This window comes from Miniopterus natalensis, chromosome 3, assembly GCF_054644295.1.
Source record: "Miniopterus natalensis isolate mMinNat1 chromosome 3, mMinNat1.hap1, whole genome shotgun sequence".
Classification (NCBI taxonomy): Eukaryota; Metazoa; Chordata; class Mammalia; order Chiroptera; family Miniopteridae; genus Miniopterus; species Miniopterus natalensis.
Window position 1 is genome coordinate 1,185,864 of NC_142083.1, and position 59,825 is coordinate 1,245,688.

The 59,825-nt window shown below is 44.0% G+C and overlaps 1 protein-coding gene across 3 annotated transcripts; it reads right to left on the reverse strand.

Moving 5' to 3' along the window:
• Positions 1–15,921: 15,921 nt before the first annotated feature.
• DDX4 (DEAD-box helicase 4) lies at positions 15,922–59,529 on the reverse strand. 3 transcript variants are annotated; one of them, XM_016199821.2, is made up of 21 exons: positions 59,370–59,529; positions 53,012–53,072; positions 49,222–49,299; positions 46,136–46,213; positions 42,926–42,976; positions 39,499–39,558; positions 36,429–36,530; positions 35,271–35,351; positions 34,208–34,249; positions 32,280–32,327; positions 32,131–32,178; positions 31,764–31,906; positions 30,986–31,138; positions 29,664–29,818; positions 26,610–26,739; positions 25,256–25,422; positions 23,281–23,426; positions 18,130–18,229; positions 17,087–17,357; positions 16,831–16,941; positions 15,922–16,226 (listed from the first exon to the last, which is right to left on the reverse strand). In XM_016199821.2, exons 1-21 carry the CDS (start codon positions 59,439–59,441, stop codon positions 16,140–16,142), a joined length of 2,184 nt encoding a protein of 727 aa, XP_016055307.2. In that variant the 5' UTR covers positions 59,442–59,529; the 3' UTR covers positions 15,922–16,139. The 3 variants fall into 3 exon arrangements, with proteins under 3 accessions (XP_016055307.2, XP_016055308.2, XP_016055309.2); XM_016199822.2 differs by lacking the exon at positions 39,499–39,558; XM_016199823.2 differs by lacking the exon at positions 36,429–36,530.
• Positions 59,530–59,825: the final 296 nt, after the last annotated feature.

Consider the following 59,825-nt stretch of genomic DNA (forward strand, 5'->3'; position numbering starts at 1 on the left):
TTAATTTTGTCCACAGCTCATCCCACCACGTGATAAGAAGGTACACCGGTCACCAGGAATACATTCCAGGAGGAAAATACTGTGGGTTCTGCGGGTCTGAGCCCATCCCCTGGCCTCGGCCTCCATTCCCAGCCTAATACACAACTCATCAGTCCCCAACCCACCACATATTTCACATCCCTATGCCTGTCCATGTGGTTCCTCCTGCCCAGCATGTCCTTTCCCCTGTTCCTGGTGAACTAGTCCCTCCTCCCCGAGGCACCTCAAGGCTCATCTCCTCTAAACGCCCTCCCTGACCTCCGGAGGCGGCCAGCGGTCGCCCGCGCCCCACCCCGCCTGCCACCTGTACTGTGGCGCCCGCCACACAGAACGGCCGTGAGCAGTGTCCTGCCGTCTCCTCTCGGCAGCTTCTGAGGCGTGGAGCTTCTCCTGCTCCTCTTGGAAGCCTCCGTGTATAAGGCGGCGCCTGGCACGCGGGAGGCATCCCATATAGTCTGTGGAATTAATTAGAATGAAAAGGCTGCCACTCCTCCTCTCCTCCCAGGCGGGCCGGCCGGAGAATCTAAGGATGAGGCAGATGTAAAAGCAGCGCCTCAGAAGTGTCAGAAAGAAAGGAATGATACTGTGTTTCCTCTGCCAGGTCATTATAGGAAACAAAGTGTTCTTAACAAAACCAATCACTGGGGAAACATTCTGTGTTTCTGGAGAAAACCACAGGGTCCGATCGTCTCAGATACAAAGTAACTGAAAGTGCCCACGGCAGCAAAGCAGGGAAGCCGGCTCCGCAGCGATGGAAATGCGGCCGCGGAGCAAGGAGAGCCCGCTCCTCCCAGTCGCGGGACTGCCCACCGCCGCTCCGCCGGAGAGGCTCTTCACTCAGCAACGAGCCGTTTTGACTTAAATGAGTTCAAAGCCTAAAGGGAAATTTTTAAATTTTTCAGTGAAGAATAAATGTGTGTTTTTTTTTTAAATTCATTGTAACACAAATAGCATTTTTACTGTCTCATTATCGAGTGTTGTCTCAATTTTCTCTGTCTGAGCCAGAAGACGCACCCTGACAAGTCCCAAAAGCGGGTCACAGCGGCTGGGATGCAAATGAACAATTCTAGGTGCTGGAGCTAAATGGTGACTCTGAGATGGGGTTTTGCAGTTTTAAAATTTTATCAATGCTAAATGTTGAATAGAATGTCACTATATAAAATATTTTTAATTGGTGGACACTATTGCTTGACTCCTTTATAGTAAGAATACCCACCTAATATTTGCGCAATTTAAAAAACTCAGTCCTGAATTTCATGGAGAGAGGAAGTGGAAACATTGGGGTCATTGAACACTGGCACCCCAGCCCGGGCACTGCCTGGGGCTGGCCCCGCGCTCTCTTCCACACTCAGTGCTGTCTGGCCGCACGTTAGGTGCTTGGGATAAAGAGGAGCTGGTCCCTGACTTCATTCTAGTCCAGTGGCTTTTAACAGAGAGGAGAGTCGGAGGGCGGAGGGGATGGAAACCCCGGGTGAGCTGCTGCTGCTGACGGCTGTGTCCTCTCCCTCGAGAGGGGCTGAGGGGCAGGAAGGGGTGAGAAGCATGGATCTACCCGCAGAGACGAGCGGGGATGGGAACCACAAATGCCGCCTGGTGGGAGCTGCGACTGCAGCCGTGGGAGGGGAGCACAGAGCACCTGAGGGGAAAGGACTGGAAAGCCAGCAGCACCCCCACAGTGATGACCCTTCGCTGGAGGCTCTCAGGGCCTCCGTTGCCCTCTCCCCCTCACACACAGCAATGCCTGGTGGTGTGAATGGGGGCCAGTGGGGGTTCCTCCCAGGAACGCAGACATAAGCTGAGAGTTTATCCAGCAAAGGCTGTGCACAGGGGTGATCGAGTATCTGTGGGGCTAAGTCGAGAGCATGTGCGTCACTTGCCATTCACTCCAAACTCCAGCCACAGAAACCCTGGAGACCATCGTGGCCACGTAGCTGCAGGAGCCTGTCTCACTGTGTCCCACGTGGAGGGAGAGTGGGAACAGGAAGAATGGTCACCTGGGGATGTAAAACTCTGAGAGTGAAAAGACAGGTGGGCCCGGCCGGGCGTGGCTCAGTGCTTGAGCGTCGGCCTAGGATCCAGGCAATCACTGTTTGATTCCCAGTCAGGGCACATGCCCGGTTGTGGGCTTGATGAATGACTCTCTCATCATTGATGCTTCTATCTCTCTCTCTCCCTCTCCTTTCCTCTCTGAAATCAATAAAGATTTTAAAAAAAAGAAAAAAAGAAAAGACAGGTGGGCAGCCTTTCTCTGTGCTCTCTGCAGGGAGACGATGACATTCCCGCTGCCAGAGTGACATGCTCAACCACAGGGAGACCCCAGACCTCACCACAGCCTTGAGAAGGCCCCCCCCAAACTAAATTCTCATGATCACTGATTTTGCAAGGCCTTCTCTGATCAATACTTCAGCAGCAGGGCCCTGAGCTGGGCAGGGAGCCTTCTAGTCATCAGATTGACAGCCTGCCCTTTGTTTAAACACAGCGTCTCCAAGCCCCACGGGAGGTGACTCAGCCTCCCAGCCTGCGTAACTCTGGAGGGGCAGGCCCCGGGCCATGAGGGACTCACGAAGCTATGCTGTGCTCCAAGGAAAGCCCCAAGCCATCACCTGCACCCCCTGAGTCATCGCCCCCGCTTTCAACACCCACAGCTGTGAGTAACTGGTCTCAGTAAGAGGCCGATTCCTAAACACCCGGTTTGTCAGCGGGTCCTCCAGCCCACTGGGGAGTCCACGCAGCACCGGAGGCCTCTCCCCACACCAGGGCGGCGCCTGAGGCATGGGTGGCTGTCCCTCAAGGTGGGAACCTAGCAGTGGCTACATTAGCAGAGTGATGGCCCCAAAGGCCAGGTGGGACAGGGAAGTGGAGGAGGGACCTGCCTCTGCCGGGCACCGCTACGCAGTGCGGCCGGTTAATTATCTCACCGCCCCATCCTGTCTCACGCGACCAAGCAGAAGAGCAGTGCGGCTGTGGCTGCCTCCTGCCCCCCACAGCCCCCCTCCATGCCGTCCTTTGGCAACTCAAACGTTCCCACTCGAGGCTGCGTCCTGGACGCTGGGGTTCGTCTGAGGTCGCCTGTACAGAAATGCCCCTGGGGGTTTCCCGGGGCTGGCCCTGCTTTCACTCACTTGTCCCTGCACCCACTTCACGGGTGTACAGGGGTGCCCACGGTGCCGGGAACTGTGTGTAGTGTGGGCCAGGGTTTAAAGGATGGGCCTAGAAGAGCGAGAAGCAGTGGGCCCCGGGGGCAGCGCTCTGGACACTCTAAGGCCGGAGGGAGCGGCCAGCTGCCGGCCTGGTCAGCCCCCCAGCCCGTTCCTTTCCGACCACCGAGACCTGGTTTAGTTTTACTGCTGTTGGTCCGCTGAAGGCGTGCCTGTCTCTAGCAAGTGTGGAGCCAATAATAAACAATCGTAATAGAAATAAGAGCAGTGGTAGCAATGGCCTTATGTATTTGCAAAGCCCTCGTGCATTCTCTCATTGGATCTTTGTCACCTTTCACATAAATGAGGCAGACTTTTCGTTTGACTCATGAAATGACTATTTATATCAAGAACAGTCAGCGATTGGCAACTTCAGCCCAGTGAACTAACAGCGTCTGTTTTTGTTCGAGGAGCTTGATCATGTTCCCTGCCCAGGATGAGAGGAAGAGCTCTCGGCACGGCGACTACCGTTGATAACACTGTGCTGTGTATTGGAAGGTTACTGACAGGACAGATCCTGAAAATCCTCATCACGAGAAAAAATAAATAAATGTGGTGGATGTTAACTAGATTTATTGTAGTGACATTCTGAGACATATACAGATGCTGAATTATTATGTTGTGCACCTGAAATGTAATGTTATATTATAGGTCAATTATACCTCAATTAACAACAAAAAAAAAGAGCTGTCAGGTAGCTATGCTCAGTTTCAAAGTCTCCCCGTCACTTGGGGTGCAGGCCGCCTTCAAACAAAGAACACTTTGAGATGGATGCAGCAAGTTTGCCTCAAACACAATCCTGAGGCTACAAAATGCTAATTACACAACACAAATTATACCTAAAAATCCCTGTAGAGTTGGTGTTTTTTATCTCCACGTTACAGATGTGGAAGTTGAGCCTCAGCGATACTTTGCGGAACCAGCCCAAAAGCCAGTTTTCAAGTGGCATAGCTGGGACTCGACCCCACGACTGCCTTATTCCAAAGCTAGGCTCTTCTCTCCAAAACCAAGCAGTAGCCTGTAGTGATTCTCTCCGCCCCCCCCCCCCACGTTCATAGATTTCCCCAGCCCTTGATCTCAGACCCGAGATTCCCCAACCCCAGCCCAGCATTTAAAAGTATCAATGACTCAGGCCGGCCGGCGTGGCTCAGCGGTTGAGCATCGACCTACGATCTAGGAGGTCACGGTTCGATTCCCGGTCAGGGCACATGCCCGGGTTGTGGGCTCGATCCCCGGTGGGGGTTGTGCGAGAGGCAGCTGATCCATGACTCTCTCATCATTGATGTTTCCATCTCTCTTCCTCTCCCTTCCTCTCTCTGAAATCAATAAGGACATCTTTTAAAAATACATATTAACGACCCAAAGGTTAGGTGCCCTGTGACTATCAACAGCCAGCCTCGCCTGCGAATAATGCATGTGGCTGGCTCTGACCCTGCGTTTCACCGAATGAAGCAGAAAAGGTCCCCTACACGTAGAAAAAGAGGCCTGATGTGCACGGGTTTGAGTTCTCAGACTCCTGTAAATGAGCGGCACTCACCTGCCTGTGCAGGGTGACCCCAGGTGTCCTGCCGGTCAAAGGATCTGCAGCACCAGCCAGGGCCTGGAGGGCGGCTGGGAACCACCCACGCAGACCTGTGGCTCTCTCCTCGCTGGCTGCCCCTGCGCTCCCCTTGGCTTTTAAGCCCAGCCCGAGCCAGGCCGCCACTCACCCCACTTATGCTGGGAAGTGCAGCGCATTATTCTAAGTACAAAACCAATCTGTTTCTGTGGGACTATCAATTGCCCCGAGGAAGTGCCGCCTGAAAGTACCATAAACCATGCAGAGGAATGATTGATTTCGCATTTTCCACTCAGGAAGTGCCCGCAAGTGTGGGAAGGGGAGAAACGCTGAGAGCACCTATCTTCGGCTTGAAAGAATAAATATGCAATCATGTAATTATCCTTCAACAAAGGAGCTGAGGAAGGGAAATAATGGGAGCTAACTCAGGAGAGAGGCTTGTAACTCTTATCTATGTCCGAACTGAGAGGCAGGAGGCCCAGCTGAGCCGCCAATGGAGCGGCTCATGGTGGTAATTTATGATAATTCATAGTATGTGGAGCCGTTGCCACGTTGGGCAGAGCACTAAGAACTTTAAATGATCTCGTTTGATTTTCACAGCAACCCTACGACAAGGGGAAACTGAGGCCAAACCCGTAGAGGAACTTGTCCAAAGTAAGGAGAGGTGGAGCCAGGAATAGAACCAAGGAGCCTGACCCTCAGTTTCGGTTCCCTATAAATCAAAGGGTTTATAAATTTGTTTAATTCTCACCTGAGGATATTTTTTCCATTGCTTTTCAGAGAGAGTGGGAGGGAGGGAGAGAGAGAAACATCGATGTGAGACACATTGATGGGTTGCCTCCCGCACGTGCCCCAACCAGGGCCTGGGAGCGAGCCTGCAACCCAGGTACGTGCCCTTGATCAGAATCAAATCCGGGACCCTTCAGCCCGCTGGCCAATGCTTTAACCACTGAGCCCAACTGTCCAGGGCTCAAAAGGTTAAATTAGGTGATTTCTGGGATTCCTTTGAGCACTATAATTTTACATGCTTTTGTTATCGACAAAATCATAAAAAAACTAACAGACTAAGGAAGAGATTATGATACAAAAGGAAAGAAACCCAACCTAAAACGAGATGCTTCCCAGCCTCCTACATTTTCATAAGCAAAGCGATGGAGGCTGTTGAAGGATCTGCTCTGTCGAAGGCGAGGAGACTAACAAAGATCAGAGAAGGGCCCGGGCCCGACCTGGAGAACCTTCTAGGGACCTGGGTTGAAGACCAGGCAGGCAGAGGAGCGTGTCCCTCTCAGCACCAGGATGATCACGGCCAAAGCAGTAATTTGTTTGTGACACTGAAAGGAAAGGCTGGATCTAATTATGGTGTTGAATTTACTGATGACTCAAGAATCATCACTCCCTCCAGAGCGTGACAGCGAGGGGTGAGCCCGCGACGTGGGGGCTGAGGATGTCCCGAGGCCCTAGAGAAGGGTCGTTCTACTAAGCTGACTGGGGGGAAGGTCAGCTGGCAGAGCAAAACGCCACGTGGGCGAAACCTCCCTGTCCGCAAACATTTCTGAAAGGACGTCCGTCCGTAAGGAGGCCACGTCAACGCCACGTTTCAAGGCTTCAAGGGCAGGAGAGTCGTCTTCCTCGGGACAGTGTCACAGGCCACATGGATCCCTCTGTGGTCTGGCCCCCGGAGGGCGGTGAGCACGCACTGACAGTGAACTCAGCAGCAGCGAGAAGTCACGACGACCCGGTTCCTCTTCCCAGGCGCCCCGAGTTGCTGTGGCAGCGAAACGAGCACTGTTCGAGGACAGCGCAGCTTCCAAGATCCTGCATAATGCTGATCCTGCTCCCAGCGTCCTCCCGGGATTAGTGATCTTCACCCCCAAAGTGGCGTTTCTCCCTTCAGGCACCCCTTCTTCGATCCAACCGATGGGTCCAGGGGTTGTATTGGCTTCAAGGGCCTGCCTACCCGAGAGGCCTTCGCCCAGCCGCCGCCATGGAGGGAGCAGAGAAGACCCTGACGCAGAGGGACTGTGACACCTGTGACCGCATCAGGAACCGAGTGTCGCGCGGTGATGTCACCGTATTTTTCCCGGGCCTTTTCTGTGCTCGTGCGGGCTGATGCGCAAATACTCAGCACTGTGGTGCAGCTGCCTGCAGTACTCGGCACAGGGCCGTGCCGCACAGGCCAGCAGTCCAGGGGCAGCGGGCTGCACCGTCGAGGGGCGTGTCTGCGATGTTCACGCAGGGAAGTCACCTAACGATGACGCGTTTTTCAGATCCTTAGGCGACATGCGACTGCACTTGAATAAAGCTACACTGAGGCTGAGGAAAGGGAATCGACCCACGAGCATGGTTGTGTCAGGTTCTGTGCTGGGCACGGTGCAGACAGAGGGAGGAAGGCGGGGCCCCACCCAGGACAAGCTCACAGCTTCAGAGGGAAACATGTCAACAAGGTGCTATGGACCCAGGTGGCAAGTGCTGACGGGTGTGTGCAGCCCCAGCCGGGTGGCTCGGCTGGTTGGAGCGCCACCCCCTACACCAAAAGGTGGTGGGTCCGATTCCTGGCCAGGCACATACCTAGGTTGTCTGTTCTATGCCCGTCGGGGCCTGTAAAGGAGGCGGCCGGTCGATGTCTCTCTCCCTCTGCATTCCCTTCCTCTCTAAAATCAGTATTTTAAAGAACATGAATCCTCGGGTAAGGATTAAAAGAAAGAGGTGTGTGCAGAGAGCTTCAGGAAATGAAGGGAGCCAGTCACTCCACCCCAGGGAAGAGAGGGCCCCAGAGAGCCCCTGAGAGAAAGGGACATCTTGGAAACAAATGTACAAAATTACAGTGTAAAGTAATAATATTCCCAGTAGAGGTGTGTGAGGGCCAGCCATTTACTGGCACTCGGAGGGGCCTGGCCGCACCCTGACCACACCTCCTCCTGGAGGGGGTCTAGTGGCGGATCCCTGGAAATCACGCCGACCCAGAACCGTATTTGGAAAAGCAGTCTTTCCAGATGTGCCGGGGAAGCTAGGAGCACAGTCTGTTAGGAACAATGTGGGCACGTGACTCTTTTACTGGGTGTGTGAATCATAAATTACATTTATGTATATTTTACAAAATCTAAATACTGATCAAGTGTTTCCAATGAAAACAGCATCCAAACTGAGATGTGAGGTAATTGTACAATATGCACCAGGTTCCAAAGACATGATACGAAAACACCTCAATAACGTTTATCCTGGCTCCCAGCTGCAATGTATTTGGGACACTGATCACTGGGGGCCCACGTTTCAGTTCTGCTGACAGCACTGCTCGGGGGCCCGCCCGGGGAGAGCTCACACGCCGGCCCCTCGGGAAGCCCCACTCGGCCCAGGCTCATTCTCCGCCCCCTATCGTCCCGGCTTTGCCTCCTCCCTGTCCCCCATCGGTGACACGCACTGCACTCTTCAGAGCCCGAAACGGATAGCCCTGGGTTTAAACCGTGCCAGGCAATCCCTCCCACTGCTCCAGGATGTTACCAACCAGACAGCAGCGCAATGATTGGGCAGCTCCCGTGTATCAGGAGCATCTCGGCAGCGCGAGGCAAAGAACACAACTGCATTTCCCCACGGACGGGCTTAGCAGCAGTTTTCAAGTAAATCACTAAAAACTACTTAGATGCCTATTAAAATTTTAAAATCACAAAGTACGGAAATGTTACAAGACAAAGTGATTTTATTACCGTATTCTAGATCACATTTATTTGATAAATATCAGATAGGAGACAAAATTCTAGTGGAGAAAAGCTCTCATGGAAGCATTTTAAGCCACCACAGAACACACGGTTATTTTTTTAATTTCCATGGCCACCCTCCAAATCCTACAGCTTATTTGGGCCAAAGAAAGTGGCAAACGGGAAGCTGTCTTGAGATCCTCCTGGCACTTTACCCCTTGCTACGTGACGCAGATCAAGATGTCAGTCTTTGCCTGGCTGGGGTGGCTCAGTGGTGAGACTGTCAGCTGGGCACCCAAGGACCTTGGGTTCGATTCCAGGTCAAGGACACGGGCGGCAGCCAATCGATGTCTCTCTCACATCCATGTTTCTCCCTCTCCCCCTCCCTCCCACTCTCTAAAAATCAATGGGAAAAATATCCTCGGGTGAGGGTTAACAAGAAGTTAGTCTTTGTCATGACTCAGTTTACAAGGTCCCTGAGAACAGCCCCCGCCATCACATCGGCAGAGGCTCTTGCAGACTCTGGGGCAGAGGCTCCACCTTCCAGCCTCCCGGAAATTAGATGCAACAAAGGCCTCAACGGTGGAGCAGAGAGGAGATGGACATGCCGTTAACTCGTCCGACCCATAAAACTCTTTCCTATGCCTACCTCCTCCCTCCCCCACCGGCTTGTCCCCTTTCTCTGGCTGAAGAGCAGCAGAGGCCTTGCAGGCCACAGGTCAGAGCCTGCGGGGGCCCCTGGAGGAGGCCTGGAGTGCTACCTGCCTACCGGGGACACCCCCTTGGGCAGTAGGTGAGCACACACTTCTGACCTGCTGAGCCACTGAAGCTTGGGGCTTGTAACAGCAGCTAGTGCCACCCTGATAAATATAATCAGTGACCCTAAGGACTGTGATTTAGCCTGAGAACACCATCCAGCGATGCCATCTCCCCCCCGCCCCTGCTACCACTCCCAAGTGCACTATCTGCAAGTCTGAGACGGGGTGGACTTGTGAAGAGGCTAAGAAACGGCCAACAGGCACGTGGAAAGGTGCTCAACATCCCGTCACCCGGCAACATGAATCAGACCCACAGTGAACGGTGAGAATAAAGTACCCGCCACACCAAGTGAGGGTGAGGCTGCAGAGCACGGAGCCCCGCCCCGGCTGTTTCTGGAAGGCTCTTTGGCTGTAATGACATTAAACATTCCTACACTGTGGTCAGCATCCCACTCCCAGGTGCACACCTGAGAGAGCTGCGTGCTTACTATGTTCACCAGAAGGACAGTGGGAGACCACGAACAGGAGCTTTGTCCATAGCAGTAAAAACTGGAAGCTCAAATGCCCACCGAGCAGCAGCTGGAGAAGCAAACTGTGCAGAACACTGCTCAGAGGGAAGGCATGAGCGGCGACAGGCGGCGTGGATGAATCTCACAGGCACAGCGAGGGCACGACCTGTGCTCCCAAACGTGAAGTTCAAGAACAGTCGAATCTAACTTGTGGTGATGAAAACCAGAACAGCGGCCACCTCAGGGCAGGCGAGTTGACAGAAAAGGGCAAGAGAGCAATGAAACGGTCGCGTATCTTGATGGTTAAAAGGAGCATCCATAGGTAAAAGTTTAAGTATACACTTGAGATCTGTGTATTTTATTTTGGGTAAATTTTACTTCAAGGAAAAAAATTAAAAAGTTAATTTCTCCCAGAGCACACAATTAGTAAGAGGTTGAGCTGGGGTATAAACTCAGGTGAGTCTGTGTCTTCCCGCTGCAGCAGAGCTCACCTTCCTACTGAACTGGCCCCGGGAGAGAAGCCTCTGTTCTTCCTTAGCTTCAATGCATGAGGACATGGCTCCCTGCGTTCAGTCGCAAGAGCCGCCCTGCGGCACAGAGTAGTTTGGCACCGGGGCAGCCTGTGTTCTACTCCAAATGCTGGTATTAATGCTAAGACACTGCAGCAGCCCTGACTGTTGATAGACTGAATTATTGGAGCCCAGCCTCCTACCATCCCAGACACCTGTGACCCCCGTCAGCTAACTCAGCGGCAGGAGCGAGCCGAGATGGGCTGTCAGGTCTGCACTGCGTTTACCTGAAGAGCAGCTGATTAGCACATGTGGGTGTCATGAGTACGTCTTCGGGGGGGTGGGCCGGGGGGAATCCTCAAACTGAGGAAGGACTGACAGATGCGAAATGCTGTAAGATGTCTCAATGGCCCATCGACAAGCATCCCTGTGCCTGCGTGGTAGTTACAACAGATACAACCCGTGGCTGAAAATGTGACCTCTACTGGCTTCTCAATCATTTGAGGTCGATGGGGCAGCTAATGCAGCAGCAGAGTAGGGCTCATATGTTAAGACACAAGTGTGCCAGCTTTCAGCTGTGAGACCCTCGTTCTGACACAGGCCACTGCTCAAACAATACCCTATTGTAACCGCATGCACTGTGTGACCTCTGCATTGGGTGCAGATGGACACGGGGAAAACCCAGTCATACAGAGGCCTAAAGCAGGTCGCTGACTGCCGGGCACCACAAAGTCAACAAGGAAAGCCAATGCCCAGGGTTTCACTGTTGCCTATTAGGACAGGAAATGCCCTTTGTTACTCAGGAGCACCTCCTCGGGCCGCCTCCTGCACATGAAGGTTTTCGAATATTTTTAAGTGTGATTTCTGTTAGCAGTTGTAACTCCCACACACTAATCACCCTTGCAACTCTAAGACAAAAAAACAAATTAAAACAGGCACATACAAGACTTTGAGGTAGTTAGTAAGTTCTTATGTTCACAACAGGAAGAAAAGTTTTTTTCCTGAAAGGTGAGAAAGAATCCCACAAACAGGAGACTCTGAGTCCAGAAAACACTAGCCGATGGAGACAAACCTTTCAAGGAATTCTTATAAGAAATCCCCCAGGTGACGAAAACCCTAAAACTTGACTTTGAAGACTGGCCAGTCATGCTCTAAATCACAGCAGAACAGGTGACAAATCACTTAGGTAAAGGGTTAAGGAATTTACCTGAATCCCCAGCCCCGAACTCAATTTCCAGTGGGCCAGGGTATGTATACTGGCCCCGTTGCTCCCAACCCCTTGGGACACAATTCCCCAAGACACCCTCTATATGCAGAGCTGGACTCTGCTCTGTGGTTCTGGGCGACTGGGTAGGCTTGTGGTCTGAGTTAAGACTCTGATAAGCCTCTGAGGTTCTACATAAAGTTGAGTCTGAAACAATAGGATCCAGGATGGCCGGGCACTGATTCTAATGGGGAATCCAAGGAAGCTTGCCCGCAGTGCCACTCACCTGGATGCCACCTGCGGAGCTCTGGTGGGCAGCATCCCAGTTCCAGTCGGCCAACCTCCAGTGCCACACACCCAGGTCCTGCTGCCGTCACTGGGCTGGAGGGCAGGGTGTGAGGTGGGTCTGTTGCTCCGGGAGCTGCCTCTGGGAGCTGTTTCCCAGCAGTGGCAGCTTCCCGCAGCCACGGCTCAGTTCTCTCCTGGCTGGATACAGAAACAGGCGTCCAAGCTCACCCCCATGGTGACCACCAGGGCCTTGGGAAAGAGGTCGGTCGTCCTGGATGACTGTGAAGAGGTAGCGCTAGGTGGCCCCCGGGGCGCAGTAGCCTCTGCCCACCGCAGCATCATGCCCCCTGGCAGGACTGGTCCTTCCATGGGGCCTTAGGAGATATACTGGACACTGGACAGGTACCCATTGCCCACACATGTAATACCTGTGAGGAGCACACACCCTACCAGTGAAGGCTGTCTTCTCTCAAGTTAGGGGACCGATAGGGAACTGCGGACAGTGCAAGTGTGCGGCTGTGGGAAAGCAAGCTTCTGGCCTGGGCCGCTGCCCTGTACAGAAACGGTAGCAAATGCTGAAAAATAAACCAGAAAGGCCTCACCACTCTGCCCCCAGACCCGGGCCAGATGGAGGAAGGTTGTCACCTGGTGTGAAGTCAGGGCCACCCTGTCACCCGCCAGCTGCTACATCTCTGTTGTCCCCGAGCCTGGGGCACAACTGACAAGGGATACTTCACACTGAGCTTCCAACTCCAGCTCAGGCGAAAATGCGAAGGATTCACGGGAAGTAAAGCTGAGCTTATCATCACTCTTCAACCTATGACCTCTGGAGATCAGGCCTTGAACTCACCGAGGGAGGGAAGGGGGGGCGGAGAGGTGCAAAAATGGGGCAGATTGCTGGATTTGACTAAAGCTAGAACTCAATATACATAAACTCATAAACTGAGGGCTTAAGATTTCTGTGGCTGAACAGCCGGAAAACAAATGCTCAATGTAAACAAATGACTTTGTAGGTTAAATTCCAGGGATTAGAAAGTACAGTGAGGCAGGCAGCAAATGCACTATCAAGCAGCATTTGGGAAAGAAAAGAAGGCAGCTCTTGGAAATAAAAAATAACTAAAAATAAAAGGGTTAAGACAGTAAAAACTCTAACAGAACATAAGGAAAAAGATGAAACAAATGGAGAACGTGAGACACAGAAGGTGGGTTGTACGTACAGTTCTACCGCAAGAAAGAACAGGGAACACTTAGGGGACATTAGTAAAGAAACACCATACACCCCCCAGAAAAGGGCGGCGGTGGAGCACAGCAAGCACTGGCTGGAAGGATGAAACCCAGAAGCCCACACCCTGGGATGGAGCCCCCAGAGGACCGGCTGTGAGCCAGAAGGCAGTGTGGTAAACGGGGCACGTTACCTCGCCAAGCGAGGAAAAGACGGGCAAACCACAGGGCAGACAGAGGGCTCAGAGGGGATGATCCACGTTTACAGCAAATTGGTGTGTGGAATGGTTCTGATCAATTTTCATTGATCTTAACATAGTAATTCTCCCTGGAACCGTAAAGAGAGGTCATAAAATGGGGAAACAGTAAAGGAAAGGTCACCAGACTGTGTTAACTGGCCCTGCGGGGAACACTAATTATATAATGTAAGCCCTGCCTGTGGATCCCCAAAGTCAGGAGCAGCTGTCAGTAGAGCACACGGGCCTCATGGTTAGAGGGCAGGACGCAAGTGTTAACTCGGAAATGGAAATGGACAGTTTACAGACGTCCGGATGAGAAAATAGAGGGAAGGGTGGGCTTTATTGTCATCTCACTAAATATGCCTCTAGCTACATTACTTACAGTTACTAAGGTGTTTTTTCTTTTCTTTTCTTTTCTAATCCTCACTGAAGCTATGTTTTTCATTGATTTTTATAGAGGGGAAGGGAGAGAGAGAAACATCAATCAGTTGCCTTCCCACATGTGCCCCTACTGGGGATCGAACCCACAACCTAGGTATGTGCCCTGGCTGGGAATCGCACCTGCTGCCTGTTGGTGTAAGGCCAACGCTCAACCAACCTAAGCCACCTGGCCAGGGCTGTGTTATCTTTTTACTGTATCCATATGAGACGATGGATGCCAACTAAATTTATTGCGATAACCATTTCACACACACGCTACATACCTTAAACTCACACTGTGATGCATGTCAATTTTATCTCAATACAACGGAAAAAATATAGAACTTCCAAGATGTAAGAGTGAGGTGAGTTAGATACTTATCGAACACAGAATCAAAAGATGTCCAAACCTGGTGAGGCTGAAAGCAGGTGAGCGTGGACAAGCAACTTGAAAAGGGAGAAGCAGGAGCACGCTGCTCCCTGCTTTAAACCCTTCCACAGTCTTTTATTTTCTACCTGTATGTGTACCTGTTACTTTGGTATTTTTTGAAGAAATCATTCAAACCTACACTTAGAAATGAGGAGAGCAATGAAACACAGGGCCGTCTGAAACTGGCCTGCAATGACAGTAGGATTGGGGGTGATTTTCTTTCTGTGTGTACCTTTGATTTGCTAATGCAGTTGGGTATGGTAATCTTACACATCAAGGTATTCAAAAAGCCTTTTAAAGCAGCCAGGCTGTGGTCCAGAAGCTCTCTGAGGGAGTGATGAAAAAGACAGAAATGGCCTGTAAATGAGCTCTACAAACACAGTGGCAGAGAAAATTAAGAGATATTACAGTAATATCATGTAATAAGATATTACAGTGCAACCATCTTCACGCATTCAACCTTTTCCAGAAGTGAGGCCATAAAGTGTAAGTTAATATTTCCCATGTTTTCACAGTTGAGCTTCCTTTGAGCAGTCTGTTAGTTGGCTGTACCTCTAACTTCCGGCATCCCTACACATCCACGTGGGTAAAGGGAACTGCACGCCGACAGCCCATGGAGGTCACAGTATTACCGGGTGAGCCAAAAGTAGGTTTACAGTTGTTCGTGTGGAAAGTAACACAGTAAGTAGTTAATAATAACGCAAGAATAAACTGTTTCACATACAACTGTGAACCACTTTTGCCCCACCCTGTATTTTTCCATGCTGGCTGTTTGCACTTTTTATATAAGTAAATAATCCTCATGATCAAGTCTGTTCATTGTTTCTCCTTCATGGTTCCTGTCCTTTGAGCTTATAATCAATTCTCACCCCCAATTCAAAGGTTTAATATTTCACTGTAGATTTTGTAGTTTTAATTTTTTGGTAATTCACATGAAATTGATTTTGAGTATGGTATGCGGAAGGCATTGAACTAGCTATCCTAACATCTACTGAATGCCCCTTTTCATATGTGATCGCGTCATTTATTAACCAAGTTCCTGTAACAAGGTATATGCTGAGGACATGCAGCTTTGGGATTAAGTGAACAGTAACATACGCTCAAAACTGATCCTTTCTGTCTCCCTAATATTTACGCCTCACTGTTTTATGTCTTAGTGTTTTGGTTGATTCAGGCAATGGTCTAAGGACTTCTTACATGTTGGACATAGTGAGTTTAAGATATAAAATGGTAAATGAAAAGGGGCTGTTTTCCTCATTCATCTTAAAATATCAAAAAGATTAAATGTGGCAGAAACGAGCAACATTGTTTTTTGTTGATAAAGTTTGAGTTCAAAGAATGATTTTCATCATTACACCTGTGTATTAATATGTATCATACACTATTTACATAAGATGACTGTTCACTGGTTTTATAAAACAAAATTTCAAAATATACGAGTTGAAAACGATGATACGTAACAAAGAGAATTAAAAGTGCTGTGGCAAAGCTGAGAGGGAAAGCGTTTCATCCTTATTCTCAAGGAAAGTCTGTATGTTATAAAGCCAGCGTCTGTTAGGCCACTGAGACTCACATGGCAACACTGAACCGTTTCCACCACCCGTCTGACAATCTAAACCAAAGTCATGGGGAGAGGCTTCCGTCTGTCACTGTCTGCTTCCCATTCCAGGGACATGCTGTCCAGCTAAAGCCTCCTCGTATGGGAAAATGAGACCTGAACATTTTTAACCAAAAGTATGTCATATGTGCCACTGCTTGTTACAGGATCAATAAACACTATACTGAGACTTAGCATTTAGACATGAAACACATCTACAACCTGAAGAATGCACTAGAATAAGTCAGACGTTTAGAATGCTTTAATCTTTCCAGTCAACACCTTTTGTATCGGCAGCTGCAACATTATATAGCTTCAGCATCTCATGTAACTAGTCAGTGAGGATTTTAAGGGTGGGAGTAAGAACAGAACCACAGGAGATACGAGTGTTGGGTTTAAAATTTCCGCTAAAAACTCAAAATCAAAACTGCTTCCTCTCCATTGAAACTGTACCACAAATTTGAAGGCTGTTGTAGCTTTAATCCCATGACTCGTCATCTGCTGGATTAGGAACTTGTGAGGAAGAAAACCCTGTTGTGTTCAAAGTGCTCTTGCCATGGAAATTCTTTAAAGGAAAGAGAAAAAAAATTTAGTTACACTGCCTAGACTGAGAGCACACACCACAATCCTCCAGAACCTCAGCTATCTGAAAAAAGGCCACCTCCCCTGGGAAGTCTAAACTGCACAAATACGTCAAGGAAAAAACTTTAAGCCGATAGTTTTGGCAGATGGAGAAACTGAAAGCTCTGCCTGCCAATGAGTGAGCATACGTTTTAGTGACGTGCATGCTCAGTGCTTCTGTTGCCTGTGACCTGACACATCGGGAAAGAGCACAACTCCTATCTCCAGCATTTATCTCAGTAATAATGTGGCCAGAATTCCCAAAATCAAGAGTTCCTACAGGAAGTTCAAAAGATACCAAATTAGAATTTAAAATGCGAGCAAATTTGGGAAAAGTGAACTTTTGAGCATAAATCTGGATGTTAATTCCTCACCTTTAACACCAAAAATATCTATGCACATAAAATTTTAGAGAAATACTAAAGTAACCTTCTAGGTATAAAAATAATAGTTTAGGTAATATTGACTGTTATAGTTACTTCACAGTACTGGGCACATTTCCAGGGAGTAACTAGATGCCCAGTTCTGCACTGTTCCCCTCTGCCAACCTTTCTGGTGTCCACCGACGCGAACACATTTTCTCTGGAGCTCCCACTGAAGCCAGGAACGTAGGTGCTGAAGGCAATCTCCTCCAGCCATGCAGGGACATCCTGCTGAGCCTTTAAAAACAAATAAACTTCAGGTATAGCTAGCACAGATGAAGTCTCAGAGTCCAGAACAACCCCCTCTCCTGAGCATCTGTGTGGACAATGTCTCCTTCAGTGCTGAGGTGGCAATACTCCTTGTTTAAAAGGCAGTACTTACGTCTGACAGGACTTTCACCAGAGGCTGAGCCAGATGCCTGTCTGACTCGGGGTCAAAGAAGGAGACGGCTCGGCCTGTGTTCCCACAGCGCCCGGTACGCCCGATGCGGTGAACATACTCATCGATGGTGGAGGGAAGGTCGAAATTGATCACATGCTGAACGTTTTCGATGTCCAGCCCCCTGGCGGCCACTGAAGTAGCGACAAGCACTGGGCATTTCCCACAGCGGAAGTCTCCCAGGGCCTGCTCCCTCTCCCGCTGCTCCCGGTCACTTGGGAGAAAGGAAAGCACGTATTTTAGGACAGCTCGTAAGGAAATTATAAGGAGGGCCTTTAAATTCAACATCTAATTTTCTTTTTAATGCTACTAAAAGCAGTTCCATTTGACATTAATGTCTATTTCTCATATACCAAGTATTACACAATTCTCACAATGCTTTGAGGCTGGAACAGTTATCCTCATTTGCAGATGGGGTAACAGATCATACACACAAGCCAAAATATTAACTCAAGTATGACAAATGTCAGGTCTCACTTATTAATAATCTCAATTAATAATCTTTCTAGTTTTGAAAAAAATACAACTACTTGACCAGAATGCTTTCTTAAAAATACAGATTTTTACCCAAAAATAATCTCAAAATTCTTACATAATCCTCGATTAACGTTTTATATCTGCTAGTAAAGTAGCAATAAAGTTGTGTTAATAGAATGCTTTCAGGCACTCCCAGAATAAAAAATGTCAGGCATCAAGGTTAGATTCAGCAGAGGAGACATTCAGAGCTGAGGACCAGAGGTAGTGAGGCCCTTTGAGAAGTTCCCACGCCTCAGGAGGAGGAGTCCTCAGACTGGTCTTCAACTCACTCATTCCTGACACTTAGTTCCAATAAAATCTTAAAATGAAAGTGGAGAATACCGTTTAGATTTTGAGGATGCTGAACACTAATCCTGGGGTTACATCATATCAGTTATATATACTCATGTTTCTGAACAAATGGCAAACAGACATCACCTCCCTACGAGGAAAGATGTTAATCATCTCACCCATGAATACTTGTTGTTGATATATTTTCTTGACAGAGAAAAGTGGCAATAAAATCTGCTTTTTTCTTAGTTTCAACAAAGACCATAGTTCTTTCATCACCTATGAGACAATGAAACGATGATTAACATTCAAACTAAAACTCAGGAAAAGGAAAAAGGGTGGGATGTGAGTAGTGAACCTTCTTGTCCAGGGCCTGGGATGCAGACATTTCCCTCACGGTGAATGTCATAGATAAAGAGACAAAGACTGTTCTCTTATTTCAGAGACTAAAAGAATTAGCTTGCCCTTTGCCCTTCCCAGGCCATCAGCAGAAAAAAGAGGCTTGGGGAAAGGTAAGTGCTACCTACCTGTCTATTTTAGCAGTTCCCCCAATAAATACACACCTTCGCTCTTGACCTCCCTCCCAAGCTCACCCAACCTTTCATTCTGCCTTGACTGTCCACGGTATTTATAATGACAGCATCCAATCCAGGGCTGACAAACTAGAATGTTTCATGTTCTAACTTTGTATCTTAATTTGGACCTCTTTATCCCCAAAGTATCTTACATAGGTATAGAGAAAATTAAGTGATAACTTTCTCCAGGGTCTTAATGCATCAAAGGTTATTAACTTGCTAGCTCAAAGTATTTCACTGGTAGAAATTCAAGCACGAGCCAGAGACTTTCCACACAAGGAAGACTGTATTGCTGTTCAGAATCCCCTCCCCCATCTCCCTATCATCTGGCTTCATATCCTCAACAAATATTTAGGTGCCAGTCACTGTTCTAACAAAGCCCCTGCCTTCACTATGGGGATGCAGACAAATATTATGCATAAAGTCCTAACAAGGGAAGAATCAGCAAGATAAAGGGTCCCACGAGGGTGACTTCAGATTGTACCTTCTCTGATACCGAGGCAGGTATGAATAAAATGGTGAACCTCCTGGCTATCTGGGAAAGTGCACTTAGGAAGACCCTGAGGCATAGGTGTCCCTGATGTGCTCAAAAAAGCAGAAAACAGGCCCCTGTGTGGCCTCTGCATTCAGGGAAGAGACACCAGCAAGTTTGAAGGCCATGGTGAGGCAGGAGCATGCCTGGTGTGTGAACAGGGATGAGCAGAGTGTGGCTGGAGGAGGGTGGCAGGGACAGGGTAGGAAAGACCGAGGCTAATAGAAGCTGTTCCATGTAAGGCCCTGAAACCACTGACAAAGCCTCTCAAGGGAAGCCACTAGGCTTTCAGCAGAGAAGCAGTGAGGTCTGACCTTTGTTTTAACTGAGCAGCCAGTGGATTTTATACATATTTTGATGGTGTAACCAAGGTTTTGTGTGGTTAGAGAAAGAAATCAAGGACAACTCCAAGCTTCTGTGTCTGAGCAACTTCTTAGAAGGATGAAACTAAGATTAACTAAGATGGGAGGACTGTGAGGAAGTGAGAGTTAGAGATGATATCATACAACCAGCAAAGAAATCAGAAGGGCAGCTGGTCCTGCACCAACCAGTAGGATCCCGAAGACATAGTTATTTCATTGATAAGACTAACGACTTTATATTTTGTCAGAAGTTATCTTTCCACAGTGTTGGAGGTTATTTGGCAAGATGCCCAAATCCAAAGCTGGCTTACCTGAGGGTCAGATACCAAACACCCCTGAGCAGTGGAGCCCTCACCCCACCTTTCCTTGTTTCCCGGGGTGAATCCCAATCGGCCATAAAAACTTAACTCCACTAACCCTCCCTCTCTGCTATTTGCATTTGTTCTAGTTCAGACAATGCGCTACACCCACCAGTGACAGCAGCCACCACAGATGCACTTTTCTGATCAGACCATCTGGTCATCTCTGTAAATGGTTTAATAAATTAATCTGTTGGGTGAGAAATGACATAAAATCCAGTTTGTTAAGTTTAGTCGACTAGTCCATTGTGAATGAAAATCAATTAAGAATCTAAAAAGAATTCCAGCTTTGATAGCCAGACTGTGATTTTTTGTATTTTGTTCACTCTTGACCTGTGGCTGAAGTGGTAGAGCTGAAGCTACAAGCTCCGTATGTGTAGTTCAGAACAGTCTTCATCTACCGTTATGTATAATCATTATGTTAATACCCTACGGGGAGTATTAACAAATTGAATTATATAGTCTATTAAATTAAAGGAACTCAATTCTGATAGGTTTATAAAGAGAAATAAAATAGAGGAATAGTTTATTGAGATAAATACTCCGAAAAACCCCAGAAAATAAAGAAACTAAACTAATACTTTATATTTGTCATTTAAAAATTTTTTCCTACAGGAACTAATTTAGAAAGATTTTAGGATTATAGGTTCACCTAATTAATGAAATCTTTGATAAACAAGACTAATTTAATAACTTTGGTTTAAAAAACACCTGTCTCTTCTCCAATTTATCGATGTTAAGTATGTTATAAACATATGTCTTCTTTTACTTGGGTTTATTTTTCTAAACGTATGGAGGTATGCCAGTCAAACTAATATTCTCCATGTTTAAGGCTATAGAAATGTTCATCTGTTCAACTAAATTTACTCAGAGTGTTCAACAAGTATGTTTTCCAGGATGTCATCTTGAACATAATTTCCAAGATCTTCAGCTTTGAGTAACTTAAAATAGTAGACGACACTGAGTTAATGATGGGTGATCACTGAATACAGGTGGATTCTCAAATGCTCATCACTAACACAAGGTTGTGTCCTTCTGCTTCCTGTTTTTCACCTACTGCAGAGAGGTGCCCTCTCTGAGCCTCTAACCAGGCATGAAAGGAGCATGTGCAGAAAGCCGTACAGAATGCACACGCGTTCCGGTAACCAGCCATAACACTGTGTGACACCTCTCAACTGTCCCTCCCTGCCTCTAGTTTCCTTTACAAAATACCAGTCATGATGGTTCAAAGTTATAATTAATGTAAGTGGTTGAGGTTATACGAGGATTAATAGTGACACAGGAATATAAGCGCTTTTGTTTTTAAAGGAAAAAAGCTGTTTTGTCCTAAATTGGTGGCTCTCAAAATTCTGGTCTGTGGCCTCTTAAACTCTTAAAAATTACTGATAATTTCAAAGAGTTTCAATTATGTAGGTTATAACTATTGATGTTTAACCATATTAAAAATGAAAACCAAGGAAAATTGAAATACTTGAACAAGTTTAATCTTAGACTTCTAATTAAAACTTCCAGACAGAAGCTAGTTTTATGACTTTAGTTTGTTTGATACTGTGTGGCTCTAGGTTTGCAAAACAAACTCAAGGAGGTCTATACTGTTAATGAACAGTCTTGCTGCACTTACACGAATAAACTAAACATAGTAAGACAAGCCTTTCTTGTAACCAAGAATAATCTCTGAGCCCTGGCCAGTATGGCTCAGGTGGTTGGGTGTCTTCCTGTGCACCGAAAGGTTGCTGGTTCAATTCCCAAAGAGAACACGTGCCTGGGCTGCAGGCTCCATCCCGGGTAGGGGGAGCGCAGGAGGCAGCTGATCAATGTTCTGCATGTTCCGTTCTCATATCAATGTTTCTCTATCTCCCTCTCCCTTCCTTTCTCTCTAAAAATCAATTTTTAAAAAAATATTTTAAAAAAAGAATAACCTCTGAGATTATTACGACCATGAGGGGACACAGACTATCAGGAAAAACTGCAAAACACTTTGACATTTTTTTTTAATCCTCACCTGAGGATATTTTTTCCATTGTTTTTCAGAGAGTGGAAGGGAGGGAGGGAGAGAGAAACATCGATGTGTGTGGGGGGAGAGAGGGAGAGAGAGAGAGAGAGAGAGAGAGAGAGAGAGAAACATCGATGTGAGAGAGACACGTTGATTGGTTGCCTCCCCACACACACCTCAAATGGGACTGGGGATCGAGCCTGCAACCTCGGTACGTAACCTTGGCAGGAATCAAAGGCAAAATGGCACTTTTAAAATACCACTGCGCCAAACTGGTTAGGGCATGAAACACTTTGAAATGAGCAAAAACAATTCCTGTCTAGCACACCCTTCAGTTACCTGTGCCTTACTTTCCCTTTTCTTTCATACCTCTACTGCAATGACAGCCATGCAAATGATTAAAACAATAAAAATACAAACATTCCTCTCAAATGCAATTGATTACTGCTTTGTAGATATCAACCAGTTCTGCATCTGTTTGTAAATTCATGTTAGCCTTCCTGATATATGTGTTCTTTGAATTCTCCTATGAACTTGCTGTAACATCTTACTAGTTCCCCTGGTAATCAATAAACTCAATAAAATCTTTGACACCCACTCATTTAAAATTAAAATTATGAAAAAGGCAGTTGGTTATACTATGAAATAATGAAAACTGCATTTAAAAGGCAAAAGGAGAAAAGCTCGCAGATTTTAAGTTAAAAAATAGAAATTAAATTATATGAAAATGTGCACACACACACAGACCAGAAACCTTTAAAAAGTACTTTCTAAGTCAACTTCCTTTCTTTTGCTCATTTTTGGAAATTAGATGGTTTCTTGCCTTCTCCCACCCCTGCCTCCTGCCATTCAAACTGAAAGAGAAGCTCCTGTGGAGGATTGGGGGGGGGGGGGGGGACGGACACGTGCAGCCTGTAACGCTCAGCCTGTGAGGCAACAGGAGGTATTAGGATGGCCCTGTTAGAACTCTCATTTCCTCATACAACCTACAGTGTCTCCGTCAAAGAAAGAAATACGTGACTTTCCATAAAGATTGTTTCTGGGGAGAAGCGGGACTAGATTTCTCATTGCTACTGTGGAGAAACAGAATTAGATCTTTAAGTTCCTTCCAGCTCCAAAATGCTTGAATCTATGAGCACAGGAAGCCTTAGAAGTAAAACTGGGGCTAGAAATACAGCAAAGAATTCACTTGTGGTGGCATAGAGTTTGATGTAAGGATATGGTACTAAGCCTTTCTATTTTCTGAAACAGAAAAGCGTATTTTTCTGCTGGAACAGTTTTTAGTCCAATGCTGTTAAGCAAAGCCACAAATCCTTCCTACTTTTAACCTTAATGGAGGAGAAAGGACTATACTACTATATAATTTACACAGAAAGCCGAACCATGAAAACAGCCTTAGGAAAAGAAGAAATAATGGAAACAAGCTTATTAAGACTCATGCCAAACAATTATTACAGTAATTTTAAAACATCAAAATATGACAAGAAATAGTTACATGGGGTCAGATACCTATGTTGCGCAGGATCTCGACCAGCTTCTCTCTCTTGGAGTACTGGCCCACCTGGAGGACCGCCTGCTGGACGTCCGTGCACGCTCCGCCCACTTGCCCCACAGCTACAAACAAGTAGTTCGACTTCAAAAACTCCCCAGCCAACCTTGAAAGACAAAAGATTATTCCTTCACTTCACCTCTTCTATTAATACACACAGCATTTGCTGAAATTCTGCAAGACAGACTGTAACACCTACAATATGATAAGGTGAAAATTTGTATCATCCAAGTACCACTTTTAAAGGCCAGTGTAAAATGTTAAGATTCTGCAAAACACATAATTACTAGTGAAAAAGTTTGTGTGAAATAACCAAATAATGGACACCATAATTCCAACTGGGTATGCTGACCATGCCACACTGTAAAATGTGTAACAATAGTAAAAGCACTCTGAGCTGAAACGCAAGCTTACAGCAAAGCTTCAGTTCTTCACTCGTTGCTTTCATTATGTGAAATGTTAAATTATTAAACTTCAAATGAACTATTACAAGCAAACCAGACCTCAGGTCAGTGCTTTTCACATCAAGACACATAAAATCACATTTGTTGAGCAGAACTTTCCCATTTCAGGGTAAATCAAGAAATAGAGCCCGGCTGGGCGTGGCTCAACGGTAGAGCGTCGACCTAGGATCCAGGCGATCGGGGTTCGATTTTCAGTCGGGGCACATGCCCGGGTTGTGAGCTCGATCAATGACTCTTTCATCATTGATGTTTCTATCTCTCTCTCTCCCTCTCCTTTCCTCTCTCTGAAGTCAATAAAGGTGTATTAAAAAAGGAAAGAAAGAAAGAAATAGATGGGCATCGGAAATATTAGTTGCTAATCAGATAGATACTTGATATTACTAGTTACCAAGGACAATGATGAAAATATAGATATCCTACTTCAAGTTTAAGACACTATCTAAACATAAGAAATTATCATTTTATGTATCACTAAGAAAAAAACTGTGCCAAGTGACTAAATGCTTTCCTGTGACTTAGACTTCTTCTCCAGCCAAGAGTTCTTTTTAACTTTACACGCAGACTATTAAATCACATGATGAATGAAAGAAACTGACAGCCAGCTCCACTACCTAAGGGCTTGTGAAGTATGTGGATCCACGTAACTTTCTATCAGGGCAGGGCACCCACTGTAGAGCACAGGTGGTCCACAGGTCACGTCACACCACACCCCAGAAGCTGCCACCCTGACAGAAACTGGAACTGTCTGCTGAAAAGACAGCAAGCGGGCCAGATGGAGTGGTTCTCTGTGAGGTTGGCACCATTCCACAGGTTCAGGAACCCAAATCCAGATCTTCATATGGCACATGGGCCTGGGCACCAAGGGACACAAGCGAGAGTGGCCTACATCCCATCACTCTCAGTCACCCACACAGGGAATCTGTGCTTCCCATCCCCTCACCATAGGTTTTGCAGGCTTGGGGGTCTTGGTTCCACCTCTGAACAGCTAGTCTCACTGAATTCCAAGCTAAAACTGCTGTCTGGGCACTTCAGGCCCCTGCAGCTAAGGGACCACAGGCAGGAAGCAGAGTCACCACACATACAGCAGGATGTCTCCTCTCCTCCTGACCTCACAACTCACCAGACCACATCTGTCAACAGCTGGTATGCACATTTTCTATCAAAGACCCAATCCTCCCAAGCTCTATAATTCTGACTTGAAGAAAATAACCTCCTTTAGTAAGCACTTGTTGAAGCCTAGCTGGACGAGGTGCTGTGACACATACTTTAATAAAATGTCATGCTGATGCAAAGCCAGGAACAAAGTAAGAAACAATGAAAAATATGATAAACTTTTTAGGAATACATCTTTTTAAACTATATTAGAATCTTAAAAAAATCAACTCTCTCAAAAATAAGATATGCATATTGCTTCTGCTTTCACAAAACCACTTATGTACATTACCATTATCTTTAACAAGGAAAAAATTACCTCTGAATTTCCTCTGGGAAGGTGGCACTGAACATGAGGGTCTGGCGCTGCTCCTTTGACGGCATTCCTGGGCAGGAAATCAACTTCTTCATTTCTGGTCCGAAGCCCATATCCAGCATGCGGTCAGCTTCATCCAGAACTAGGTATCTGACCTGTCTAAGACCAATCTTTAAGGATATTTTCAAAAATTAGAGCAGAGAATGCACACTAGTTAATATATTAAGACATTCTCCACATTCTAACTGTTAATGTACCCTTAAGGGTGAGAGTGAGGAATCAGTGCATAAAACGAGAATTGTTTCACTTAGATAATACTTTACTGTTCCTTTCACCTCTCAACTTTCTCTAATGCTGTAAAACACTTCATAAGACTGAAACCAAAACACCTAGTCAGCAATGCACAACAGGTCTGTCTCATAGGAAAAGTCCTGCATCTTCACTGTCTGACATGCCAGCCACTGGCCACTGCAGCTAGTAAGCACTTGACCTGTGGCCAGTGTGCCTGAAGAACTACTTTTACATTTTATGTCACTTTTGAAGTTTAATAGCCACATGTGTCTAGTGAATACTGTGTTGGACGGCCAGATGTAGACTGTGCTACATGATAAAGTCAGATTCTTTAACTTAAGAGATAAAAATTCCTAACAGGATGACAAATACAAATGTCTTATAAATGGCAAATGTTTTCTAACTCCTCTACACCCTTAATAAATTCTCCAATCTCTAACCACTAAAAGACAACTGAGAAATGCCTCAGATCCTGAACATTTATTGCTATAAAAAGAAGCACATGTTTCCAAACAGGGAACAACTCTGATACCACCACGGGAAATGTTTAGTGAGAGATTAAGTATATGGCCCTAAAATCTCTTCTTAAAGTCTTAGAAAATTAACAAGTCTGGTTACTATCACTCCCACACTTAAACAGGAGACAATACTACTGATGTTAAAGGCTTTCTTCCAGGAAAAAAAGGCTTTCAGCAAGACATGTATGAAACTAGAGAAAAGCGGTCATCCTGTTTTCTCCCAGTGTGGCTGGGTATTGAAATCAGCTCCAGATTCTAACTCTAGCCCTATTAACTTACTAGAGCTAACTGAGGGGTTTTTAAGTAAATTATACAATCACACTGAGTTTGTTTTCCCAAGTATGAAATGAAAAATACTATTTATCTCCTATTGAAATTATTTTATCAATTATATAAGAACACATTCAAAAAATATGATGGGGGCCTCATATATAATGGTTATTAATGGTGCTTTAATAAATATATCTATCTTTATACCACTGTCTCCATTTCCCATACAAAAACATTATTAATCAATTCCACAAACATGTTATCCCTCTGGGGCCTACCTTTTCTTTACCTATGATATCCATCAGTCTCCCAGGAGTAGCACATAAGACATTGCAGCCCTGGATGATCTGTCGAACTGAATGCCCAAACTGGGTTCCCCCATATATGACAACAGCTCTTACACAAGTTCTGTTGACAGGAAAAATAACTTGAAAATTAGACATTTATTTCTAACAAAATGTAAAACAAAACCCATAAGGACAAAAACTAATACATTCAACAACCTTTAAAAAATTAAGTTCTTCGCAGGAAGAGGTAGAAAAATAAAAAACCATGAACAAATATTTTTTTACCCATCTGATAATGGGCTATTCAAAAACAAGGAAAAACACCCCAACCCCCACACAAAATTAGGACAAAAACATGAACAAATGGCTCATTAAAAGTACAAATGGCTTTTAAAGATTTTTTAAGTTACACATTATTTTTAAAAGGGAAACAAATGAAGACTAACACAATGTTGTCCCTCAAGCTTGGTAATACCAGGTCAGGAGGAGCACAGAGAAAGTGGCCCTCGAGAGGGTAAACTGATGCCACCCATGTCACAATTGTAGTGCCTATTAAAATTTAAAAACTTATTTTTGTCCCAGTAAGTTCACACATAGGAATTTACCCTTCAGATAGGTCGCCCTAATGGGAAAAGGTGACTATATAATAATAAGATTCACTGCCAACATTATTTTTAGTATCAGAAGATTGAAACTAAGCATCTAACAACAGAAAACTCAAAATTACAGTCCATCCACCCAAAGGAATACTGTGCATTCATAAAGAGCAAGGGTCAGTTCTAGGATATGCAGCACCTACAACATACACCATTTAAAGATAACAGGTGGCAACAGCCAAGTAGGCTACCATTCGCCAGAGGACTGAAACGTACACGTGGAGGAAGGGGCGAGACGGCGGAGCAGGTGGGCGCTGCGCTCCCCTCCTCCCCTGACCACATCAAAATTACAACTGAATGTGTAACAATCAATCCGAATAATGAACCGAGGACTAGCTGAGCAGAAGTCTTGTAATAAGGATTTACAGAAGAAGCCACACAGGGACTGGTAGGAAGGGCAGAGATGCAAAAAAGGCTGGCCCACTCACATGGGTAGCGGCTGAGAACCAGAAAAGATGTCTCAGCTGCAAAGGTTCCCTCTTAAGAGGGGTCTCAACCACACACCGGGCTCCCCAGCCAAGAGCAGTAGAGCCGGGGAAAACGAGCGCACCTAACATCTGGCCATGAAAATCAGCAGGGATCCCATCTGTCCAGTTGAGACAGAAGGCTGCTGGTAACCCAGGTGTCCTCTTAAAGGGACACTGCACAAACTCTCATTTGTGAGCACTCACTCTTGGGCTCCAGTGAAGAGATGGAGGCTGGAAGGCTGCCAGAGTGTGGCTTCTGGGTGAGGGCTGGAGGAACAGCTTATGGACTGGAAAAATTAACATCGTTAAAATATCCATACAACCCAAAGCAATCTATAGATTCAAGGCAATTCCTATCAGAATACCAATGGCGTTTTTCACAGAACTAGAACAAATAATCCAAAAATGTATATAGAACCACAAAAGACCCCAAACAGCCACAGCAATTGTGTAAAAGAACAAAGTTGAAGGAATCACGCTACCTGATATCAAACTATACTACAAGGTTATAAATCAAAACAGCATGATACTGGCATAAAAACAGACATACAGATCAATGGAGCAGAATAGAGAGCCCAGAAATTAAATAAACCCACGCCTATATGATTAATGTTTGACAAAGGAGGCAAGAACATTCAATGGGGTAAAGACAGTCTATTCAATAAATCTTGCTGGGAAAATTGGAGATATATGCAAAAATGAAACTACACCACCTTCCTACATCATACACAAGATTAAACTCAAAATGGATTAAAGAGTTAAATGCAAGACTTAAAACCATAAAACTCCTAGAAGAAAACACAAGCAGTAAAACCTCAGGCACTTCCCTTAGCAGTATGTTTTCTGATAGATCTCCTCAGTCAAGGGGAACAAAAGAAAAAATAAACAAATGGGACAACATCAAACTGTAAGTTTTTGCACAGCAAAGGAAATGATAAAAAAAAACAACAAAAAACAAAACGAAAAAAACTACCTACTGAATGGAAGAAGGTATTCACCAAGGATACTCAGGTAATGGTTAATATCCAAAATTTATAAAGCCCTTCAGTCTCCTCCTTGCTTTCTCACTGATCACTCACTCTAAAGGGAGCCACTGCCATTTCCTGAGGAGTCAAGCGTCCTGCAGGAGTCCAGTCAAGCCTCAGATGACTGCAGCTCTGGTTGTTATCTTGTCTGCAGCCTCGTAAGAGACCCCAAGACAGAAGCACCCAGCTAAATTGTCTCCCAGCTCCCAACCCCTACAAACTGTGAGATGACATTTGTTTTCAGCAATGAAGTTTCAGAGTAACTTGTTAAGCAATAGATAACTAATACAATACCCAATACTGGCAATGTGTCGAGTGGCCTGGGCATTCCCATATATGGATGGTAGACATGTACATGGGAGCAGGCTCTAACGTAAGTACATTAAATCTATTAAAATCTACTCTAAGAAAATATTCAAACATAAAAACAGAAAATTTATAACACTGTTCATTACAGCTTTATTTATAGCAGCCCCAACTTAGAAACAACTCCAATGCCCCCAAATAGAGAAACAAAATATAAACACATATAGACAATCTTAAAGTTATTAAAAATTAGGTCTGATTATGAAATAAGCAGTTTTTCATATTTATGTGTAAAAGAACAGAAAATTATTAGCAACACCCAAAGTTCATTTTTCAAATTGAAAACTACCAGAACACACACCAATATGTTCACTACTTTTTTATCATTCTACTTCTAGTATCATCTCATTTTAATAAGGATGTTTCCTTTTAAAAGTAAAAATAAGCAGGGATTCCACAGCAAGGTTACGAAAAAAGAACATGTCCATCAATAATCCTAACTCCACGGCTGCCTTATTCCTGAGCTCTTCCCCAACAAGGGAGAAACCTGTAAAGAAACCCTGGTTGTGAGTGGCCTTCAGGTGCACTTACCCAAAAGAAAACTTCCTGGCTTCCAGGTAGATCTGGTTGATCAGTTCTCGAGTGGGGGCCACGATAATGCACTCGGGCTCCTGCAGCTCTCGGAAACGACTGGCAGTCACGCCGTCACGCATCATGTGTGCCAGGATCGGCAGGAGGAAAGCTGCCTGCAAGTTAAATAGCGTAATTTACAAATTACCAAGCATCATCCTTCACCCTGGGCAAACCTATTCCTCATGCCCTAGAGCCTTAGAGGCCTCTTCCATCTGGCTGGTTAATTTTAAATGAGACAGGAAAACAATTTTCATTTCAATCCATTTTTAACATTTAGCTCTTTATGCTCATATTATACAATGTAAAATGTTTGATAAAGTTAATGTACCCAATCAAAATATTTTAAGTTCTTTTTAAAAAGCATACCCATGGCTTCTAAATAAATCAAAGCACATTAACTCATCTATGGAGGGGAATGTAGACATAACTGGATGAAAATCGAGGCAGTGAGCCATTATTCTGAATCCTTTTGGGGCAGTGCTAAGGTTGCCACTCAGAATGTCTGATAAAAATGGTCCACAAGTGGAGCAAAAATTGGGAAATCAGACATTCAGATCATAAACATGTCACCCTTATTGAAATTAAATCTGGCAAGACACATTTTTTCCTAAAGTTCTCTTATCAAGCAAATAAGACACTAAAACCATGCTTGAGTCATACATTAGCTGCTATATTACACAACTCACCCATTTTTCCCTTCGACTCTACCATGTAGGCTAAGACTAAAATACTGTGAACCAAGACTGAGATCCTGGAAATGACAGTCTAGAACTCATCTCATGGAATCCTATTTAATAGACAAACTAACAGGTTAGTCCTAAAGCCAACCTGGTCTCATCAGTTCTTTCAGCATCAGCACAGCCTGAGGTCACTCCATGTGATGCATACAGCAATTTTCATTCCTTTGACCCCAAAACAGCGTATTACAAAAGCTGTCTTCTCCCTTCCTCTGTGCTTTATCACCTCTGGTCCTTTACCCTCGATCATTCTGGTTTAGATAGTTCCATGCTCCAGAAGGAGCTGAACACACTTAGAAAAATTAAACACCTATTAACTGCAAAACTATTCTAAAAATGGTTCAAAATTCTTTCTTCAGAACTACACAAACCCCAATAAAACCAGGAGGAAAAACATAAATACAGTAGTTATGACAGTTCACAGAAATCATCTTCAAACCTTCAATCCAACAAAAGAGATTCAAGCTACTTGGGGAAGAACCAAACTTCAAAAAACATTAACGGTGTGAGTACGGGCAGAATACACGTGGGAAGATGACTTACGGTTTTTCCCGAGCCTGTCTGCGCACAGGCCATTAGATCGCGTCCTGCGAGTATGATAGGAATGCTGTATTTCTGCACAGGAGTGAGCTTAGTATAACCAGCTTTAGCAATGTTGTTATTCAGTGTTGGACAGAGATTAGCTTCTTCAAATGTCTAAAAAAAAGGGGGCAGTGATTCAATTCCACATATCACCTGCAGATATCCCATAAGCATATTCCATTTTAATCAGTTTCAACTTTTTGTTAATTCCATTCTATACAATGAAGTTACTTTACTGATATGCCCCACTCAAGGTACTATCCAGAGCCTGTATCATTACTTGATAGAGTTAAGGAACAGTTCCAGTAGACAGTGTAGGTTCTAAAACATTTTTTCTGCTTCCCTTTAAACCTGTGAGATACAAATAACTGATCAGTAACAATGGCTCATTATCAACAGGGACCGTGAGGTCCCACATGCCTTAAAAATCACTCCCCTGAGACACACTTTCTCACATACCCAGGAAGCAGAAATCTTGACTCTAGAAAAAGTATCCCTTTCAGTAAATTTAAGTAAAATTGCATCCTGGTTTGGAGAGGTAGGGATGAAATACAGTCGCCTCTTTCAACACAGCATTTAATTCTAATGTACATGGTAGACAGGGTTTTAATTTTCCTAACACGTTATTTACTAAAGATGAAATTCTTACATGCTTTACTACCAACTTAAAGGAATGCACCCTGTATTTTAAAACCAAAGTCTGCTACACAGCCAATACAGGAATAATTGTTACACTGACCAGAATTGCTGGTGGAACATCGTGTCCAGACACTTCCACGAGAATACTATCGTACTTGTCAAAGTTGATGCCTGTCTGATAATGTGCGAAGATGGAGTCCTCGTCCTCGGGTGGGGCAGGGGGTACGTAGGTCACTTTTGGTCCTTGGAATTCAAATAATAAACAGAATCTACATTACAGGACTAGAAGAAAAGTAGGAAAACTGATAAAAACTGATAAAATCAAATTTTAAATACTGTAGAATTCCCCAATATTTAGCATTAAAGTTTTCTTTACAAATTTTAAAAAGTTAACTCTGCTTTTAAACATTCTGTATTTTTATTTAAATGCAATATACAGTCTGTGAATCACACAAAAATTAATGTACCTTGAGCGTCATCACCTTCTGCTCCTTCAGTTCCTGATTTCCAGGAATCTTAAAGGGAATCAAACCCAAAGAGATAAATTTTTACAAAGTGAGGTTGGTAAAAGGACTCTAGCTGTAAGAGCAAACACCTTATCTAAAGTAAAACTTACTCTTCCCAGAGCCTGTTATGACTTCCTCATTTAGCCCTTTGTAACCACCTGTTAAAGAAATTCACAGTGACAATCAGGACAAAGGCTGTACACAGCGTTATTTTCACTGCTTGTCTCCAAAGAAAACAGTTCTAAAAATGGACAGGCATCTTTAAGGTCCTTTTGTACAAACAATATTTGAGACACGTAAGATACATAGAATCCTGAGCAGTTCAAACTTCCTTAGTATTCAAAATGCTGGTTTTATGCAGATGACCCTGTTATATATTACTACTTTTTGTTTAAGCTGTTATATCTCCTAATTCCCATATCCCTCAGCAAAGGAACTTATTTTTTAAAAGGAACAAGACATTCATCTGTGTTGGGGTGCCCCACCAGCACCTCCAGGTTCCACCATTTCCTAGGACTCATGGCAATAACTCACTACAGGAAAAGGACAGAGAGGAGAATCAGCCAAGGAGCAAAGTCAGAGACACCCAGGCCCCAGAATCCACGTCCTCCCCTACTGTGTCACACAGGACATGCTTCACACCACAGGAAGGCACTGTGACAGCATGCTGGCACTGCTGTCCCCAGAGGAAGGTCAGCAGACTCGAGACTCAGTCTTTTTATGAGGGGCTGACAATGCAGCCGCCTCCTGCATGGCACCTACCCACACTCCAGACCCCCAGAAGGCAGGCAAGTGTCCAGCACAAACCACTCCTGCACAAACAGGTGAGGCGCAGTGAGCCACTCGGCGTTAGGGGTGAGAGCCCTTCCCAATCCAACTTCCCAGACACCAGGGCAGCCTGCAGGCAGGAGTGAATAGCAGTCAGGCCGCTACGCTAGACCCTCCCTGTGTACCCACAACCTTTCTGCTTCAACTTGTCACCTTGGGGCCACTCTCAGGTACAACCACAACACAGAACAGGGACTGCACTAGATCTGGAAAGCTAACAAGACGTGGTATTTTTACATGGCAGCCTTCTAACTTTATCCACAGAAAGGTCTTTTAAATGTTTTTTCAAACATGGGAACATTTGGAGAAGACCCTCTTTCTAGAAGGGAGAACCCAGGAGTCAGGCAGGGCTGCTCTAACTGCTCTCGGACTAACCACATCACTGAGGGTTTCCAGACAGCCAACCCACTTCGCTGTTCTAACAGCCCAAAAGCATTTTCACTTTTACATGACATTTAAGTGTTTATAGCTCTGAAAATATTTCTTACGGTACCAAGTCATGTATACTGAACTTTATCGCCTACACCAAATCAAATAACTGTATCATAAGAAAAAACAGACTATTTTAAAGTAAGTATCTGTATACACAGATGATTCTCAATCTTTAATATTTGCATGGTATCACATTTTATGGTTCTATTATTTATCAAAGCCAATTGCTGATAAATTTCAGGGGGGTTTCAGTCTTTACTTAATATTAATGAAGCCTCAGTGAGCAGCCTTGCACACGTACTAAGCAAATCATCTACAGTGTACAACTCCTGAAGAGGAATTTCTGGATTCGAGAGTATTAAGTCTAAAACAAGGCTGTGCAAACGTGTGCTCCTCCAAGTGTATAAGAGCAGTAACAGCTACCTTTAACTTCAAAAATTAAAGTTGGACTATAATCATTTTAACCACTTACAGGGAAACCAAATAAAAACTCACCTCAGACCTGGCCCGTGTGCCCAGTGGTTAGAGCGTTGCCCGTACACCAAAGGGTCTCAGGTTTCCTGGTCAAGGGCACATACCTGGGTTGTGGGTTCGATCCCTGGGCCCAGTCAGGGTATGTGTGGGAGGCAACCAATTGATGTGTCTCTCTCACATCCATGTTTCTCTCTCTCTCTTCCTCCCACCTCCTCCCTCCCTCTCTTCCACTCTCTCTAAAAATCAGCTGAAAAAACATCTCGGTTGTGGATTAACAACAATAAACAAACAAAGAGAAACTCACCTCGTCCACTCCCAGTCCTGCTGTGGTAAATGTCCCCATTGCCTGGAAGACATTGTTTTGCAGAACGTTTAGTGAAAACACAACTTCACCACCATAGAGCTTTTTCTAGTCCAGGACTAAGCACTCAGGGCTCCTAGTCCCTTCAGCCATCCCTCTCTTCAGTCTACACTTAATTCAAACCTTTTTCTCATCTCAGTGTATTGTTCATTTTTTAGAGCAGTTTTGGGTTCACAGCAAAATTGAGGGGAAGACACAGGGATGTCCCATCTCCCTGTCCCCACACCTGTATACCTTCCCCCATGATCAACACCCTCCGAGGTGCATCTGTTAATACTGATGACCCTTTCCTGACACTTGTCATAGCCCAGAGTCCAGAGCTGATGTCTGGTTCACTCTGTGCTGAACAGCCTGCTGGTCTGACAAACATATAATGACATGCATCCACCACTTCAGTCCTGCGCGGAGTAGCTCCACAACCCTCAAGTCCTCTTGTGCTCTGCCTGTTCATCCCTCCCCATCTTTTCACCCTTCCCCGGTCGGTTTCCTTTCCCAGAATGTCATGCAGTTGGAACCAGATGGTGTGCAGTCAGTTCAGGTTGGCCTCTTTCACTTAGTAACATGCATTTAAGGTTCCTCTGTATCTTCTCATAGCCTGGTAGCTAATCTCATTTTAGCGCTGAGAAATGTCCAATTGTCTGGATGCACCAGTTTATTTACTCACACTTGAACATTTTTCATCAACTGTATTCTTATTTTATTTTTCCTCACATCCCCTAAATCAGAATCCCTTCTTTGAAACCAATGCAAACTTTATTTTCCTTCCTCTAATTAAAAGTACAATTTAAACCTGAAATTAGCTGATAGATGAGAGAGAAGAAATAATTCACAGTGTACAAATTTTATAAGAGGCAAAATTGTCCATGTATTTTTGCCTACAGATCTAGAAAGCAGAGAAAACCATGAACCAACCTAGTCTACTTAAACATACATGTTAGGTTTGCTAATCCTAGAACTGAAGGCATATGTGAATGATTAATATTCAATAATGAATTCTATTTCTCACCTGGGCCACTCAATGAAGGTCTCCTAGATCCAAAAAGGCCGCCAGTGCGTGGTGTCCCCTCATCTTGCTCACATTCGCTGTCTAGATTTATAGATTATAAGCTTGGATTATGTTATTTTTAAGAAGTTGTTAAATCACGGGTAAAAATAAAAAAATCAAGTTATAGTGGCAGAAGTTAAAAGACGTGGGGTAGCCCAGCCGGGGGTGGCTCAGCGGTTGAGCCTCGACCTAGGATCCAGGCGATCAGGGTTCGATTCCCGGTCAGGGCACATGCCCAGGTGTCGGGCTCGATCCCCAATGACTCTCTCATCATTGGTGTTTCTATCTCTCTCTCCCCTGCTGCCCTCTCTCTGAAATCAATAAAGACATATAAAAAATTTTTTAAAAAAAGACCAAAAAAAAAAGACGTGGGGTAAAATACTTTAAGTTTAACAGGAATCTTATGAGTATTATTCTAAGTACTGCACAAAGGATTTCTCCACAAATTATTTCCTTCAGTTACAGATTACTTCCTCAGAACTTTTATTTTCGTAAAATTATTTTATAATAGAAGTCAGGACCAATGCTATGTAAAATATAATGCTGGCAACGTTAAGTCACCTCCAAAAGGTAGCAACTGTGTCTGCCCCAGGACCTGCACTGACTGCTTTTCTCTGGAATGGCCCCTTGGCTCCCGCCATGCGAGCCTGACCTCCTGTACAGCAACCCACCAATCCCCACACTTTTAAAAAGCTACAATTCACTAATGTGCTCCACACCTAGTACATCACCCTTTCAAACCTATGCTTTCAGCTTCCAGGGCCACTCATCTGTCCTCCCCAAGAGATGTGCAACCCAACAGGGACTTCTCAAGGCAACTCCTGGGCCCCAAGGGCTGACGGGGGGGAGGAGTCTGGGGCATGGAGCCATGCTGTTCAAACAAGGTGTGCATACTGGGAGAGCTGCAGAGCAGGTCACACTGGAGAGCATGTAACACTGAAGAACTGAGTCGTACACACTTCTAAACGGACTCATACACGCAGGTACAACCTTGGTGACCATGTGCTCGCCCCTGCACTAGGCTATCCTCATCTCATCCTCCCAACCACCTTTCGGTGACAGGCATTGTTTGTAAATGTCCTCCTCACTGAACCACACCATTTGCAACCCACTACTAACTTGGACTTCCCAGGCCAAATCCTCCACGGCAGCCCCGGAAGCCACCTCTTCCACCTCTTCTGGATGGCGTTGAAGTTTCCGAATCATTTCCATCCTGATAGCCTACAACAGCGAAACACACACTGAACCACCAAGAACAAAGACACCTTGGGGACACAGTGGTCCAGTCTAACTTAAGCCCTGCGTAAGTCAATGACTTTAAATATTTTAAGGCATTAACAGTTACTAAAAAGAAACACCATATTTGACCTATAAATGTTTAGCTCTACTATAAACAGATATAGCTATAATTTTTTTTAAAAAACCACTGCTTACTTTGGGAATCAAAACTAAAAGTGACTATAAGGAAACAGTGTCACTTGTAAAATACTGAAAGTTGCCACAATTGCCTCATTAACAGGATTTCCACAGTCCACAGATTAAATAAATCTGGACTTATATTTGCTCCTATAGGAAATAGTAATCATCATACTCAGCACAGATATGCAGGTACACAGTCTGACTTCCTGTTATAAACAATATTTAAAAAAAAAAAAATGTTTACTGATATCAGAGAGGAAAGGAGAGGGAGGAGAGAGATAGAAACATCAATGGTGAGAGCGTTGTCATTGATCAGCTGCCTCCTGCACACCCCCGATTGGTGACTGGGCCCCGGGCACGTGCCCTGACCGGGAATCCAACCTCAATCTCCTGGATCCTAGGTCGATGCCCAACTGCTGAGCCACGCCCAGCTGGGCTAAACAATACATTTTTAACTCAATGGAATACCAAAAAAATCAGTAGAAACAGTTCAAGTAAAATGGGATCCCACCTATGACAGAACAAGATCAATTCAAAACCAAGACGCCAACTAGGTAGGAAATTTTGAGATTATATAGTTTATGAACCTGGAACTATTTATAACTAAAGAAACTGATCAATGAAAATTCTACATATGATACTGGATTATATGTATTTTCAAAGCCTATTTATAAATTGGGACAGACTAAGCTGTGTCACGGTTCTGCATCTATTACCAGCCTAACCCTCACAGAGCACTCCTCAGCCCAGCGGGGTTTACTTATCAATACTGACTCGCCTTGTTCTTGTAAAGGATTTATTTGTGTCTCTTTATCAGAATTTCTCTCTTCATGAAAGTCTTTATCTGCTTTTCTATCTTTAGCCCTAAGTTATTTTCCTGCTTCTGTGTATAAGTAAAACATATAAAACACATGCACATTTTAAAATATAGTAAAATGAAAACCTACAGACCCACTACCCACATTAAGACTAACATGTTCCCAGCGCCTTTCCCCTAGAGCGTCTCCCTTCTTCCCCTGAGAACCTCCCCCACTCACCCAATACTCAGTGTTTTTTCATTCCCTTGCTCTTACTTTACAAATTATGTACTTATCCTTCCTCAAGACACCGCTGGGCTCTGTTCTGAGCTTTTTAAACAGGACACATTCCCTGTCATGCTTCTAGTCACCTTTGCTTTGGCCGCTTCATGAACTACTTCACTTCTGCTGCTGAGCTACTCTCCACTGCATGTCCCTCTTTCCTCCATGGCACCACCTTCTTTCTTTTCCTACTGAACTTTCCTCCCCCTTTATTTAAGTTGAACACTAATTTTTTCTGATGGATGCACTGAAGACTATAACCTTTCCTCTAAAAAGCCAGCCTGGGCCCAAGCCAGTTTGGCTCAGTGGTAAGAGCAACAGTCCTCCGACTGAAGGGTTCTGGGTTCGATCCCAGCCAAGGGCACAGGGCATGTACCTCCGTTGCAGGCTCCATCCCTGGCCCTGGCCGGGTTGGGGCACAAGCAGGAGGCAACCAGTCCATGTGACTCTCACATCCATGTTTTTCTCTCCCCCTCCTCCTGAAAAGCAACGGAAAAAATATCCTTAGGTGAGAATAAAAAAAATTAAAAATAACTAAAATGCTAGCTGTGCTAGTTATATCCTATAAGTTCTGATGTGTTCTGTTTTTACTGCCATTCAATTCTAAATATTTCATTATTTCCATGTTATGCATAAACTGAGAATTCAGTTCCCAACCACAAGGGTTAGGCCTCTGACACTGAGTTCCACTTTTACTGTCCTTCAGCAACAAGACAAGGCCTTGACATAAATCCTACGGTATATTCTAAAACTTCATTTGGCCTTAACAGACGGTCAAACGGTATGTATTTTTCCACACACTGGAAGAAAACACAAAACACACTTTGGGGGTGTATTATTCCACAGTATATTAAATCAAGCCTGGTAACTTGTCTTTAAATCTTCTATAGTCTTACTCATTTCCCTTCTGCTCAGTCTATCAGATTCTGAGGAAAAAACAGTATAAATCTAGAATTAAGGGTTTAACTAGGATTTGCAAAATTTTCTTATAATTATGTCTATTTTTGCTTTATATATGGAATATGTTAGATTCCAGCCACACTCAGAACTATAACACCTTCCCAGTGAATATGCCTTTTATCATTAAGTAATTTTTATCACTAATATGCCTTAGAGTCTATTTTCTCCCCTACTTCTGTACGATGGAGTTCCCACAATAGACTCTTATTCTAAGGAGCTTTGCACACTTGTAATTTTGTAAGTTCATGGTAGTCTTTCTGTGGGTTTTGTTGTTGCTCTTTTAACATGTCTGCCTACAGGTAATCAAGAACGAAGCATTACAATGTTGATGCCATCTCACCTCACCTTCATTAAAGGCAGGATTAGCCAGCATGGTGGACTACCCTAGACCACAACAAGTAATTTACAATTTCTCCCTCCCCTACATCTCCGATGATTGTTTGGAGACACAGACATCCCAGTTCATCTGTGAATGACCAGGACCCGCACAGCCCCGCCTGCTCTGTACTTCTCAGCACGTTCTGGAGATCTCGGGAAATCCAATGACAGCAGAAAGTGGAAAGGGAAACACCTTCTGAACATTCACCTGCATATTAACAGCACAAACCATATGCCAAGGCATTTTTCTTCCAAGGTTTTTACCACCAGAATTTCTTTCACCTTTCCCAAAATCAGTTTTGTCAGCTGAATATCGGTCATCAGTACAAACTGTTCCAAAATGTGGTCCTTACCTCCTCTCCTGGAGAACCCTCTGCTCCGCGTCTGACTCTCTTCACCGTAATTGTTGGACTCTTGAATAGAAATTTACCATGAGAACAGCATCCCAATAACTAACTTTAAAGATGGGATGTCTAAATATTAGCAGTCACCACTATGTTGTACACCTGAAATCACTACAAGACTGTATGTCAACTGCAATTAAAAAATTAGTTACTTTAAAATAAAAATAGCACTGTCGCAAGGTAAATTAGTAAGAAAATATTTTCATAAGTTAAAATATAAACAATTCTTAAAATAATTTAACAGAAATATAAAAAATATAAAGACATTTTTCAGTCAATCCCCTATACAATCACCTACTACAGCTCAATCATCTACTACCCACTGGGCCAAGAGCATGGAAAGTGTATAATGGAGAACCCACTGTGCCAAGAGCAAGGTATAAGCCAAAAAATAAGCATTTCATAAATGTCAATTCAATTAAAATGGTCTCAGAAATCCCTCCTCTATGAGTGGTCTCCAACGTGGTCTAGACCACCAGGAGCACGTGACTGCGCTCTTACGTGTGTCATCCTTTCTCTAACTTGCCTTTTTAATAAATCTGAGACATAAGTTTGGTGTTTTTTTTTTGAAGATATGAGAACATTTTCCTACTTGTGCTAATGAAAACACTGGGAATATCCTGGCTTTTCTGGTTTTAATGCCATTGCCAGGGTTTCTAAATAGGTAAGAGGATCACTATACTGACGGTTGCCTAAGAGTACCTGGAAAGCTGATTAAAAATAAAAATAAAATAAATATTATTAAAAATAAATTCCCAAGACCCACCCCCAGAGATGTTTATTTTGAAAGTATAAAGTGATAGTAAAGAATGAATAATTTTTTTTTTTTTTTTTTAGATATATCTTTATTGATTTCAGAGAGAGGAACGGAGAGGGAGAGAGAGATAGAAACACCAATGATGAGTCATTGATCGGCTGCAGCCCGCAACCCGGGCACATGCCCTGACCGGGAATCGAACCCTGATTGCCTGGATCCCAGGTCGATGCTTTACCAATGAGCCATGCCCGGCCAGGCAAGAATGAATAATTTTTAAATGTAAAAAGTTACGTTAACAAAATGTTAGTAACTTCAAGCTTTCTAGAATACTTCCACAAAGACAGAGATCGTTTTGAGGAATCTTTGTTTATGTACCTGAGAACTGTAAGTCACAGTGAGGACATAAGTAGCAAACAACTTAGGTGCTACCTGTGCGGTTTCTGTGCAGAAGTCCTCATCTACCTAACAATTAATATTGCTTTTGCAATAAACAACCCACAGCGCTTGTCGCAGGTACCTGTTTGAGCTGAAGTCAACTGACACATATTCCCAAAGAGCCATCTAATATCCAGCAACCTTCTGAGAAGCAGGATTTACTACAAGGGGCTGAAGAGGAGAGAGGGTTCAGGAAAGAAGGCTGACCCTAGAACACCGAGGATGAAAGCCAACATTCACTGCTTCACAGAAAAATCCATCAAATGATTCGGAGCCGGGCAAGGAGAGAGAGGCCTCACACTCTTCAGCCAATGATTCCCCTGAAACAAACCTGCAGCTATTTCACTGCCCTGGGAATTGACACAGGCTGATGGCCTTAGGAGCTGGATGGAGGTACAATTACAGCAGGAGGAGAGGGCGAAGGAAACCCTCTGCACTATTTCCCAACTTCATCGAAGCCTTCAACTATTTCAAAACAGGTTACATATAAAAAAGGATTTCTGTGAAGTCATTAAATAAAGCCAAGCACAGATAAAAATTAGATAACGATCCCAAGATTAGTTACAACCTATAAATTATGTCAAAATAACAGTAATAACAGAGAACTTAGTGTTAGACAGTGGCACTGTCCTAAATGAATTACACTTTTAAATCCTCACAAAAACCATTTTATAAATGGAGAGAATGAAATGCAGAGAAGTTAAATGCGTTTTTCAAGATAATACAACTGCCAGGAGGAGGAGGGTCTGAGTGTCCAAGTCCAAATCTGAACTCCGTATCACTACACCATCCCAGCCAGGGGAAGGCAGGCTGCGGGAATGGCAACCACACATGCTGTCCACCAGGTGCAGAGCAAAAGCTGTTGTGGCATCAAGACCTGCTCCTGGGCCTGCCAACAATCACTGTGACAATGAAAGAATTCAATCCATACACCTTTTTTTTTTAAATTTTAGGGGAACTGAGAACAAGAACAGAAGAAAGTAGACCAAAGGAAAGAAAGCAGAGCACTGGGAGGAAAGATGTGCTCTCGTGTGCTGTGAGCAGCTGGATTCTGCTCCAAAGGGCTCCACTTCCAAAGAAGCCACCCAGGAGGAAGGGCTTCCACAAGTGGGAATGACCGTCAATATCAATTGGTTAAAAACTAGGAGATTAGGTCCAGTAGAAATTTTTCTTCACTCAAATATTAGTTCCATGCTGTGTATGTTCATGTGAATGGGACAGGAGGAAAAGCAGAGATGCGGGGAGACTGAGACTGACAACAGTTTGGGTGGACAGTCTTATTTGATATATTAAAACCCCACCTTATTCCAAAAGGGTTTGGTTTTGCTTCTGAGAATCACTGTTAAGAATATAAGATCAAGTATCAAATATTTCATGAAAACAGGTGGCATTTATTGTTTACCATGACTGTGTCTGGTTGGGCTTCATGCTTTTACACGCATCCTTGTGTAGTCTGCCTAACCACCTATAAAATGAAAGGTCTCCCTTCTAAAGAACAGAAACCTGTGGCTCCGAGAAAGTAACAACTTGCTCCAAGTCATTCAACGTGCAGGTGGCAGAGCAGGGACAGGTAACAGTCTGGAACTCTGCAGTCCATTGTTAACGAGATCCCAGGGCATCAGGGTTACTGGGGCTGCTTTCTAACACAGGTCCCAGGCGCCACCCCAACCTACTCAGTCAGGTGAGGTCCTCCTGGGAAAGCACTGTCCACCACTGAAGTCCATCTTCTGGGAACACTGCTCTGTTCTCATCGTCTCTATAGCCCTCTAAACCAGTGTCAGACCTTTGACAGAAATGTCTGTGACTTCGGCAGAGAGCTAGTCTCATCAATCTTCTTCAACTGTCAGACTTATTTAAATCTGAATAGGGACCGACATGTCCCAAACTGTATTTATATTTGGAAGTAAAATTTTCATTCTTGACTTGCTGTTGCTACTATCACCTTTTTCCTAGGGGAGCACAGCATTCAAGAGATGTGCCTTATTAATTAACTAGGACATGTGGCACTGGGCCAAATCAGGGTGCCTAAATTCTTGGTGAAGGCTCTGGCAACAGCTGCTTTATAAAATGGCTTAAACAAACTACAATTGGAACAGATTAAAATACTTGATCTTAGTTTCTCTTTAGCATGTACTATAGACATTAAATTGTAAAAGTCACTACAAAAAACACTGAACTTACCACCTCTCCAGAAACCAGAGCTGTCGCCTTCTTCAAGCTTGTTACTGGAAAAACCTATAAAAATTAAAATTAAACTTGCAAATTTCTAAAAACAATTATTACCTGTACTTCTGTGGTTAAAAAGCACCATCCAGGGACTACTTGTTATGATGCCCCTTTAGAACAGGACAAACCACAGACGCTGTACATATAACTATTGAAGAGCTCGCACAGGTTGTATTATAATTTCTGGCTTGTGTCAATTTATTTTTTTTATATTTCTTAATCCTCACCTGAAGAAATATTTTTATTGATTTTAGAAATGGAGGGACGAAGGAAAAAGGGGAGAGAGGAGGTAAGGGAGTCAGAGAGGGAGAGGGAGAGAGAGAAACAGTGATGTAAGAAACACTGATAGGCACCTGGCGGGGCGTGGCTCAGTGGTTCAGCATCAACCTAGGATCCAGGGGATCATGGTTCTATTCCAAGTCAGGGCACGTGACTGGGTTGCAGGCTTGATCCCCAGTTGGGGGTGTGCAGGAGGCAACTGATCAATGATGGCTCTCTCATCATTGACGTCTCTCTCTCTCTCTCTGAAATCAATAAAGATATATTTTAAGAAGAGAAAAAGAAAAGAAACACCAATAGGCAGCCTCCCATACATGCCTGACCAGAAATAGAACCCGCAACCTTGTGGTGGGTAGGATGACAGTACAACAAACCAAGTGACTTGTCAGGTCTGCCTGTGTCAATTTACTGAGGTTACAATGCCAGCCAATGATACATTATCTCAAATGTCATGTACCTCTCTATATGTACACAGGCAGAGAGGGGTATATGTCAGTATCACCACTATATACTTTCTATTCAAAATACCACAACTTTTTTGTTTATAAAATTTTCTTAATCCTTCACCAAGCTCTGCTTTCAATTTTCTCATTTAATAAAAACCTGTGTCTAGCCTGGCCGGGTGTGGCTCAGAGGTTGAGCATCGACCTAGGATCCAGGTGATCGGGGTTCGATTCCCAGTCAGGGCACGTGCCCGGGTTGTGGGCTGTAGCCTATCAATGACTTTCTCATCATTGATGTTTCTATCTCTCTTCTCTCTCTCCCTCTCCTTTCCTCTCTCTGAGATCAATAAAGATATATTTTTAAAAAACCCCCCAAAAAAACAACCAAAAACCCTGTGTCTAGATTTACGCATCTCTGGAGCACAAAGACATGTCCTTAAAATTAAGTTTGAAAGCATCGATCAGTAGTATTTTTGTAACATTTTTAAATGTTGAGTCCTAATTGAATAATCTTTAGTGCAAAGATAGTCAAAAAATAATATACTTTAAAATTAGTTGTCAAAATAGGATGCCTGTCAATCAGTATTTAATCTAAATCATAAAATATTATGGTTTCTGTAATTCAGAGACTAATTACCGTTTTGATAGATGTTAAATTTATATGCAAAATGTATACATATCAAGTCACTTAAAAATCTCAGGTTCAATAGGAATCTAACATCCCTCCCAGCATAAAACTCCATGGAAATGTAATACACAATTACCATATAAAAAGTAAGGACCCCCCCCCCCGCCCCCCCGTACACTGCTGGTAGGAATGCAGACTGGTACAACCACTATGGAAAACAGTATGGAGGTTCCTCAAAACATTAAAAATGGGAGCTGCCTTTTGACCCAGTGATCCCACTTCTAGGAATGTATCATAAGAATCCTGAGACACTAATCAGAAAGAATATATGCTCCCCGATGTTCATAGCAGCATAGTTTACAATAGCTAAGATCTGGAAACAGCCCAAGTGCCCATCAGTAGATGAGTGGATAAAAAAGCTGTGGGACATTCACACCATGGAATACTATGCAGCTGTAAAGAAGGTTCTTGTACCCTTTGGGACAGTATAGATGGACCTGGAGAAAATTATGCTAAGTGAAATAAGCCAGGCAGAGAAAGACAAACATCACATGATCTCACTTATATGTGGAATCTAAAGAACTTAGTAAACTGATGAACAGAATAGATTCAATGACATGGAAGCACAGATGAGACTGACAAATGTCAGAGGGAGGGAGGAGAGTGGGTGGGTGGAGGGGGAGAGATTAACCAAGAATTTATATGCATATATGCACAACCCAAGGACATGGACAATGGTGGGGAGGGGGACTGGGGAGGAGGGTGGGATGGGGTAGAACGGGTCATGGGGAGATAAAGGGACATTTGTAATATTTTAAATAAATTAAAAAAACTATTACAAACAATAAACAACAACAAGAACAAGTAAGTACCCTAGAGCCTCAATATATGATTGGATGAAAAATTAATTTTCCCTTGAGCAGATATATAAATTCAAAATAAAGATAATCCCTACAGAGAGTGCTATCACAAAACCTGAGTTTTTACTTTATTCATTTAAATATAGATAATCCTTGCAACTGTCTAGGAAAGGGACTGTGTTCTTTTTTTTTTTTTTTAATATATCTTTATTGATTTCAGAGAGAGGAAAGGAGAGGGAGAAAGACAGAAACATCAATGATGAGAGAGTCACTGATTGAGCCCGCAACCCGGGCATGTGCCCTGACCGGGAATCGAACCCCGATCACCTGGATCCTAGGTTGACGCTCAACCGCTGAGCCACGCCCGGCCGGGCAAGGGACTGTGTTCTACTGCCCTCTCCAATTGCCCCTTTCCCTCCACACTCCCCTCCTCCAAACAGTCGAGTGCTGGGTTTCCAAATGCTTGGGAAAGTCCTCCAGCTCCACACTACTGGTCTTGAACTTAAACTACTTCTGATCTACAGTTTTTAAAGGTGTTTTGGGAAAAGGTTTCATTTCAAAGTTCCTAGTGGTTTTTTGCTCAACTGAAGATGGAGACCCAAATTCACCCTAGACGTCTGACAGGGTCTCGTTTGGGAGAGTGGGGGAAGTCCTGAGTACAGAGGAAAAGAAGTGGGGTTCACCTATGGGTCAATCAATTTGAAGAGATGCAGCAGCAAGAGCATGGCTGTTTTTAAAAAAAAAAAAAAAAAAAAAGCTGTATGGAAGAGCAGACACCCCCGAGCAGCACAGACTGCTGCTCTAAATGGAAACCAGAGAGGGGAGGCACTCCCATCATCCACAGAAATTCCTGGGAGAGGCACCCTTTCTCCACATGCATCACAGGGAAATGTGAACTCAGAGAAGGAAAGACTTGTGTCACCCGAGTTCTGATTGTAAGACATCACAAGCAGGTTACCTCTGTTTCCAAAACCTTTTCCAACGCCAAAGCCACCAAGAGTGGAGGTACTCTCCCTTTTATGAGACTCGCCAGCATCTGCAAAAGTTCACAGTTACAATTCTTTAACCTATAGCTTTAAGTACGTCATAAAAAGTAAAAATTAAAAGAATCTTGGGGACTTCCAAGGATAGGGAGAGTAGTATAGAAGCTTATAAAGATGTAATTAATATGCCCCAACTTCTTTTTTAAAAAACCTCTTAAATTATGATACCAAGGTGCCCAGCTGGGCATGGCTCAGCGGTTGAGCATCAACCTAGGATCCGATTCCCAGTCAGGGAACACGCCCGGATTGTGGGCTCGATCCCCAGCTGGGGGCGTGCAGGAGGCAGCCAACCAATGACAGCTCTCTCATCATTGATGTTTCTATCTCTCTCTTCCTCTCTCTGAAATCAATACAGATATATGTATTTTTAAAAATTATGATACCAAGGTAAAAACATAAATATACCACTGAAATACAGCTTTAGACTAGTTGTTATTTTACTAGTGACCTTTAACTAGAAAATTCAACTCTGACTTTCTGTATATTAAACCTCACTGAGAGAGCTACTGACACTATGCCCCTGTGTGAAAGTCACCGCTAGTGAAAATTTTATACTCTTGTCGTGTTTCTAAATTACTCTATTATTTATGCATTTTCTAGTACTTAAATCACTCTCAATCTTTCTACTTCTAAACTGAAATTAGGCAGGGGTCACATAATAAAGAAAACAAGCCGAGTGCCATTGCCCTGCACGTCCCTCCCTGACACAGATTTCCCATGTCAGCCTTCCTCGCTTCACTCCCATTCCAACTCTCAACACCCAACGTTCTAATCCACACAAACAGCTCCCCACAGCCCACTGTGAACTTCTCCATGCTGCTCCCCACGTGGCACGCCTGCATTTCTACTTTTCCTATCAAAATTCTTTTCACTGCAAAAGCCTCCTTTACAGGCCGCCTCCTTCCATGAAGTCTCCCTTTAGTGCTGCAAGTCAGAATCAACCCTTCCCCACACCCCCAGCACACTGTCAGTAGCTCTTTTTACTAATATTTCTTTTCATATGTTTCTCTACCATTGCATTAAGAATTCTGAGGGCAGAGTTGCTACGGCAAGTAGCAGGGTTATTTAAAACAAAAAACTGTAACAAGACATCCAAACCAGCTAAACTGCCACTTTAAACAATCACTGGGGAAAGTTGAAGCACCGCCTTGTGATCCCCTAAACTCTCTCAGCCATCTCTGTAATGTCCTAGAACAGGGGAGTTGGGGGTCTATGAAACTCCTAAAGCCACATGCAGAACTGTCTGAGGAACTATCAATATTTTCATCACACTCTAAAGATGTGTGTGTTCGAGAAGTTAAGGCTATTTAGGCCATGCTGCACAGAACAGGAAGAGCTGATCAGTGTTATATTTTAAGTGATTAAGAGTCAATTTCAAAAACACATTACTAGCTTTCAAGTTCTGAGGGAAAATACCATAGACATTGAAACTAGCTAAAAAGTTGGATGAATCATAGGGAATGAAGTTACACTCATATGCCTGTGGATTTCCAGGATTATATGGAGTATAAAGATACCTTTTTAAAGTATTAACATTCAACAAAGAATTTTGATCAGAAGTTTAATGTGTATTTCAACCTAAAACATATGGAATTAACAATATGTAGTAAAATGTCTCAGTTATGGTTTTCTCATTTAAAAAGGCGTTATTCACCCTGTGGAGCTTGACTCAGTGATTAGAGCATCAGCCCCTGGACCAAAGGGTCTTAGGTTTGATTGCCAGTTAAGGGCAAGCGCCTGGGTTGCAGGTTCAATCCCTGGCCCCAGTTGGGGCATGTGCGGGAAGCAACCAATCAACGTCTCTCTCTCACATCACTGTTTCTTTCTCTCCCCCTCCCTCCCTTCTATTCTCTTGCGCGAGGATTAAAAAATAGAAATATTTTAAAAATAAAAAGGCTTTATTCAACACTGTTTACAGCCTGCATCAAAAAGTATCAAATAACCTATTCTAGAATAGGATTTTAAAATATATCTAAATATTAAATGTTCCTTTAACTGTAATATGAAAATATGTATTATTTCTAATGTTAGTAACAGCAAACACTTGAACCTCCTGGCAGAACTGCATGGTCCAAATCATCAATTCCTCTCACTTAACACGCAGGCTTAAAAACAGAGTATGTATGCCTCTTTAAAGAATAAATTATTTCCATCAGTAGCAGCAACAGAAAATTCACATTTGTGTTAACTGTATCTAAACAAGAAATTAAGTTTTCCAAATATCAAATGAAATACCACACATAAACCAACCTTTAGTTTCCAATGAATAAAACTATCTAGAAATAACAATAGTGTTTCAAAGAATAATAGCTAATAAATTCAATAACAAGTGTTACATATATTTAAAACTACCAATTAGCCCTAGCTTATGATATCCCATTAAAAAAAGAAGTGGTCATATGTATTTTAAATAACTTTAACTTGAGATTCTAATACTATTTTATTGCACTATAAGAAACCACAGTGAAGAATATTTTCAGCATTTTATTATCAAATCTAAAGATGGACTTCGGGAGGATATTCTGCTGTCATTATCTGTCAGATCAAGTTCTGGTTGTTCTAAAAGTAACAATAAAGAATTTCAAGCTTTGAAAAATAACTCCTTAATGCGAATGGGGTAACATAAATGCTTCCCATGCTGCCTTTCCTGAGAATATGAAACTTAGGAAGGAGGTCCTTCCCGCCCCAACTCTGAAGCTTTCACAATCCTCCCATGCCAGCTGGTAGAAATCAATAATCATAAACACATTAAGAAGCCACTCTGTGAAACAACTATCTTTACCCAATCTATCTAAGCAATGAAACTACTTCGTACTATCCCAAAAAACTAAACCAGGAAAAGGAACAATGGCATTGGAGAAGAGGATGACCCCCTCACCCCAAAAGCACCTACGGTGCACCAAGCGAAAACACACCTGGCTGTGCACTAACCAGCCACACAAGCCTCTATCCAGCCCACTGTTCACAGCTGGCAAGGCTAAAGGAAGACACAGCTACTTACCTCTGTTTCCCAAACTCCTCCCAGAGGCAAATCCGCTCCTCAGGAAATGATCTCTTCGAGAAGGTCCATCATCCATTTCTAAAGCAAATGACAATGTGAAGCAAATCAAATAACAAGCATCTTGGTGGTATGCAAACTTCACACCTTCTCAATGTGCCCACTCATGTGGCAAAGGCGGGATTTTAATGAGTGAGACACATAGCCTATTGAAAAATGGGCTGTGAATAGGTAGTTCTCCAAAATAAAATTAAATGGTGACTAAATCTCACTCATAATTAAAGAAATTGGAAATCAAAAGAGGAGATCCCTTTTTCAACCATATGATTGACTAGGAAGCAGTTCCAAGTTTGCTAATACTGAAAACAGTCAAGGGAAACAAGTACAAATCACACAAAATATTGAAAGCTATAAACTGGGTTGATCTTGATCCTGATTTTTAAAAAATACATTTTTGGAAGAAGAATAGTATGAATTTCTCCTCTGGGTATAGTCACATGGTGACACAGATGCATAAAGGTGTTTTCATAAGCACTGTCTGTATTAGCAAAAAGAATTGGAGAACAGGTGAACTACGGTCATCTTGTAGTCACCTACAGAACACTGGGCACTTTCACTCAGCAACAGAGCATCCAACAGTAAGAACTGATGCTTATAGAAACTGACCATGCGGGAGGTCACAGTGCAAATCAACAACAAATTTCAAACACCATCATCAGACACAAATTCTCTGATCACAATGAAATCAAATGAGAAGTCATTAAACACAAAGTTTAGCATCCTCTTACATTTGGAGATGAATTTTAAAAACACTTCTACATCACCTACAGCTCACAGAAAAAAAGAGAAATTGGAACTTTAAAACTACTTAGGATTGTATGACAAAAATGTTAATTATCAGTACCAAAATTTTTATGCTAGAAAATAAGAACTCAAAATTAATGAGCTAAATGGCCATCTCAACTAGAAAGAATATTTGAAAACAAAACAAAACAAATCACACAAAAGGAGGGAAAAAGAGCAGTAATTAACAAACTAGGAAACAAACATATAATAGAGTGACTCAACAAAACCAAAACCAGGTTCTTCAAAGTCACCAGTGAAAACCTGCCAGTAACAGGTCACAAGAAAACCGATTGGGAGGGGGGCAGAGGAAGTGCAAATGAGTATTAGCAAGGAAAGGGAAAGGAAAGAATCTCAAGAATGATGGAGCTGCAGCTCAGAGAGTATAACGTTTCCGCCGTGCGAGATGAAAGGGCCCGGGCCTACAGTACGACACTGTACCTACTCAACTACATCGTACCACACACTTGGAAGCTTGTTAAGAGGATATATCTCACGTTATGTGCTTTGTACCACAGTAAGAAACAAGCTGTCCGTGGCATTTTTTAAATTATTGATTTTTAGAGAGAGAGGAGGGGGAGAGAGAGAGAAAAACATCCATGTGAGAGACATCTGACACACCCTGACCGGGGATCGAACCCGCAGCCTTTTGGTGTACAGGACGACACCCCAACCAACCAAGCGACACCGCCAGGGTAAGGACAGGTGAACAAAGGAAAGCAGGGCAGTATTTGTGATAAACATGTATATAATACGCCAGCAAAATACAATTTTGTATGTGGGAATATATGCAGAGATCTAAAAAATTGGAGTCAACGCACTGTTCCTGGTGGTTAAATCTGGGGCCAACATTTCAGATTTCTTTTTACCTCTGTATTTTTAAGTTTTGTTTGTTTGTTTTTTTGTTTGGGAGTTTTGCAACCATATTTAGGTATTGATTTAGTATACATTCATTGGTCTGATATGTGTCCCTGTAATAACAAACTTTCATTAAAAGAGCTACAAAAGTTTGTTATCCAGAAGAAGGTAAGCAGGCAGTCTGTATTTTTCATTACCTGGTTCCACTTTGTTAGCCTGAACATTTGGAGGTATAATGCTAAGGAAAGCCCTGGCTTTTAGTTGGTGGTTCTTTCAATCTAATTTCTTGAAGATTTCACCACAAAACAAATGTTATGCTTTAATATTCGATAAAAGTACGCTTTCATCCCTTTACAGAAACTGACTTCTGACACTTCAAAAAACGAGGTATTTCCCAATTACACAGTGATCTACACAAACAGAGGTGTGAGAAGGTGCAGCACACAGTGTGCACGTAGTCCGTATGGTGGAAGCAGCCAGCCTTTCCCTCATGTCAGCAGGCAGCAATGCCATGAACTGTCACAATCTGAATACTCTGCATTACACCACAGCATTTACATGCTTATGAAAGGTAAATGCATCTTGACAACAGCAAAGGCATCTCTTCTACATTAAACGTCTATCAGGAGAATTACTCTGAACTTCGGTGAACCTGGGAATTAAACCGGCTTTAACCTGATGAACTCCGACTACCTCTTCACAGGGCTTCAGGACAGGCTTCTGTGAGCCTGTTACTTCTGTGACCATAAAATGTTTCACCTTGTCCGCTCATCTTTGATGAGAGAAATGATGGAACTCCGTGGTGCCACCACCAACCTTGCACTGCAGTAAGACTTAAGTAGCAGTTATACAAATTTAGAGACTTAGCAAATTCACAGTAACTCAAATTCACAGAAGGAAGCCTGGGGGCTGGCAGGGGCAGGGAATGGAGTTACTGTTTAATGGGTATGAAGTGTCAGTGAGGGAAGATGAAGGTTCCAGAAGTGGACGGTGACGGTTGCACAGCAACATGAATATGTGTATTTTCCACCCGCGGTTTGGAATCCAAGGATGTTGAGGGCTGACCATATGCACTGTCCTATGCTGTTTTATATACAGTGGTACCTGGGTTTTCGAACATCTCTGTTCACGAACATTTCGGTTGACAAATGCTGTAAACCTGGAAGTAAACGCTTCGGTTTTCAAACATGCCTCAGAAGTCAAATATGCCACACAGCTTCTGCTGAGTGCAAGATCCCGAGGCCTAGCTGTCGGCTGTTGATCCCTCCGTTTTAGAACATTTCAGAACTCAAAAGGTCTTCTGGAACGGACTACATTCGAAAACCGAGGTACCGCTGTAAGGGACCTGGGCATCTACAAATTTTTGACCATGCCTTGTTCAAGGGTCAATTGTGCCTAATGCCACTGACCTATCCACTTAAAAATGGTTTAAATGGTCAATTTTATGTTACATTCTAATAGAGTAGAAACAGTACTTCAGCTTGCTTTGGATTTCAAGAAAATGAGAAGCCACTGGCACGCATTAACCTCTGAGCCGAGCCCAATCACTCCACCATCTCTCCATCCACCCCAATTGGTAACACACTCGGGAAAGCCAGCGGGAACGAGTGAGGGGACAGCAGCTGTCCTATCCCAGCTTTGCCTTTTATTGTCCCAGGACCTTCCTGCATTCGTTTATGGACATCAGAGAAACTCGTAACATCCTGATGGAATGGCCAGTTTGGTTTAAACCATTGTTATCCTGACAGGTCACCACCATTGCAATCGGCTTCACCTTTACAGTCCGAAGTCCTGCTCCCTTATGCCAGGGACCCTGGCAAGTCCCTAAGCAGCCTGAAAGCCAAACATGCAGCAGCCAGACTGGGCAAAGGTTTCACGGCAAAACCACTAATCAAAACTGTCTATAGCACCATACTCTCTGCTCTCTTCCTTCTCTAACTGGAAGTGTCCCCCATCCCAAAATATCCCAGTAAATCAGAATTCTCACTAGGGAATCTTTAAACGCCTCTACAAGATGTCTACCAGGCAGCTCCCCATTCCTCAAATGAAGCCTTAATCTGAAAGGGCTCCACCGTTCTGCCTTAACACATACCTGACGATGGAACCGGAGTCCTGCTGAAAGTGTCTCCATTTGCTCCAGAAGAATACCTATCCTGTGAGAACGAAGAAAAGACTCGTTTTCTACACTGAGTAATAAGAGGATGTGATCTACTTCACAGGTACTACAAAATTTTAACTGGGTTTTGTTCAGAACAAAACTGTGGTCAACTGCAAGATTTCCTGGGTCACTGATGTTCCTTTATCAATTACTCCTAAACCTTCACACTAGCATTGTATGCAGAGCGTATTAACATACCACTTAGGCCCTGGCTAGGAAGCTCAGCTGGCTAGAGCATCATCCCCATATGCCAAGGTTGCAGGTTTGATACCCAGTCAGGGCACACACACAGTCAACCAATGAATGCATAAATGGGTGGAACAATAAATTGACATCTCTCTCTCTCTCTCAAACCAATAAAAAATAAATAAAATAAAATCATAATCAGCAAACCACAGCCATGAGCAAATGTGGTGAGCCACCAGTTTCTGTGAATAAAGCTTTATTGGACACAGCCACCCTCACTCATCTGGGTTTGTCCATGGCTGCTTTCGCCATAAGACGACCACAAAGCTGTGACAGGATGTAAGGTCTGCAAAGTCTAAATTATTTACTATCTAGCTTTTTATGGGAGGAGTTTGCTGACATCTGAATTGGAAGTTCAACCACCCATATATTTGAAAATTATAATCAAATACTACTACATAAATAAAATCTGACGGGAGTAATACATGAATTTAGCAATGCCTGAAAATGCACATCATGTACAGAGCTGGGCATTTTGCACTGTACTCATTAGCACTGCACAGGATAGAGCAGAGCAGAGATGGAGAGCAGTGGAAAGCAGCTTCTACTGCAACTTACTCTAAAACTTCTACTGTGTTTATATAAAGTGAAACAAATTAATGTTTATATCCTTTAAAAAGAAATTCACTCTCCAGTAAATTCACTTCAAACTCCTAGCGTGTCCTGATCATCAATCCAGTCCTTTCTTTCCTCTCACTTAACCTTCCTCTACTTATGGCAAAACATTCAGAACAGAGCTCTGAAATTCTTGCACAGAGCTCTGAATTCTGAAAAATCAGAATTCAGTAAAGATGAAAGGTGACCTAAAGCATACAGGTGACCGACCCCTTGATTAACTGACTGCATTAGGACAGTCTCAATATTTCTTCAAATAAATTCCTCTAACAACCCAAAGCTGAAGGGTAACACTTGTTTTCTAAAATTTCCTTCACAAAAGACGCTACTGGCTTGAGAAACTACTTTTATGAAGCTTGAGTATCTTTCAACTGTTTTCCTAAGGTCAGAAAGACAACAGCATCCTTGATAGGCCTGGGGCTTTGGGTACAGTAGAGTATCAAAATATGACACCACATCTAGAAAAACAGGCACTTGGCACCCTTGTGATGTCCTACAGAGAAGTCATACGGCAGTACCAGAGGGTCTGTAGGTTGCACACTTTGGTACCAGATAAGTTTTTTTTCTTTATAAGAAAGACTAAGAACTCCACACTGCACAATAATTCCTCCCAGGGTTTTAACTTTTATTTTCAAAACCAGGTCCAATGAGCTTTCTGAACAGCTGGTGTAGCTACAGTGTACTACCAGAGAAACCAGCTTCCTTCAGAGGGCAGTGCTTTTGGCGGGGAGGAGGAAAATCTCTTCATACTTGAACATTTTCTAATTATTTATTGTATTCTGGGGTATGGCGTAAGTACAGAGAAGCCATCACCTCAGATGGCAGCTTTTAAAAGATTTTTTTTCCCTCAACACCATAATTCCTCTAATGTTTCCAGCATTCCCAGGTAGGCCAAGGCGTCCTACAGAAAAACCTTGGGTTAGACCTACAGGGGTTCGGGCTGGCGTTCACAAGGGAGGGCAGAGCTGGCGCGGCTGGCCATGGAGAAAGCTGCCTTGGCTGGTGTGGTATAGAGAAGCCAGCTTGTTTACATGCTTACTCCATGACTGCTTGCCCCAAGCAGAAAGTGCCTTTCAGGATCTATTTTTGGAGGTTTATTACGTATGTCTGGTTCTCAATTCCGACAATTTAATGAAGATCTAAATAAAATGCTAGGTTCTACCTTAAAAAAAAAAATGACACCACAGACATCAACACAAAAAAGTGAGCCAGATTTCCCTTTCCAAAGTGAAACCCTGAAGGCTTTTTTCTCTTCTTGTGGCCAAAGCATTACTGGGTAAATAGAGCAAAAAGAAGGCTGGTTTTGTAAGTGCTATAAAGCTGATAAAGGTAATGACACACTGGCACTGAAGAACTGAAAGCTGTATTAGGTGACCTTCAGGTTGTGGAACTTGATATCCCACATACATCGAACCTACAAATTTCAAGGCAAATTCTGAAACGGGACATCAAAAAGTTTTTTTCAACATAATCATTTCATCATAAAATTCTTACCCTTTTTCATTACCATAAAAAAAGCTAACTTTAGCTCTGGCCGACATGGCTCAGTGGTTAGAACATCAACACGTGCACCAAAGGGTGGCGGGTTCGATTCCAGGTCAAGGGCACGTACCTGGGTTGCAGGTTGGATCCCCGGCCCAGGTAGGGGCACATGTGGGAGGCAACCAATCCATGTGTCTCTTTCAATCCATGTTTCTCTCTCTCCCCCCTCTCCCTCCCGTTCTAAAAATCAATGGAAAAAATGTCCTCGGGTGAGCATTAACAAGAAAGAGCTAACTTCCTATTCCCCTCCAGCTCCCGCACACTCCCATTCTTCCTTCAAGCCCCCGAGTCTGGCCTCCAGCCTAGCTCTGCGTGGAAAATGCTCTCAATGAGGAAGTGCTGCAAGAGAGGAGAACATCGCACTTTTCCCAGGGAAGCCCTCAGCAGCGTCTGAAATGACACCGTTTCTTCCTCTCGACAACATTCTTCTCTTGGCTGGAGGAGCACACACCCTGCGGGTTTACTGCCTGCCCCACTGAGCGCACCCTCCCCCCTCAGTCCCTTCAGCTGGCTCCTCCTCCCCGATCTCTGAAGTTGGGATGTGCTAGAGCTAACAGCAGAGCCCTCTAACTTGTACTCTACTGAACTCTACCCAATCTCATCCCTTTAAGTCCCATTAATACACATATAACTTCCATAATTATATCTAGAATCTGATCCTGCTCCTAAGCAACAAATTCATATTATCTACTGACTGGCATCCTTGCTAGCATGTTTCACAGGTATCTCAAATTGAACAAAATAAATAGAGAATTCTTAAAACTTTTCCTCCCAAACTTGTTCATCTCCCATAGAGTCCCTCTCAATAAATGGCAACACCCATCTGGCTGCTTAAACTGAGAAACCAAGCCAGCACCCGGGGTTCCTCTTTCATGCCCATGTCCAGCCCAACCCGTCTAATCAACTCTATGTCCACAACTATGGCCAGGTCCCTCCTTTGGTCTCACACAAATTAAAGTCCCAAAATACAGACAATACCATCCTCCAACCCTTCTTCTGATTCACTGTTCGTAGCCAGATCAGCCCCATTCACGTCCCCAGCTGAAGTCTGGTTCCTTTGTCAGCTTCTTCAGCAACTGCTGTGTGAAACTGATGCTGCTCCTTCAGCACCATCAGAGCTGGAGAACTCCGACTCTGAGTCTCATGTGTGTCACACACAGACCCAAAGTTCCAGCAAGCTATCAGGTTACACAAGAAATTTATAATAACCAAAATTTAGAAATTTAGAAATAACCACCAAAGCCCAGAAACAAATGTGACTGTTGCAAGAGCTTATAATCTAAGCCCTAATTTCTGTGTGAATGCATTTTCCAAATAAGATTTCCCCAAACAAAAGTATTTAACAACCCAATCTAGACTCACGTTGAGGTCATCAATGACAGGCTGCAACAGAAACCTACTGTAAGTGACGGCAGAGAAAAGACAGAGGATTCACTTTTCTCTAACTCTGGACCAGCTCAGCCAACATCTCTGCCACCGCTGTAGCCTTCCCCCCGCCTTCTCACGCCTTTTGTCACTCTGCCCTGGACTCCACCCTTCAGGGTTTGAGGATGAGCACACTGTCCATCTCCCACAACTTGCTCGTATTCAGCATATATGAGCTTCCACGCTCTCAATCAAGAGACACTCTATTCTCCCACAACTCACTGAGGACTAGATGCAGAAATTGCTAGAAATCTTCCTCGGGCTCCAGCACTTCAATTTCCTTAGGTCTGTCAACTCAGTGATGTTCAAGGACCACACTTTTTTTTTCTTCCTACTTCAGAACCACAGTATGGATGTGAACAGAAGAGGTGCAGACTTTATTTTCTTATCTAAATAATTATTATAAACTTTGCTGCCCCAGCTTTATAAAATTGTAATTGTGGATGGACTAATTATTTCGAGCTGTTTCCACTTTAATCCTAAGAGTATTTGCCTTCTGAAATGTGGCACAGAAAAGGCACCTAGACCAGAGAAGTGACCACTGTGCAGACTTACTGTCCTGGTCCCCAGACAAGGGGAATCAGAGCCAGCAAGCAAGCCCAAATCCTGCTTCGCTCACCACACTCATCCACTCCAGCACTCAAACCAACCTGCTTACACGCCACATGCCAGTGCCTAAGCACGGAGATTTCTGCACTACGAATGTACTCGTTAGGTTATCAACTTTTCTTCACCTCACATCTTCCACTGTTCTATCCCGAGGTGGTACACTCACTTCAAAATTTAGAACTGGGAAATTCTAGGAGCTACCAGAACAGTGGCCAATTATTAAAGTTTATATAAGCATGTGTCAACATTACACCTCCAAATAAAATCCTGAGAAGCATTCAGAAAAGGCTGACCACAGATATTAAGACGACACTAATTCAAGATGGTCTTAGAGCCGCTATAAATTTAACAAAAGGGAAACCCAGCTGTCTCTACAAATGGAAACTTGGTTGGAAAAACAATCAAAATGGTGCCTTTAAAAGAAACTAAGCTGAATAAAAGACCTCAGATTTCTCCTACATAAAAATGTCATTTAGAAAAGTCACATATTCATCCTTAGTTTCTGGAAGTTTTACTCAAGCAGAGCAGGCAGAAAAGCTGTCAACCACACCATGTTCCTTCAAGTCAAATAGGCCAAATAACTACCAAAAAAACCAGCACCAGGTGTCAGGTTTTCAGACAAATGCAAAAATTTGACTACAAATTGAAACCCCACAAATATGTATAAAGAATCATAAGGAAGCCCGGCTGGCGTGGCTCAGCAGTTGAGCACTGACCTACAATCCAGGAGATCTAGGTTCGATTCCCAGTCAGAGCACATGCCCAGGTTGTGGGCTCATCCCTGGGGGGGGGGGGGGGGGGGGGGGCGGGGCAGCCGATCAATGACTCTCTCATCATTGATGTTTCTCTCTCTCCCTCTCTTTCCCTCTCCTTTTCTCTCTAAAATCAATAAACACATATATTTTTTAAATATATCTTGACTTCAGAGAGAGGAAAGGAGAGGGAGAGAGAGATAGAAACATCAATGATGAGAGAGTCATTATCGGCTGCCCCCCGCATGCCCCCAACCTAACCGGCAACGGGGGCATGTGCCCTGACCAAGAATTGAACCCTGATAGCCTGGATCCTAGGATGATGCTCAACCGCTGAGTCACACCTGGCTGGGTGGCATATTTTTTTAAAAAAGGATCATAAGGTAGACTTGTTAACAAAGATTGTACTCAAGTTCGTGTTCCCAGTATCATGAAACAAGGTGTTACTGAAGAGCACAAAAACCCTAAAAGGTACATGTGAAAGGTGAGTCGGCCACACCCAATTTCAACTGCCTCATGCAACGTATACACACAACATGCTACAGTGCCCTGTGCTGTCTGAAGAACACTTAATGACGGCAAAGCCTTGGACGGAGGAAAAAAAAAAATTACACAGGTGACTATTAAAGTCCGCTGGAGAAAGTGTACCTGTGAATTAAACTTTATATTGTAGGAAGTCTATTAAGAACCAGGGAGGGAAAGAACGATAAAATATCCTTTGACCAAGCAATTCCATTTTCCAAAAAAAAACAAACTCCCAAATTAAAACAAAAAATAAGCTGAAGACATTCATGACACTAACAGTGAAAAGCCAACAACACCTTCACTTCGCGGCACCGGGAAGTCAACTGCGCCGCGGCCGGTCCTTTCCGCGCTACTGCGCAGCCACGAGAATTGTTTCCAGGAAATTGGCGACATGGAAGAGGGAAAGTGGAAAAGCTAGAATCGAAAACCACGGCTGCGATCTCACCATCATTACGACCTACCTACAACCCTGTTTGGGGGAACCAAGCCCAGTCACTAAGAGCGTAACAGGAGTTCACCTGGCACCCGAGCTGGGTCCGACCCGCGCCCTTGGGCCCCTGAAAGTCAAGGGTCGCTACCTTCTCGAACACGGGAACGTAGGAGGACAGGTGCGGTGTGATGATTTCCGCCTCCCAGTCTTCATCGCCCATGGTGGATGCCCGTCCTGTTTTTGCAAAAACACAGACACGTTTGGCCTCAATTAGATCAGAACCGGGTCTCCAGCGGCACCGACGACCGCCATCTCCCTGACACCCGAAACCAGGCGCCGACCTGCCGAAGGCGCCGGAGAGAAGGGGACTGGGCTCGCCTCTTACCAGAGGCGGCACTGACGCCCACCCTTTGTGTCCTTGAAACTGGGGGCCACCTACGAGTGACCCCGCGACCCCGGGTCCCCGCCGAGCTGTTCCCAGCGTTTACCTTCCGCCAAGGGGCCCGAGCGGCGGGGTGCGGACGTTCCCGGGTCCCTTCAAAGGGCTCTAAGGCGCCGGGCTCGGGGCTCGGGGCTCGGACAAGTCTCTGGGAGCCGGCGGGCG

Coding starts and splice junctions, on each gene's coding strand:
- DDX4 (XM_016199821.2), bottom strand. CDS start 59,441: ATGGGCGATGAAGACTGGGAGGCGGAAATCATCACACCGCACCTGTCC. Junction 53,073..59,369: donor ACGTTCCCGTGTTCGAGAAG/GTAGCGACCCTT, acceptor TCGTTCTCACAG/GATAGGTATTCTTCTGGAGC. Junction 17,358..18,129: donor TCAACAACAAGTATTCATGG/GTGAGATGATTA, acceptor CTTTCTCCCAAG/TGACCGGGAGCAGCGGGAGA.